Raw genomic sequence first — 72,089 nt, 5'->3', positions numbered from 1 at the left:
TGAACACAGTAGTGGTGGGGGCGGGGACACTTCAACTCATAATGAGGCAAGATAAGTAGTCTAGGAAATTGACCACCCCCTCCAGGGTACAACATGAAGTACCTCCTTGGTTACTCAGGTGACAAGTAACCATATTTGACACCTGCAACTGAAGAAAAACAAGGACCAGTTTCATCCAGAAAGGCCAATAATCCTGATAGGACTTGACCTTTAGCTAATTATAATGTCATTATAGTCCCACATTGCAGTTACTGTGACTCCCATCATTCACCTGACCCCTTGACTGTTCCAGAGGAACCAAATAAGGAAGAAAAAGCAGGAAATAACAAGTCTCACCCAAGAGGAGGAGACAGATGAGTCATGTCAATAGGCTGTCACTAATTCCCACCCCTAAGAAAGATAAACACCCTTAATCAGGACTTCCTTGGGGTGACTCAATCTCAGAGCTAGCCTGTATTTCCCTCTCAAGTGTGTACTTTCTTTTCAATAAACTCCCTGTGCTTTCCTGCATCTGTCTTGCCCTTGAATTCTTTCTTGAGCAAAGATAAGAACCTGCTCACCACTGCTGCTCTGAGTTGAGTCGTCTCTTGGACATCCCCATGAGCCTCTGGTGACAATAACAAATATTAATATTAACTACAAATACGCCTGTCAATTAAGTTCACAAACCTGCCACTGTGTGTTTACATTGGCAGCACTGTGCAAACAGCTCGGTAAGGTTTCATAACCTCGGTATATTAGTGTCTCACAGCTGTGTTTGTGCCAACTGTGGCAGTGTCTTGCTGAGTGGCATTCATTAATGTTGTGTGTTTTTGTGTGCCGTCATGAGAATGTTTGAGCTTGACGTAGAGCAATGAGCAAACATTAAATTTCTTGTTAAACTTGGCAAGAGTGGAAGTGAAATCAGGAACATGTTAGTCCAAGTTTATGGGGATAATGCCATAAAGAAAACGGCAGTGTACAAATGGACTAAACATTTTTCTGAGGGGAGAGTACGTGTCACTGATGAAGAGAGGTCAGGGCGGTCAGTAACGAGGAGAACTGATGAAAACATTGCAAAACTTTGTTGAACTGTGCATTAAAATCATCAGCTGACTGTGAGAAGCATAGCAGACCAAGTAAACATTGAAAGAGAAACAGTTAGGAAAATCTTAACTGAAAATCTTGGCATGATTTTCAGTGCCAAAATGGTCCTGAAGGAGCTCTTGCATCGGGACAATGCTCCAGGTCACATGCACTGTCTGTGAGGGAGTTTTTAGCTAATAAACAAATAACTGTATTGGAACACCATCCCTACTCATCTTATCTGGCTCCTGATGACTTCTTTCTTTACCTGAAGGAAGGAAGGCAATTTGGTGACACCAAGGGTAATATGATGACAGCTCTGATGGCCATTCCAGAAAAAGAGTTCCAAAATTGCTTTAAAGGGTGGACTAAGAGCTGGCATCGGTGCATAGCTTCCCAAGGGGAGTAGCTCGAAGGGGATATTCAGCAATGAGATATGTAGCACTTTTTCTAGAATGAGTTGGCGAGCTTAATTATCAGACCTCGTATTTTAATATTTTAAAGCTAATGAGGTGCTCTGAGGTGTTTTATTTTATTATATTGTTTTTAATTCTTTTCATAGGGCTAAGTTCATGGAGATTCAATGTCATACACTGTACCCCAAAGATAGGAAAGTGGTAGGGCAGGTGTTAAATTCTGACTTTTGGTGAGAGGCTAAGATCAAACATCTACATTGCCTCTCAAAAGCAAGAGAAGATTATATATTTTTAGTGAATCTAAGAATTTCTGTCCTGGAACAAACTATTCTACCCTCCATGGAAATCTTTGAGAAAGAAGATGGATATTTTTAGCTAGAAACATTTTATTAATATCTATAGCCGTGGCCAACTAGTGCTTTCTTGTTGCTTTCCCATGTTTATACTTAAAGATAATAGAAGAGACCCTCATCCCCATCCCACCTGTCCCACTACTTTCACTACCATTACATTTCATGTGTAATGAATCCATATTGAAAGCTCCGGACAATGAAAGACCAACATTTTATTACATGTATGAGAATGATTGGTTATCTATCACTGTTTCTAGAGCAGGTGTATGAGATATTGGAGATTGGACATCAACTTAAGCTAAGCCTACTCTGATATAAACACCCTTGATAAAATTATCTCAACATGTTTTATTGCTTAAATTTTGTTGTTGTTGTTGTTGTTAAAAATTAAGAAGCTTTAACTTTTGACACATGCACATATTTACTCTTATACATGGATTCCTTCTTGTGAAACTTCAGAACTAGAGGCTAAAATTCCCTGTCTGTGAGACTGTGACTCTCTTTCTACCTTTCTTTGTTCATCTATAAGTTGAGGGAAATATATTTGGTAATATTCCCCTTGCAGCATTCAAAACTCATCATTCTGTTCCCAAAGAAGTGTCAAGTACCCATATGCCTTCTGCAGTCAGGGGCATGAGGTGCCCACTTTGTTATTACAATGCCTGAAAAAGAAGAAATAAGTAACCTGGTCACCACTCTCATTTATACTTTTATAAGCTTGTTTCTGCTTTCTCTTCTGACTTCTGGCAAAAGGAAACCGGAGGTGACTAGCCAGGACACAGAGGCATTTTAAAATCAACTGTGAGTGAATGGTCATTTATTGGGATGGCTTATATGCAGTCATTCTAGAAAGAGGGGGAATCTACTAAATGACCTTTTGAGGATGATTTCATGTCTATGACTCAATAATAATACTTATCAACCTGTTCTAGTCATCAGGCACTAAAATGGGAGTGGAACGGGCAGTCTATTATTAGCCACAGGCTTCTGATTAATCTTTTAAGCTAAGGGAGCTTGTGTTTCCGCCAATATATGAAACTGTCTCCTGAGGTGAGGCCATTAACATGCCAGAAATGAGAGAAGGTTATCATTAAGGAAGCATTAGACCCTTATGACTGTAGTGAAGTCAAGAATGACTGGCTGTCTGACCAGGCAAAGCTGGTGAAGAGTTAAAGCAAGGTCACCGTAAGCAATGCCAAGCCATATGTTCCAGTTGAGGATAACTACACAGAAACTCTTTTGTCACCCTCTAGGGGATTCCAGTCAGCAAATGAATGAAAATGTAGTGCTATGAGAGTTATGGAACTATGGGCTCTACTGTGCATTCCAGTATTGTGTGGGTTTCTGTGTACACACATATATATAGTCATGAGCGTGTGTGTGTGTTTGTGTGTGTGTTTGTGTGTGTTTGTGTATTCTGGCCAATATCTGTAAAGCCAATATCTTGGCTTCTAAAAATACATTAGCAACGGAAATCACGCATTTGCTTACAAAAATTATGCCCTTTCTCCAATTATACTTTTTTTTATGCCAAAAGATCAGAGCTGAAATTTACAAATGTGTACATGGTTTGTGCATCTTAGATATACATCAAAGCTTTGTCCTCCATCAATATTATAGAATAATCCAATGCCAATTAATAATTCAAAGCAAAACTATAAAAAAGGAGTTTAGTGAATTAGTATAGAATGATCAATGAATCAGTTAAATGTGATTTACTTTTCCTCTCATGTTATTTCCTTTTGATCAACATAGAACACTGTAGCTATTGATACAGAAAGGATGAGTGGCCTGGTGGTAATGATCAAGATAAACATTTAAAAATATGGAGTATCAATGAGTCCTATGGCTTACTTACAAGTGGTTTTGGTCAAGAGTCTTAGTTTCCTTATATGTAAAGTGGGTATCATAATGACCTTCTATCTAGTTCCATGAAGATTGCAAGTCACAATGCATGTGACAGTGTTTTGGAATATACGATGGTATATGCATGTTGTTGTTATGTTGTCGTATTTGTTGTCATTATTATTGTTGATAATAGGAGGGGGAGGTGCTGTATGTGAATGTACGTTGTTCTGTGTCCTGTGCCTAGTAAATTGTTGGCACATAGTAAATATATAACAAATGCTGAGTTTTTAATAAGTTAGTGTATATTGATATAGTTATATATGATATTCTCATATATACCATGAAACTATAATAAATGTTATAAATGTAATATAGATGTGAATAAATGTTCCACACACGTGATTTTTCACTCTATGTGAACCTATATAGTTTAATCTTATTATTTCTCTTGTAACTATTATGTTTTTTTTCAAGCTCTGTCATCCATTCCTCCATCTATGCACTCACTTACAAACAAAAAGGCATATCTGGGAATTAATGTACCTGAGTTCATATCTCATTTAATCACTTACCCTCTCTAAACACCTATTTTCTCAGCTCTAACACAAATCGCAGAAAGCAGTAGTGATGTTAATTGCTAGGAGGATGAAATGACATTATGTTGTAAAAGGGCTTTGCAAAGAACCTGACTTATAATAGGCAATCAAAAAGTGATCTGTTACTAATCATTCAGCAAATTCTTTATTCAGAACCAATGTGTATTGGTTTCTCTGCCATTGACTAGAGATACAAAGGAGAACAAGACAGAGTCCCTGCCTTCCTGGAAGGTGTACCCCAGAGCCTCTGGTGAGATGCCCTGTAACAATAAGCAGCATTCAGCCTCCTGGATTTCACCCAAGGGACCCAATGTATCTAATTTCTGAGAGTGAGGTCTAAGCCTGCAGTTTTAAACAGTCTAGTTGTACTTATCATGCCCAATAAGTTTAGCTGTAGGATCAGCCTTTATCGAATCTGTTTATGATGTCAGAGCAGAGAATATCATTCATCTGTTACACACACTCAGTGCCTCAATATGGCATCTCTAATCCTGAGCCATTCGTTTAGTCTCCTACTTCAGAGGGACCTACTCCTCTAAATACATATTCACAACCTAGTTGGATTATGTTTATCCAGTGTCCTGTTATCTTTTTGTTCTGAGTAAAATGATGAGGTGTGAACAAACAATATGGTGACTGTTTAAATGAAAAAGAAATATTACTGTAAAAGACACATTGCCATTAATCCACTTCTAAACACTCCCCCTCACTTCAAATACACTTATCTCATCAATCTTGTGACTTTCTGAAGCAGTCTGGAAGTCCTCTTTCGTGAGTGTCTTTAGTTGTGCTGTCGTGGCTGCCTGAATGTCCTGAATCATTTTGACTTTGGGGAAGATCCAGAAGTCGCACAGTGTCAGATCCAGTGAATTAAGTGGATAAGGACACACCATAATGTTTTTATTTGACAGAAATTGCCATATACCAGAAGCGATGTGTAACACAGAGCATTGTCATGATGGAGGATGGTTTATGGCACACTTTAAAACACACCTTCTCTCAACTGTAGCTCACACCCAACTGACTGCACCGAACAAGTTGAAACTTGTCACACTGTTACTAAGGTTCAACGTGCCATTTCCCATATTGAAGATCCCTGCCTTTCTGTTGGATGGCACTTGGCATCAGCATTTACCATAATTGTTGATCACAATGGAAAGGCTGTGTGTCACACATTGCTTCTGGCATGGCAATTTCTGTCAAATAAGAATATTACAATGTGTCTTCATCCACCTTATTCACTGGATCTGGCACTGTGCAACTTCTGGCTCTTCCCCAAAGTCAAGCTGACCCTGAAAGGTAAAAGTTTTGAATCGATTCAGGATCTCAAGGCAGACTCAAGGCAGGATCTGTTTGTCAGCACAACTAAAGACACAAAAGAAGACTTCCAGAACTGCTTCAGAAAGTGGCAAGAATGATGGGATAAGTGTGTTTGAAGCAAAGGGGGGTATTTTGAGGGGGATTAATGGCAATATGTCTTTTACAGTAATTTTTTTATTATTATTATTATTTAAACATTCACAGTATTGTTTGATAAAACCTTGTAAATGCCCTTGTTCTTTCTCTCTTGGCAATGACTTCTTCAGACTCTTTGTAAGACTTATTTTCAGTTGGGATACCATTAGAAGGAGAATTAGGAGAAGGTAGAAAAGACATAACAATAGGGCACTGGTCCTATGACCACCTTCATGATTTGCCTTTTGTTCTGTTTTACTTGAACCAAAGCTGTAGAGAGATGTTCCAACAATTTCAATGTCTGGATTAACACAGTTCTTAGTCTTTACCCCTGTTGTGGAAAAATCACCATTTCTTCTATGACTTTAACCAAAAAACAGGAATAGAAAGACAAGAGTTTAGACACTACTTTGACATTGCAAAGTCGTGACATTCAGAAAACAAATTTTAGATAGTGTGTAAAAGGAGTTGCATTTATCATTTTGCTCTTTCTATTTCTAATATTTACTCACTTTATTCACCCTCAGCACAAACATACATTAAAAATTTACAAGTATATGCACTAAAATGTATTAGTACAATATGTTAATAAATATTAAGAATCAAGATAAATTACAAGCATTCTTATGCATTCTGAATCATGTACCTTAAATTTTAAACATATATATGTGTATATAAAAATGTCATAGCTTGCATGAATCAAAATGAGCCAATACTTGCCAATTTATCTTATTAATTAATATTCATTGACATCATTTCTATAAATGCTGGGAGCTAACTGACTGTTGTATCTTCAGGGGGCACTGGAGTCAGTTTCATAACCAGAAAGCGAAGACTGTGACATTTATTCATTGGACTCTGCAATGGATCTATAGCATTAGGGAATGAAATAAGGCCATGGTGCCTTAGGTATAAAAAACAAAAACTGAGTGTCAGACACAGTGGCTTAGGATGAAGGTGCCAACTTTGTTTTAATTACCTTTGTTCTGGCATCAAGCTTAAGTAAACTCCCCTTTTAAACTCTTGCTCCCAATTCAGGGTCTTCCTCCTATCTTAGGCATCAAGTACTCTCTCTTGCTTGTTTTCTCTTATAAAAGTAAAAATTGATCTGATAAATATAATCATTCTTATTTAATGTGATGTTTGTTTCAGTATAATTTGCATTCTAATGAAGGCAGTTGGGAGAGGGCAATACTTAATGCAGATAAATAGAACATTAATAGTGGGACTGCAGGCATAGAGTAGAGAAGGCTGGAAGGCCACCAGAGTGGTAGTCATCAGCTCACACTGAGTAGAAAGCATTCTGGTGCCTAGGCATGGGCCAGCCTGGAGGAGGGGCAATCTCATCTCCACGGTTCTGGTATGTATGTGGGTGTGAAGGAGATGCTGTAACAAGTATCTTCTGGAAAGTCCTCTGTCTCTAGTAGATGTAGAGATGAAGGTAGATGAAAATTGTTAAGATACCCCATCTGGGGAAGGCACAATCAGAATGCCTCATCCCTAAAACCATCCTTCCGCCTTTATGCTGGTAAATATAGTAACACTCACAGAGGGTATTTGCTAGTTTGGCAAGCTGGAGTGAACCCATAGATCAGATCAAGTTATATGCAGTGGACTTACTGCAGAGCCATGGTAGCTCACTCTTACTCTTTGTTTTTGTTCTCTCAGGCACTTTCTGCATTTCTGAGCTTACTCAATAATATGCCATCACTATTTCTCTTATCCCTAAATGCATACTTATGGTGCAGAATAAGCCTTTACAAATAACATCTGATGTCTAAATCTTACAGTTAAAAATTTGGAAATCCTCAAGTAAAACAATGATAATGCTGGTGATGTTGTTGCTGTTGATTGTGATGATGATGAAATATAATGTGTATTCAGAGTTTAAAATGAATCAGGGAGTATGATAAGCATTTGATGTGTATTACCTGTGCTAATCCTCATGGCACCTCTATAGAGTCAGTGGTATGGTTAGATCCATTTTATAACCTAGTTAATATCATAATTATGATAATGACCCCCATATTTTTATTTATAGGTGAATGCTTATGAACATGTTTCCATCGTCGTTCTCTTCAGAGCTTCACCACAAGTTTAGGTCTCTATAAAACTGATAATTTAAGGGGAGGAGACGGATTTGTTCTTGGCTCACTTAGATTCAGGATCAGTGACAATCACTACCTCCTTTACACAAGAAGAATTTGGAACCTTCAAAGACCCTGAGTGATTGTCCCTATTCACTGTCAGTTTCCACAGCAAATTCCGTTGCATTGTTAGCCCCACAATTGAGAAACAGCGTGAATAATGGCAAGATCATTTGCATCTGGACACAGGGTATAATTCACTCTGTATCTTATTAGTTATGTAGTTAACTCAGAACTTATCTGTAAACTAAGTCTTCTTTGTTTTTCCATATCTTGGAAGTATTTTATATATATATATATATATATATATATATATATATATATATACACACACACACACACACACACACACACACACGTATATGTATATATATGTATATATGTGTGTGTATATATATATACTATACACACACATATATATATACACATATATATATATATACATACACACAATATGTAAAAGCATTTTGTAACTCTAAAGTATTATGCACAATTTTGCTTATTATACAGTATATATGGCATGTTGCAAGGTAAACATATATCTAGGAACACATGCTCTGTATGATATGGCTATTTGTGTAAAGGTCAAAATAAAAAGAGAAGTAAATTACATACTTCAAATGACAGCTGCTTAGCAGTAGTGATCTTGTCACACAAGAATTCCATATATGCATGTCTCAGTAGACAACAACTCTTTTTTGCTTGATACACTGAGGATTGTATTAGTATGTAACTAATATATGTAAGCCTGAGGTTCTTCATTTTACTGTGAAAACAAATGATATACATGATCTGTATCATGTGGAGTGTGTTAGTATGCAAGGCCACCAAAGTTCAACAGGTAAATCAACGAGTCCGTCTTTTAAAATATGAATACAGGCACCTGCTATGAACTGTAAATCCCTGCTATACCTACTACCTACCTCTAGTTATAACCTTACATGTTTCTTACTTTTTTTTACCAAAATTTTTTAAAGCATCATCCATCAACATAGTACTTCGAATAAAGCTATTCTGTCTTGTCCGGTGTAACGTCTTTTTACCTTGTACATAATTAACGGAGGAAAAAAGGGTATTCTTATTATAGTAAAACAACAAAAATAAAGTGGCACACATTTGTGAGCATTAAGTACAAGACTTAACAACACTTGGGACTCAAAAGCCTAAGGAGCAAGAAACAGATAAAGTGTGCAATAATGAGAGTTGCAACATGCAAAAGGAAGCAGAAAAAGAGGACTTATCTACTGCCCCCAACCTAGTGTCCTCTTGACCTGGTGTTGGCATAATATAACCTAATTTAAAACCACATGTGTAAATGAATAGGTAAAACATGATTAAAAGTTAAAGTACAATGAGGTTGTTAGATAAGAGAGGAAAGCAATTACCTTTGCAATATTCACCAAGCCAAAGAAAGCACAGTACTCTCCTCTGTAGGATTGGTTGATGGGCTTTAAAAAAGCTTGTAAAGCTGAAGGGCAGGACTCACAATGTAATTTAAAGTCTTTGTGATTAACAATTTCTAACTTTATTGACCTTTGTAAGAATAATCATGGCTTTCTCTCCATGGGACATTCTTTCTATTTGTGTAATACTTCCCTCTCAATAGACGCGAGGCACTGAGCACCTATTATTGAATTCTATGTATAACTGAGGAATGCAGGGGAATGGGAGATTAAAGCAAGAGGCTTCTCTCTTAACCCATATTTTGGGCAGTGAAATCAGAACTATTATATTCACATCCCAAAGCACACAGGCATAAGGAGAAAAATGGGATTTAAAAAATCCTTGTTTTACTCACATTCGATGAATGTATGTTTCCAAGGCTTTTGCCTTTACTATCCTTCTAGTATGTCAAAAAACGCAAGCACTTCCGTTTCTACACTAGCTTAACCTCTGCTCAAACAGTAAACTAAACTCAGGAAACTGCCTTGGCACGTAGTGTTTTATTTGGTGTTCTTGAAGGTCGTGAGCATTCTGTGCTCTTCCTAACCGATTAGACAAATCATATGCACAATTAATCTCCCCTAATCCTTCCCCTCAGTTAGACCATAGGAGAAAACACACATCCCACAAGGATAATACTTTTGTACATCCAAGGCGTCTTTCATCTGAGGATCTCAAAGTCCTTGTTAAATATGTCAAAAGCTCCCTATCACTCTTTCAAAATGGGTATTACAAGATTAATTTGCAGAAGGGCAAAGACAGGCATAGAAATGTTAAGAGACTTTCCAAAGAGCATATACTAAGGAGGGACAGAAATAACACTCTCAAGTTTGGGGTTCCTATGCCCTGGGGGGATAGAGGAGATTTCAATATATAGAAGGCTTATCTTTTAGGAAATGAGGTCTCACCAAACAGAAAATGGATTTCTTTATGTTATCATGGGTCACGGGTTGAATAAAAGACCTCAGACTTGATGGCTTGCTTTCTATTTTCTTTTAGTCTCCTGGGTTTAGGAGTGAGAGGTGCAAGGCTTCGTTCATTCTCTAAGGTACGAGTACTGGTTGCAAGTGTCTGCCCTTGGACTTTCACTTTTATTCAAAATACTAAAAGATCTTGTAGAGATTCTTAGAAACAAACGACTGAAGCAGCAGAGGTGGTTTTTCCCCCCTTTGTTTTTGTTGTTTAATGAACTATCATGAGGACTACCATATTAAACCTAATAAAAGCCAGAAACTAACATCAGTAAATGTAACATTGACATAAACATAGATAACTCTGCAAGATCCTAACTGGAACTCGGAACACATGTTTCCATTGAAACAATGTTAAAAAGGAAGTTATATTCATAGACCTATCCCATGAACTTACTACGTTAATAATAAAATTGAACTACTGTCCTATTCATCACTGGCTAGCATTTATAAATTACTTTGGTGGTGGTAGTTTCATGGAAAAGAACATTTTGATCTCTAACTTTTCAAAATATTATCCTTTACCAAAGAGCCATGGTTCAGGGGACTCTTGTCAAAGAATGGTAATAAGTGCTTTCTCTTCTCCACATGCCAGAGACACTATTTGCAGGAGAAGGGAGATGCCTGCCCCCTGCTGAGGCAGAGGCGGCAGCATTGGTGGAGGAGAGTAGAGCTCTATGGAGCATTTTCTTGTGGGGCTCTAGTGATGCCAATGCTGGAAGGAAATGTTTTCTAGGTCTTGAAAAATCAGGGTGTGGGACGATTTCTCCCATGCTAGAGACAACCAACCCCACATAGACACAAGGCTTCATTGAGATAAAAAGGAAATCAATACTTATACTTCCTTTCTCTACCTGACCTTTACATTCTTAAATGGAAAGCATGGAGAAGAGTTTTTAATGAATATTAGCTTCTCTCGAACCCGTGTTTCATCTACCAAGCACTCCTGTTTTTACATCCTGCTAAACTGCTAGAACTGGAGCTTGGTCTACACATCCAGGTGAAATATGGGGCCAGAGGTACCAAGTAAAGCCTCTCAGGCCATTCTTTCTACCACTGACTTATCCATTTCAGCTCCCATGTGCTCTCCACCAGGCTGAATTTTCTGATAAAAGCATAACCCTGAAGCACACCTTAGCTAGGTTCACCTTTTGAACCTAGCTTGCCTTGTGCCCTAGGATACCTAATTGCTATCACCTTGTGCCCTGGAATACCTAATTGCTATCTAGAACAGCATCTAGATGGGCAGGTTTCCTCTCTCTTTGGCTTCATGCCAGAGAGTAGGACATCTAATGTGCTGACTTGATCCTTTCCCCTACCATACTCATGGAAACTCATTATGCCATGCCGTGAGCACACCAGGTGCTGTGCAGTACGTGTCTATGGTATTTTGCTGTCTTCAGGGACTTATAACTATTTTCTGGGGTTAGGTTATTATGTCCCTTGCCATTGTGGGAGGGATGGCATAGCAGCCACAAAACTTTTCCACAGAAGTGAAGGGGAAGCAGATAAATATGCATACACCACACACACACATATATATACACACACATATATGTATATATATGTGTGTGTATATATATGTGTATATAGATATACACATATATATACATACATATATATACATATACATATATATGTATATATTTATCTACAGAGGGTGTCAGAAAAATGTATACACATTTTAAGAAAGGGAAAAACTGTATTAAAATTGTAATACTCAATATATACCAATAACAAAAGATGAACACAAGTCACATTTGACTTCTGCAATTACAGGAGGTACTCAAAGTGGTTACTATCAGCATAATTTTAATACAGTTTTTTCCTTTCTTAAAATGTGTATACATTTTTTTGGCACTTTTTGTGTGTGTGCATATATACATACATACACACATAAACAATAAAAAAGCACATAAGTATGTAACGATTAATGATGATTATGATAAAAACCTGTGAAGAAATTTTAAGGATATTGCTAGAATATATCACTGAAGAGCTGAGCTGAAGTATCTTTCGAGTTGAAGGAATAATACCAGGGGTGCCAAAAAATGTACACACATGACTTGTATTTATTTTTTGTTATCGGTATATATTATTACAATTTTAGTACAGTTTTTTCCTTTCTTAAAATGTGTATACATTTTTTTGGCACCTTCTGTAGAAATGAGTCAGCAGGGAAATCAGGAGATAACTTCTCTACATGCTTCATGTTTTGTCTGTCATCATTGCTCTTCATAGAAATGATATATAGCTATTCAATGTCAAATCTTAAAATCTTGCTAGCATCACCCCTTCCCAACCCCACCGAAGATTTGACTGGTCGAGTTCTGTTTGACAGGGAACCTCCTAAACTAGAACTAAAGATATATAATACAAGAATCAGGGCACTATTATCACGGAGTTTAGTAATTCATTCTCCTTCATGACAGTTTTTTTTTAATATTCCTTAGATTGTTCTCAGATTATTATAACCTAATGCAAAACATGTCACAATTATTACCTGAGTTTCAACTATATGTATATCATCCATCAGCTCATCCATCCCCTGTCTCAAAGTCTTATCACCATAAATTACATTTGAAAACCTAAAGTAGATGTTATTCATCCCTATTATTATTGAACAACAGGGGATGCACATGGTATTTTTAAATCAAAATACTTGCTCTATATTCACTAATGCCTTTCAATATTTTATGGGATATTCAATTGGCAAATTAGTAATGAAGTTTTTCTAAGAGAAATGATGCCCTTAAAAATATAATTTCAACACAAACCATTTTGCAGAGGATACGCATCTTAATAATGGTCTGATGATGCCTGCACAGCTGGGGGAAAATCTCTGCCTTTCAATCTATTCATTTTGACTCCTATGTCTGTTTGGAAATATGGCATTATTATTCTACCCACTGAATTGATCAAAATGCAGCTTTCCTGATCTTTAAAGTTACTTGTCAGACTTCTCCAAGGTCGTTCCCCATCTCTTATCTCCCCATCATCTCTTTTTTTCCCCCACATCAAGGACCACGGTGCCACTAAGGCACAGTAGCATCATCTCTGTTGACATCACCACTGGCAGTGTCATCGTCATCAATACGAGCAACACCTTATCAAATGCTACTTCAGTATAGAACCAGGAAAGAAATGCCATAAGGGACTTTTGATATAGTAAGGAGGTTTATCATGAATGAATTACTTAGAATGAATGACTCAACTCCATGATGATAATAACGCTCAGGTCTGTTAGAGGCTTGGACTTCTACTAATACACTTGGAGGAATATTAATATGTGATCTTCTAATTTTGTTACCTCTATTAAACTTATGAGGCTTTTTCTTAAGACTGTCTGATTATTTCCCCTAACATTCAACCTGTTTATCACACCATTATTCATATGAACACTGAAGTATTTTAGCTAATTTTGGTATTTATTTAATGCATGTCCTCAAATGCCAAGTGTGCTTTCTGTTTAGAGTTTTCATGTGTCCTGGTCCATCGGTGACATTAATGCCTACCTGATGGAACAACCAAAAGGCAGCAGGACATGTGCTGTGTTCTGTGTTAAGTAGAGCGCCTGCCCTGTTGAGATATGCTGTTTCCATAGGCTTACCACATACGAAGTAAAACCATCTTACCACCATTAAGTTAAAATAAGAGTACCAGGCAAAAAAAGAGTGTATTAAGTCTATAAAATTTTAATCTATGGACTTTTAATAGTTTATGAATTATATTTTACTAGTTACTGTCATTTATTTTAATGACCATATAGTTAAATGTATTCAAGTAATACATAATCATTTCAGAAAGAAATGAAAGAAAAATATAGATGAGGAAAATATTTTAAATAGAAATTACACCAAATTGCACTGCCAAGCCAATATTTTTTGTTTTGATATTGGAGAATGTAGTAGCTTCTGTTATTGCTTAGTACATTCAGTGGTAATGATAATCACAGTGACCTTTTATTGATGGCTTACTGTAACCAAACCCTATTGTCTGTGTGCTTCATATGTGTGGGTTTGTCACATCTTCATGACAATCACGTAAGACAGATTCAGGAATCATCCAGTATTATAAATGAGGAAACCCATTCACCATGGTATTTATTTCAGGACATGTACATGGGTGTTACTCTTCCCAAGTTTTATATTAAGGAGGTCTTTGGTCTTCACATGTAGATCACATCTTGGCTACATACTGAATTTGAGAATCTCAACTTTCTTCCTTTAGGATATGGTTGCTTATGGTACAAAAGAAAACTCTGAACCCAGCCTCAGCACAGAGAGTTGATTTTTATCAGGTTTTTAGAGCATCTTTCTTATAAGGAATACAGAATCCTGTTGCACAGACACATTGTTTTGAAAACACTTCAATCAATGCTGGTTTTGGAGATTCATAAAATTCATCAACAAGGCAAAGGGTTTTACCTGAGATTTCTTCATTATTCCGGCAGGTGCTATCTCATGATGACAAGTGTTGGATTTCATTGTAAATAACCCATTTGAAAATTATTTTTTAAAGCATCAAGTCATGTAGTTACATTGTTAACACTACATATCTTTATGACTTTTAATTGCCCTAATATTATTAAAATGAAAACTTGTAGCTGCACACGCAGTTTCTATTGAATACATCTTAATACATATTCAAAAGAGCTGTAATTCACCAAACTTATATGGAAGATACTGGGCTTGGTAAGAATTTCAGATTGAACCATAGGCAATTGTTCTTTTGTGAGTGAAAAGCCGGTTGAAAGCTGGCAATTTCCTATAGTTTAAACTAATAGGTTAAGTGATCTAAAGCAGCTCTGGTGATAACGGTGAAGAGATTGACACTGAAGGTACATGTTAAGAGTTTGAACAAAATTGTTTCATGACCTTAACATGCAGGAAAAAATATAATTCTCAACTGCAAGTTTTATAATATGTGAATTTAAATATGCCTGGGCAAGGTAATTAGCAAATTAATTTTTATTATAAAAATTTGTACTGTGTTTTCAAGTTGGCCCCATTTTTGAAAAATTTTCTCATTGAGAAAATGCAGGACTGGTTTATATTCAGAGTCATCATGGATTTTCTTTTAATAGGGCATGTGTGATATTTTGTTCTGTGAAGATGCATGTAAAATTCTATCTTTATCTTTTAGATTCCACTAGATATTGTGACTTAGTTTTACTGGCATAGATTGAGTCCTTTCCATCTACAGGAGCAAGTCTTTTGTCAGTTAAATGTATTGGTTCTTCCCCCAATTTTTTTTTCTCATTTCTTTTGTCTTATTCTCTTCTTTAGGAATACTAGTTTTAATAAGGTGATCTCAAATTGTAGCCCTCATCTATATCATCATTCTTCCTTTATTCTTCCTTCCCTCCCCTCCTTCCCTCCCTCCTTCTTTCCCTCCTTCCCTCCCTCTTTTTCTTCCTTCCTTTCTTCCTTCCTTCTTTCCTTCCTTCCTTACTTTCTTTCATTCATCTTTCTGCTCTTTTCTTCTGTGATTTGATTATCCTATTGCCTGTGCTGCACATATTTTTTTTTTGTCATGTCAATTCTGATCTTGATTACTTACTGAGCCTTTTCAGAATGGGCACTGTAGCTATGTGTATGCATGAGTTCTTAAGTCAGCCACTGCCTTTGTCATGAGTCTTTCCTTTCACCATCCTATGTTTTAATCCATATATTTTTTTTAAGAAAAAAGCAGTTTCTATCTATAAATATCTCTTCTTTCCTAACATAATTGTTATTCCTAGACATGTAACTACTCCTCAATATGCTTGTTTTCTGATTTTATGTTAAAGAAAAAAAAAAAAAGAAAAAGTTTTGTTTGTTTTTGTTTGTTTGTTTGTTTTTTCTAATCTATGTGAGGCAAGTAAGTGCAGAGTTCTAGTCTGGTTCTGGAATGTGCTATGGTGAGTGGCCAAGTTTTAAAATATTTATATTACCTTTAAATCTCTGTGTGTGGAGGCTCATCTTTGCTGTGGTGACTCTGTTACTTTGAAATCCAGGGGTGAACATGCCTCTCTTAGTACAGTTTCAGGCCTTCATATAGCTGGCCTGTCACTAGGTTTCAGGTGCTCTTAATCAACATGAGCATGAAAAAGGTGGACGAGTATGTAGGAAGGGGACTTTTCCAATGGGCAGACTGGTGTCTCTCATTGCCCACCAAGACCATTCGCCCTTGCTCCCTAATTTTCAGTCCTAAGGCCTACTCACAACACTGGCTCTTGTGTCTGCCCCACCATTTTCTTTTAATTTGGTTCCATCACGTGACACATGTCAGGATTCAGATTCAGCATCGGTAAATATCTTTCCCCACGCTGTCTTCTCTTTGATGACTTGGGTAAGGTTCGGGGGAAGAGTTTGGAGGCTTCTTCTTAATCCTGCTTTCTCAGAACATTCATCTATTTTTAAGACTTAAGAAATACCGAACTAGATTTCTTGAGGGATTATAATCTCTCCCCTGCCAAAAAAAAAAAAAAAAAAAAAAAAAATTGGAGGCCGCTTACTATCTATAACTTCTCACACCAAGAAAGAGAAACTTTCTTAAATTTGGTTCATCTTATATATAAAAGCTATCACCTTATATTAAAAAGAAATCATTTCAGGGAGATTTTATACTTACCTACAATGATTGACTTTATTTGCATGCTGTCGAGAGGTATCAGGGTGGTAACTCAAACTGAGTCTTCCAGATCATAGCATATGCCGCTGGAGGGCTGGCAGGCTGGCTAAGGGAGATGTCTATCACGAAAGAAGCCCAAACACTCATTTGGGCTGAATTCTTTTCTCACTATCAACTGCTGTTCAATTGGAAGCCCTTTTCTCCTTGCCCTTTAGAAAATGACAGTGCATATTTTTCCTAGTTGAGAAACACCTATTAGATTATCTTGTTAATGCAATTCTCAATTTCATAATGTAATACAATAGGGCTAGTGAGATGTTGTTCATGTTTTGGCTCAACTTGAAACATTTAGCAGCTAAAAAACATAGAACTAAAAATTATGTGTCAAAATAGGCTTCCTCAGCCACCTTTAAATGTTGGCACAAATGAGATCTGCCAGAAGCCTGGGTGTCCGAAAGCTTTGGTATTTTCTAAGCATTTCAAAAGTAGAAACAACCTGAAAACAAACCATAAAAATAACAGAAGGCACTAATGGCTTGCATTTTACTTGTTATGAATCTTGTAGCTGGATTTAATAGCACACGTACTATGTGTCTAGGCTCTACAGGATAAGGATATGATAGACACTATGAGAACAAAGAAAAAATATAGAGGCTGTTTTCTGCCTTCAAAAGCTTGTGATTTTTTTTTCTTTTTTATCAGCATATATAACTATTATTATCATCATTGTTGTTATTATTATTATTACAAATTTCAAGGAAGAGAATTCTATAGGTTGATGTATTCAGAAAAAGATATCCTGGACGTGGGGGGGGGGGGAGATTTGAACTGGGAAACCAATGTGTTAGAACACATGGAATATGCTATCAAAAGACTGAATAGAAGGGGAGTAGTAGATTAGGGTAAAAGGGATCAAATATGTGGTGATGGAAGAAGAACTGACTCTGGGTGGTGAACAACAATGTGATACATAGATGATGTATTACAGAATAATATACCTAAAACCAATGTAACTTTACTAACAACTGTTAGTAAACTTTAATAAAAAGTTTAAAAAGAGACTGAATACAAGCTCTTTCACGTACTAGTTGGTGTGTTATTATTGGTTAACTTAGCTCTTTTTCATGATGCAGTTTCCTTATCTGTGAAACAGTGACAATAATAACAATACCCAAGTTGTTGGATTTTTGTGAGATTTTCATGAACGTGTTTCCATGAAAATGCTTAGAAGACACAAAAACAACCAATACATATTTCCTTAAACTATGTTCAATCTACAAGGCGTGTGTGTGTGTGTGTGTGTGTGTGTGTAAGCATTGGCACCAAGGAGCAAATAAATAGTCATGATAACATATAAAGTAGAGTTGGCATTCTGAATTCATAGCATCAGTATGTCTGAAGAAAGAATTTTAGTCATTGAAAACTGAGCAGACATGGGGACATTTTGGAGGAAAGGGTTTGGTGGGGGAAAGAAGGATTGACTTTGAGGGTACAAATAAGTTTGATGTCTACGGAGACTTTCTATCACATCTTGGTAGATCTTTCTCACCTTCCAAATTCCCCATTATAAATACTCTCACTTTCTTGATTCCTGTCTCTTCCCCTTGCCAATACCTGCTCTTAGCAAGTGTGCTGTCATGCATTTACCTTTCAAAGTGCTGTTAGGGTACTGTGCTCCTCTTCCCATGTTATATGAGTGGGATGCCTTTCTTGACCTTGAATGATAATCTGTAGTAACATAAGGTGAGGCAGTAGAGGTCAACTTGTGACAGGATAGGACACGGTGGTAGAATATGGAGAGTAAATGACTCATTCAATTTACATAAAAGACCCCCAGACCAAAAAAAAAAAAAAACAACCTCTGCTGCTTCTGCAGACCCTGAACACAAGAGGGAAAGTGATGGGAGAATCCTCAAAATCTTCTCCTTTCCTTCATGGGAGTTGGCCCAATCCATCTTTTCAATTCATTCCTTCCTTTTAAAAACATTATTTTCATTTCTTAACTGCATTTTTCTGTCTTTGTTCCAAGACTTTCAATCTTGAATCCATCTAAAATTTAAAAAAAAAAAAAAGTGAGCTCCTTGGGTTTTCCAGTATTTCTGGTATTTTTAATCTTTCTTCTAGCATTGCTTTTTCTTAGAAAAATCTACAAGATAGCCAGCATGTACATTTATTTGAACCTGACCTGTAATCTGAAATGTAAAATGTACCCCAGGATTAAAGTGGAATTACATATGGGAGGATCCAGTGGGAATAGACTGATAACATTAGTCTCATGTAATTGAAGAGTTCTCTAGGGCTTGGGATGTAGGGAGCTTCCTGTTCTCTAAGACCTGATTAAAGACCAGACACCAGGGATGGGAGCTGGCAAACACCAGGAACAGAGACCAGAGGTTGGCATAGAGCTTTTCCAAGTTACTCTTTCCTTTTCTCTGAATTTCCATAGTGTGCCTTCCTTACTTTTCTTCAACGAGTACTCTCTCGTTGAGACAATGTTCATTGGTTTCTATACTCCTCTGTCCCAGCCCACATCCCCAATCCAATCTGGATAGTATCTTTTTTGAATACAGATGATTTGACACCCAGATTTGTTATTTCAGTGCACTTAGCACATTGTCTATCACACGGTAGATTGAAACATTCTATTTTTTATTAAGATTTTTTATTAAAATATAGCTAACATACAATATTATATTAGTTTCAAGTGCACATCTTAGTTATTCAACAGTACCCACCTAGCTCTATACAGTGTTATTACCACATTATTGATTTTTATTCCTTATGCTAAAGAAGTGATCACCATGACAAGTTCAGCAACCATCTGACACTGTATGTACCATGCTATCACAATATTATTGATCTCCCCCCTTTTTTAAATTATCAATTAGAGTTGACATAAAATATTATTTTAAATTAGTTTCAGGTATACAGCCTAGTGGTTAGACATTTATATAATTTAGGAAGTGATCTCCCTGACTAGTACCACCTAGAACTATACATGGTTATTACCATATTATCAATTATATTCTCTATACTTTACATCCCCATGACTATTTTGTAACTACTAATTTGTACTTCTTAATACCTTCACCTTTTTCACCCTGACCCTAACCCCATTCCTATCTATCACCCTGATAGATCTAATACCATCTGGCACCATACTTAGTTATTACAATATCAATGACTATATTCCTTATGCTATATCCTGTGACTACTATGTAATAACCAATTTGTACTTCTTAATCCCAACCCCTTTTCACTCATCCTTCACCCCCCTCCCGTCTTAAGGAAGTCCCTCTAAGATTCCTTGTAATACTGGTTTGGTGGTGATAAACTCCTTTAGCTTTTTCTTGTCTGGGAAGATTTTATCTGTCCTTCAATTCTAAATGATAGGTTTGCTGGGTAGAGTAATCTTGTTTGTAGGTCCTTGCTTTTCATCACTTTGAATATTTCCTGTCAATCCCTTCTGGCCTGAAAGTTTCTGTTGCAAAACCAACGGACAGTCTTATGGGGGCTCCCTTGTAGGTAACTAACTACTTTTCTCTTGCTGCTTTTAAAATTCTCTCTTTGTTTTTAACCTTTGGCATTTTAATTATGATGTATCTTGGTGTTAGCCTCTTTGGGTTCATCTTTTTTGGGACTCTCTGTACTTTCTGGGCTTGTATGTCTATTTCCTGCACCAGATTAAATAAGTTTTCAGTCAATATTTCTTCAAATAGGTTTTCAGTTCCTTGATCTCTGTCTTCTCCTTCTGGTACCCCTATGATGTGAATGTTGGTATGTTTGATGTTGTCCCAGAAGAAGTCTCTTAAACTCTCAATTTTTTGGATTCTGTTTTTCTTTTTTTTTTTTTGCTTTTTGCTGTTCTGATGGGGTGTTTTCTGCTATCTTATCTTCTACAGCACTGGTTGGATCCTCTGCCTCATCTAATCTACTGTTGAGTCCTTGTAATATAGTCTTCATTTACATTATTGTATCCTTTATTTTTGACTGGTTCTTTTTCATGTTTTCTATCTCCATTTTTATGTTTCCTACCTCTTTGTTAAAGTTCTCCCTGAGATCACTGAGCATCCTTACAGCCAGTGCATTGAACTCTTCATCTGATAGATTGCTTATCTCCATTTTTTCACTCCTTTGTCTGAAGCTTTGTTCTGCTCTTTTATTTGAGACATGTTTCTTTGTCTCCCCATGTTGGCTGTCTCCCTGTGTTTGTTTCTCTGTATTAGGTAGGGATGCTATGTCTTCCAGTTTTAGTAGAGTAGCCTTATGTAGTAGGTGTGCTGTGGGGAATCAGTGGCACAGTTTTTCTGGTCGCCTGAGCCATGCACTACAGGTGTGTCCCTTTGTGGTTTGTGTGTGACCTCTTCTTGTAGTTGAGCCTTGGTTGATAATTGAACATCAGTAGGAGGGATTGACCCTCAGGCTCATGGGTTGTGAGGACTGTCCAGGCCTACACTGGAAGAGGTGTTGTGCAGGGGCCAATCCTACAGAGAGGATCTGCCTCAGAATCACTCTGGTGCCACACCCTTTGGGTGTGTTGTTCTTGGAGGTGGCTGGGTGATGCTCCAGCACATTTTGAAGCTGGTCTCTGGTGGCACCAGCCCAAGGACAACCTTGGAGGGGATCTGCTATAGGTCAAGTTTAGACACAACCCATACCCCACCGAGGGCCACTCGGCAGAAGCCACAAAGAAATCCGCTGATGGCTGTTGCCCGAACCATGCTTGGATGCACCTTGAGAGGCTAAGCCATGAGCCAAGCAAGGCTGGCTGCCACTAGTGCCATAGTCCCTGCTGCCTTTCCAGCTGTTTCCCAGTGGTGGAGCTCAGAGCAAGGGATTCCATTAGTGGGTAAGTCCACGTACTGTCACTTTAAGAGGAGCGTGTGGGAGTGCAGCCGCACTCAGACTCACTCAGTCACAATCTTCACTGGTTTTTACAACCAGAAATTATGGGTACTTCTCTCCTCAGCACTGGAACCTGGGCTGGGGTAGGGCTGGGACCTCTCACTCTTCTGGGGGATGGGAGGTACCTGCACAGCTGAAATATCCCTCTTGATCTTTAATGGTCACATGCAGGTATGGGACCAGCCTATTCTGCATCTCTGACCCTCCTACCCGTCTGGAGGTGGCTTCTTCTGCATGTCCTTAGTTGTAGGGCTTCGGTTCAGCAAGATTTTTAGGCGATTCTCAGTGATGGTTGTTTTGTAGTTTAGTTGTAGTTTTGATGTGATCATGAGAGAAGGTAAGCACAGTGTTTACTTACTGCACCATCTTGGTATTCCTCTGTGGTTGAAACATTCTTTAAGTGAATTAATGGATCATAGTAATTCTATACAAAGTTGAGAATCAATATAAGGTGAGGGGGAAATGCTGGATAGCAACGTAATATGTACGGACTCCTCCCTCAGGATACCTCCTTCTTAACTACTTGTAACTACAGCATCAGCAGTTTATTTCAGTTCAGAAAACACTTATTACAACGAGCTCTCTGGTAGGTTATGAGAAAACAAAAGAAAGCAAAATACATCTCTTTCCAAAAGGCGGTTATATTCTACGCAGTGCAAAAGAAAAGGAAATGCACAAAAATAGTGGAATATAAAACATGCACTAGAAGGGACTTATGAATCATCCTGGGTAAAACAGAAGGGGCACTGTTTATCACTGGGGGGTGGTCAGAGAAGAGGGGCCTCAGCATCAGATTTTTAAAGATACATATGAGCTCATATTTAGGTCTAAGAATGGAAAGATTTGTTCTAGGCAGACTGATAGCAACTCTGTATATGCCTATGTATGAGTGTGTATATGTCTGTATGTGAGTGTAGGTGCATGTGCATGGCTGGTGTGTACCTATGCAAGATGTGTGCGTTTATAAGTGCATGTGAGTATGTGTTAATGTATGTGTGCATGCATGTTTGTGTATATCATTGTGGGAGGAGATGTCTGTAGTGTCGTGTTAGGATGATTGCACTGGGGAGTCGGCATAGCAGGGTTAGTAAGTAGGTCTTTCATTAGCTCCCACTTGTAGAAATGATCTGCTGAGGCTCACAGCAGACGTGACACTGAACTGGAAGTCAGAAAGGCTGGCCGTTAATTCCAGTTCTCCTACATGAAATCAGTGATCTTGGAAAAGACCCTCAACCTCTCCAGGCCTTGTATTTCAATCTGCTCGATGAAAGTGTATGGCTAGACAATGGCAGACTGATAGCTGGAGCCCGGGACAAATATTGTGTTCCTCAGTGGTCAGAGTAATGATTTACATCCAGGAAGACCTAAGTGGCTTGACCCAGCAGGTGGTAGATGAGATCTGCCCTAGAGCCTTGGCCATGGTAAGGCTCATATTCTGTAGTTCTGTCTGTCATGCTAAATCCCACGTGGAGATGGCAAAGATAGTTTGACTAGAAAAGTGTCTGCAATTCCTATCCTTGCTGGAGGAATTTTAAAAAGAAAAATGAAAGAATAAAATAAACCTAAAACAGTTTTTATGAAAACAGAATTGATTAAAAATTCTCCCAAGAGACTAGATCATACTCTCTCTCTCTCTTATTAATAATATAAGTGTTATCTTTGATGTGGATAGAGGAAGAAAATAGTTAAAACAAAGAATTAAAATGCTCAAGGTTTTGAACGTTCTGGCAGCCAAATCCTCAGATAAATGCTTGAGGGAATTGTTGGTATTTCATTGGGAAAAGAGAAGTCTTGGGGGAACATGAGAGTCATCTTCAAATCTTTAATGGATTTCAAAACAAAGAAAGGAAGTCAGTGTTATTTCAAAATCCAGGACACAGAACCATGCAGGTACTTGTTTGAGCCTCTCCTGCCTGACTCCATCGGCCTCATTGTCCGCCATGACCCCAGAATTGTCATGTCACCCGTACGAAGTGGGTGTCACAGAAGATATACAGAGTCAGCAAAATACATGGTACAGAGAGACTGAGATTTGACTTAATATACAGGAGAACAAAGGCTTCAGAAGCAAAGAAACCTGAGTTTGAATGTAGTTTTCTCACTGATGGTTGTGGTCTTCAGAACATTACCTCTTTGAGGTTCCTTACCTCAAAATGGGAATAATACTTATTATTTAAGAATGGGAAGATTAAATACAATGATATGTAAGCTTTTTCTGAGTTTGACACAAATAGGTAGCCATGAAAGGGTAGCTGTTATAGTCATCCTATTATCTGAGCTTCCTCTAAATCTTTCCGTGTAAATATAATTGTGTCCCTTGTACTTATGAGAAAACTGAGTCTCCTAGAGACTAAATTGTCTAAAATTACACAAGTAGTAACTGATGGGTGGGGACACCAACCCTCACCTGTCTGATAAGAGAACCCTACCCTTTCCAGGACCCCATGTGAGGGAAACACTTTTATTAGCAAGTAAGTCAAATGGCCAGACAGGACACACATTGTCCTCTTCACTCTACACATTGTAATGGAAAGGGTACTTTAGGACGTATCTGACCTGGAATCAGCATCACATGCTATTGATGCAAGGTTAACTCTCAATTTGTGAAGCTGCAAAACTGGTACTTAGTAATCACTCCTTTGTCTCTTGCATGCAGTCAAATGCAAGGACAGAACTTCAAGGCTTAAGGGGCTTGATTCAAAGGGCATCTCAAAAGCCCTTAGCCATCGGGTTCAGAACCATCTGCCCATCCACTCCGTCCCTGCACACACACACACACACACACACTGTATCCTCCCGGCAGCATGGCAGCATTCCTTTAACAAGCAAATACCCTACAAAAGGAAAACTGTGTGTAAGTCACTAGCCTTGGGTGGTGCCAGATATCTTTCCCCCAAAACAGGATTTATGAAGCTATACAAGGAGAGAATTTTAAGGAGGAAAAAGAATAAAGGAAAACAATTTATATATAATACATTTTCTTTGCATTTTTATTTGCAAATTTCCAAATTTGACTGAGTAATTTTCAAGTTACTCAGTGTTTTGACTACTGCAAGCTCTGTCTTTTCTGTGTTTTCCTTCTCTGTTCTCTGTTCTCCCTCCTGCACCTTGTTCTCTCTCTCTCTCTCTCTCTCTCTCTCCCTCCCTCCCTCCCTCCCTCCCTCCCTCCCTCCCTCCCTCCCTCCCTCTCTCTCTCTCTCTCTCTCTCTCTTTCAGCCTGAAAATTCTGGTTAGCCTTGGTTTAGGGTACACGTCGTGGTTGATCACCGATAACCACACTCCTCGTTCCAAGGTGCTGGAACACTTCCTTAAAGCAGAGAGTGCACGGACTAACAATTATATTTCAAGCTGCATTTAATGTTGAAGTATGAGACAACAAATTGATCTTAGATTTCCTCAGTCAAGCGTGACCTCACCTCTGACTCTGGCAGAAGCTGCCGCAGTGCCAGAGCAGTCGTTGCGCAGTTGTAAAACAAATGAAAGGAAAAAACAATGCCTCGTCCTCCCTAAAACAAAGCAGAAGACAGAAACTACCAACATTTTTTTTCTGCATTAGCAATACCTGCTTCTGGGAAAGTGGATTGGAAAACAGTAATTGAAACATCCCTGCCAGCCTTCTATGTAAACCACCCATTCTAATGTATTTCTCCTCCTGGAAGAGATGGGAACTCATAGGCTTTTTAGCTTTATAATCTGGCTCTTTTCATTGTAGTGTAGAGAAGTCGGTATGTTTAAATATTGCCACAAATATATCTAGCAAGATGCCTATGCAATGTCTAAGAATTATCTCTTGTTTGCTATTTATTGAATTTTTATATAATAATAGTTCTTGAACAAAGGAGGAAATAGTACCTGGTTCTGAGAAGATCAAACATTTCACATTCTTTCATTAATTCTCAGATGGTGTCTCTGAGGTAAGGAAGTCGTATCCTTGCTTTATTAGAGAGAGGGAGAAATAGAAATCCGAAGAGAACCTCACAGGTCGTGGAGTTATGCAGTTTGTCATTTTTGGAATTGAGAATTAAATCCAATGGTAATAAAAGAGAGTATATTAAAAAAAAAGGAACAAGGAGAATTGAGAAGGAAGGAGGAAAAAAGAGAACAAACACAGCATTTTCTCCCAAGCTATCAATGAAACTTTAAACATAATTTCAGATATATGAAAATCAGGGAAACTACGTGGAAACAGATGAAAATGTTGACGTTATACTTCAAATACCTTTGTTGTAAAACGAACATGGCTCCGTTCGCAAAGTTTCTATTGTGAGATGTTTTTGAGCACTCAAATACTCTCAAATACAGAGTTAACAATGGAAATATCCATTTTTAATATTTTCATTTTTAATATTATAATAGCAAATTAAATTAGAAAGTGGACTAAATAAAAACCCTTTGTCTCTTCCCAAATGCCTATATTTATAATCCAATTTTATTTTCAGTCAGAGAAAGCAAAATTAGACCTTTCCCAAAAGTTTAAGAATTTCTGTGAAAATCTCATCTCTTGTAGCCTCAGTTCCCAAAACTGCCTGCTATTCCAGGATTAGCTGCTGTGTGGCGTTAGTCCCCTTCAAATGAACACTCTCACTGCCTCCAGCTCCTACTCTGCTGCCTTGTTGCTTGAAAATGGTTCTCTTTGCTGTCACTGTAACAAACGGTTCTAATTGCTGGGTTGACTGTTATGGTGGAAATTGCCGCCGTCCGCAGTTGAAGGCTTTCGCTCTGCTTTGGTAATGACACGGAGAGCCAAACTGCTCCTTTCCTGAAGGAATAAAGAAGATAATCTTGAAAAAAAATAGTAATAAATAATATATCATTTTAAAAGCAGCAGAAAACAAACACTTTCTGAATGGTTGTAGTCTAATATAATTGCAAGGCATTTTCCCTCTTAAAGGAATGAAAGTTCTTGGATACGTTTTCGTATATTCTTGGTGGTGATGATGGTGGTGGTGGTGTTTGTTTTTGTCTGTGAAGTAATACATGGTAGGCAATGATTTGGAATTGTAAACTTTCCAATTTATTTTCATGGCAATCTGTGAGATGTGTCCCTGGAGGTAGGCAAACAATTGCAGTTTTAGAACTGAATTAGTCTCTCTCTCTCTCTCTCTCTCTCTCTCTGTCTCTCTGTCTCTCCTTTCCTACATTATAAAGCATGCAATCTCATTTTGCATCTCTCTCTCTCTCTCTTTCTCTCTCTCTCTCTCTCTCTCTCTCTCTCTCTCTCTCTCTCTCTCTCTCTCTCTCTCTCTCTCTCTCTCTTTCTCCTCTCCTACATTAGAAAGCATGCAATCTCATTTTGCAAAGGATTACAAAATTGACAGTTTCTAATAAAGTGCCAGAGAAATATGCAATGGTCTGAGATGGACCGTGTGTTAATGAAGAAACACTCCACGATGGAAGAGGTACACATAAGAGCTGTTATTGTTGAATTTTACCAGGATGACAGAATTCAGGTTACAAAAGGCAATCCCTAATTTGGGAATTTAATCAGATAGCAAGCACCAAGGACAGCAGCTGCTGTTACATTAGCTTGGATAAAATTATAGGGCCTGTCAATTCTTATGCTTCAGGGCATAAGCTGATCACCAGCTGAGGTCAGGAGGAAATTTCCCCAATGGCAGACTTGCACAGTTATATCCATTATAAGAGATTTAACAACTATCCCTAAAACATCTGATGTGATTCATTACTAAACAAATCCAAACATATATAACATATTCATGTTGATACGCAGGCTTGTGTACACAAGGGACTGGATAGTCATGGAGGTATGTACGAGTCTGAATACCCAAGTCTTAGATGAGCTCATAATGGGCCAAAGGAAACCCACTTTAACGTAGTCTGCTTTGGCTATAGATTCCTTTAGTCTTAATTGTGTCACATCCATTGATACTTATTTTTTCAGTGTCTTCTCCTGTCACATGTTTGCATTTGCTTCTGTAAACTCAATCTTCAGAAACCAGTAACAGTAGTAGGGGCTGGTTGGTATTAGTTTTCCATTGCTATAGAGCAAATCACTACAATTTTAGCATCTTAAAATAACCCACAGGTATTATTTCACTGTTTCTGGGGGTCAAAGGTCTTGCTATGGGCTAGCTAGATCCTCTCTCTGCTCGTGGTCTCACCAGGCAGAAATCAAGGTGTCAGCTGGGGTTGTGGTTCTTACCTGAGGCCCTGGGTCCTCTTCCACTTTCACTGGTTATTGGAAAAAAAAAATGTTTCCTTGCAGTGGTATGACTGAGGTCTCTGTTTTCTTCTTAGCTGTCAGCTGGCTGGGGACCACACTGATATCCTAGAGATCACCCACAGGTCCTTGCTACCTGGCCTCCATAAGCAGTTCACAACATGGGTACTTACTTTCTCCCAGGCCAGTAAGACTGTATCTCTTTAACTTCTCCTCTCCGTAACCAGCCAGCACAGAGTCTTATAAAATAACCTATCCCTGAAGGGAATGGCTATTTAATCATATTCCCAGGTTTTTCCCTCCCTCCAGAGGAAGAAATTATATAAAGTGTGTACGGCAGAGTGGGAATGTGGAGACCATCTTAGATTTCTGCCCAAGACAGGGCTCTAGTGAAAATAGTAAAGATCAATATTAATAATGTAGGGCTACTTAATTTGGCTGACTCCATAAGGATTTTTTTTTTTTTTTTACAAAAGCTATTAGATGGGACTAATCATTAATGTATTCTGTTATAACTATTAGCAGTTGTTCACTAAAGAAGGACAGATCCTTGGCAAATTTGCAATTACAACTATGTAAATAAAATTTTAGAATAGAAATTAGAGGTCATCTTGTTTAGCCATTTTATGTGGCAGATGAAGAAACTGAGACTACACAAAATTAGGTAGGGTGACTGACTTGGCTGTCACTTAAGGCCAGGATGAGAATAGAGTTCTCCAGAAGGCTGAATAAATTGCTCACTCACCTTTAACTCACCACCAGGTTCATCGCCCATGTTAGAGTATGTTCTCTCATTCCTGTGTGTTCCCAAGTGCCTGGAGATCTTTGCCTATTTTGAAACAATCAAACTGCTTCTTCTGAATGAACTGACACACACTGAGGTGCCAGAGACTGGTTACGTTTTTCGTCATGACAACAGTAGTAGCGTTTCCACAGAAATCAGTACATTAAGCTAAAAAGAGAAAATGATACTCTTAAGGTAGACTTTTATGTTAGGGAGAACCAGAAGGATAAGCAGGGGGGGGCAAGAGGGGGAGGGAGGGGGCGAGAGAGGGAGAGAGAGAGATAGAAAAGTGAGAGAGAGAAAATATATATAATGATTTTTCCTGTTGTTTCTAACAGCAAAGCAGATGATTGATTGTCTGGGGTCCTTTATCTGATAAGAGTATGACTGAAAATGGAAAAGTAAAGAACTTTTCCTTGCTAATTTAATCATGCAGTGAGGTGTTCCATTTCCTAAAGCTCTCATAATGGGCTCTCCCTTAAACTAACTTCTCATTGTTTAATGTATTGCCACCAATTTGGGGGTGAGGGGTAGGGAATCATTAAAGCTCTATCTCTATTGCTGTGAACAACCGGCAAGGCAGAGACCCTCAAAGCAGGAAGTGCTCTGATCAGAGAATCTTTGAGTCTGCAAATAAAATGCTGAAATCTCTCCTACTTTTAATAGAGAATAGAATTCAGGGCAGCACTGCCAGTTTCAATATCAAGGCAGACTTTTACACAATGCTCTCTTTGGGTACCTGTAATGAATGAGTTTTGTTGTTGTTGTTTTGTTAAATAAGCATCTGCCATTGATTGAGAAGGGAAGTAGGCAATGTTAGAAGCTCTCTTTGTGAAAAGCAATACGGAGGATGGACCTTCTCAAAATGTATTTTTATTCAACAGGTGGATGTTGGGTGTTTGTGTCTGTTATTTCAATGAACACTACAGTTCACATTTTAATCTTTGTAGATGGATGATGGGGTGAGAAGGAGAAGAAAGACCATACCTAAAAATCCTTATTAAGAAGCATACTTCTCTTGCTTGGGCAGTACTGTTATGATACCTACAAATTCCATCAGGGTAGTTTCTTAAATGCATATTTTCCTCTGCTAAAATATATCATTGCCTTAAGATAAGAGTGCATCTAACTTTGTTATATGTTCAGCACGAATTCGTCATCTTTATATTAGACAGGGAAAGGCTGTCATTTTCATTTGAGCTATGAGGAAATATTCTCATATTTTCTAAAAAATGTCAATATTTCAAACAAAATGTTATCTTAACCTGAGGATGAACCATTTTCTCATCCAGTATTCACACAGTCCTACACTTTCGGGCAACCATCTTGATGGCAATATTATGAAAAATACTTCAGAAAAAACATACTTCTAGTCCGTTTGTCTGGTTAACTAAATCTCACCTGATCTGTCAATGTAGGGTTCAAATTTTTCCTTTTATATAAAAAAATTCTTGCCTGTCAAGCTCATGGTAATTCTTCCACTTTCTCACAGAACCTATTTCTTGGAGTATTTAACATGAAACTATGTTTTACCTTTGTTTCTTTTATGTAAGTCTTATTCCAAATAAATTGCCCAATTTACAGAAAATAGGAACTTTGCCTCACAAGTGTTTAGTGCCTCCTACAATGGTATAGTGCTGAAGAGAATATACAATTGTAGACTTAGAAAATAAAATCAAAATAGAAACAAATTCTATTAAGTGGCCAATGACCTTTTCATAATTGGGATAGTTTTTTGTTGTTGTTGTTTTGTTTTTTGTTCCTGTTTCTGTTGAACTTGTTAGCTTGTTTGGTGGGTTTTGTTTTGTTGCACACAGTGTCTGACTTTGTTTAGCACAGGAAACTTGAACAAAATTTGGTAATAATTGATTAATTGCCATAGCATTGTTGATAGAGCAGATCGTGCAATATTTAGAAACAAAACCAAAACCAAGGCATGTGGAGAGATCAAGTTTGAGTATACGTCAGCTTAGCTTGAGTCTGAAATTAAACCCCGACCCTTCTCTAAGACTTAACAATTCAAGGTTTGTGGATTTACTCCTAAGAGTTGCCTGTATATATTGGCACATGGTCAACATAATCAGATTTTAAAACCAACTAAGAAATTCACTGTATAAAGGGATTCTATTGTCAATATTCTCTCGGACTTTAAACATCATCTCTTAATATTTTGTAATGCTGATATTTGTTATTCTGTTAGAGAATTTCACATGCCAAGTTAATTAAGGCGAAGCACACCTATTAAAAAACAAAACAAAACAAAAAAACAGCCAACTAGATGTGATTTCATTTGCACTGCTTTCCAGCATGCCAGCAACCAATAGCTTGGCCAGATCTCTAGTCACATACACCTTAAGTTTTAATGGTTACCATGGCAATGAAAAAAGGCATTACAAAATGCACAAGCTGTTAACATGTTGCAGGAGCCAAACGAAAGAGCTAAGAATAAACTCCTGCAAATTCCTGATCGTGCCACATTTAAGGAAAACTGCTGTTAAAGCAACGTCATGTCCCAGTCAAACAGCTCATTAATCTGAAGCCGAGGCTGCATAGCCCTCCGTCGCAGTTCTCCATCAGCTGGGGCTGGGCCATCTCCCTGTGAGAACATACGTGAGTGTGTCAGAGTGAGCAAGGGTGTGTGGGGAGCTGGCAGGGACAGAGAGACAGAGAGTAAACAGGCTGCAAACTGAGCCTCAGCTCCTTCATCAACAAGAAAGAAAACCATGTTTTCTAACAGAGATGACAGACAAGAGAATTGAGATGAATCTAATTTAGATAAATCTAAATTTTATTGGGTGAGTAAATCATTATAACCAGAAACAGATAAGATGACTGTTCCATTTGCTTTGGGTTTTTCAGACAGAACCCAGCTATTTGGACTGCAAGGAAACAAAATATACGCACCCATATAATCTACCCTGCCAGGAAAGAAGTATTGCTTACTGAGTGGAGAGTGTCTCCTCGGTGATGTAGCTTCCAGAATAAAGAAAGAAGATAAATGGGGTCCTTGGTTTGGGAGTATGAAACCACCCATAAAGATAAGGGGTAAGGTGCCAGCCTTTATATTTAAAGAGGCATATGTTCTAGAATAAACAGACAACTGGACAGAGAGGTAGAACTCTTATTTATTGATTTATAGACATAGACCCAAGCAGACAGGAAGTGAGGGAGTTAATGAGAGAGACGAAGCCTCAGATATGATACGGAAATGAAAGGGTGACTCATGCTATTTAAATGCATGTTTTTTTCCAGATCTGTGGTTTCCAAGGAAGGACGTCATTCGGCGGAGGGGTCGGGGTGGGGGTAGGACTGACGTTCTAAATTAACTCACAGATTATCGTGGGTACCACCCTCTCTCATATCCATTTCTCTTATGAGAGGATTTTCCTTGTTTCCATGTGCTACTGCTCTCACTTTGGAGTGTCTCTGTGTTGTCTTGTTTGCTGTGTCTGTTTAATTCTCAACCACCTGCAAATCTAGGCCTTTTTCCATCCCCGTCTCCCTGAGAGGGGCAGTTCTCCCTCCAGTTAGGCCTGTCGACATCAACACTGCGATCCAAATACTATCTCCCCCTTGCCTCCCAATACCCAATACATACCCGGTAGTGTCCATTTTTGGTATGGTGCCTGATTACATACTATTTTTCCTTGTCACTACTCTTGGAAGACTTCAAAGGTCCATCCGCATTTATGATTTCACTACCAGGCCTTCCACAACAGCACTGACGTCTCATGTGCTTCAGACTATTACCACAGCCACTGAGCAAGGTCAGCATCCTAGGTGACCACCTCTCTTCTCTGTCCTATTTCTAATTTTACATCTGCAGTCTGATTTTAGAGTCATCTAGGACTGGGATTTCATCCTAATTTTTGCAGTATTCACTATACCTGAAACGCCATGGTGCTTCTACTAAATACCCAATGAATGCTCAGTGAATTGAGTTATATTTTAATCCCCAACAGAGTGTTCTCCAGCATCACAGCATGTTTAGAAATTGTATTTTAAGACATGTTATAAACTCTAAGACTTCAAGTCATAGAGACACAGTAAATCAAGATGAAACTCAAACCATGATAAGATTGTATAATGTTTGCCAATAATTTATAGAACTGTAGAGCTGGAAGGGATATGGCATGTGAACTACCCTAAATACAGCCCTCTTTTAAAGCAGAGGTCATAATGTACTGTGAGGTGCCCTACGGTCATATGGTGTTAAGGTGAGACTAGAAAATAGTCTCTTTGAGGATCCTTCATGTATCCTTCCCCAATGCCCTACTGTTTGCCTCCACTGTTATCTATGGGTTGTCCTATAATGCACTATTATAGTCAATATGTCCAGTACTGTCTATTTACTTCCCAGGACATTTCCTTACCTGTTTTAAAGTTTTCTGTTAAGGAAAAAGAGGATGCTTTTGCCTGAAGTATCTCCCCAGCTGATAATGTAGCCTAAAACAACTTATTCACATATGGTCCTCATTTCTTCATTAATCAAAATTTGTTTTACACCAGAGAGTGTGTTAGGTGTATGGGATACTAAGTGGAAGTCATATCCCATCTGTGCCCTCAAGAAGGTTTGTGGTACAGTAGGAGAGAGAGCCAAGGAGAAATGTGAACCGGGTGCCTAGACTTCTGCGAAGATCATTGAAAAGATATTTAAGTAGAAAAGCTATCTCCACTAAGTCCTAGAAGAGTATGGGCAGAGGCTGGAGATGAAGCATTCCTCAGAATAGACTCAGCGTGTGCAAAGGGTCAGAGGTTAGGAGGAGCAGTTTGAAAACTTAGAACTCAATTTAGTTTAGTTCATGTATTTGGCTGAGCAATAAGATGGAGTAGAGAGGCAAGGAACAGGCCTTGGGAACCTTTGTGGTCAATGTTATGGCATTTCAACATTCAAATTTGGAGTGCGTAAATACAGCAGTAGCATAATTATATTCATATTAAAAAAAGACTTTTGATGGCAATGCAAAAGAAAGTAGTGTCAAACGAAAATAACTGATGTGAACATTTTATTGAGAGAGATACAAACTGTTGGAAACAGGGACACTAAAAAAATGAAAGTAGTTAAAATCTGAGCTTTCAGCAGTTGCAGCTTAGTTTATAAAGCATGATGAGTGAGTATTATTTTAATTGCAATTGGTTACTAGAAACTTATATTCCTTTTTAGTGCATAAGCTGACATGTTTGTAGCTGACTGGCTAAGAAGGTATAAGGTCACACTGACATTAAGAAAGCTTAAGTTTTGTTTAAGATCAGTCAGCATTTTAGGGAAAATCAGGGCAGTTTTAAGCTTTGGTTCCATGACTATGATTGTTTGATCAAGGATATAGTCAAACCAAGCCCTCCATTTTGGTTGCTCTTTTAACACTAAATATCGGCTCAGTGAAGAAAAGGAGAAGAATTTGCAATCTATGACAGTAATCCAAATGAAATATTATGAATTTTTTAACAAATCTAGAAGTAATACAAATGGACACAGGCGGATAAAAAGCTAAATATTTACCAAAACAAAAATTTTATCATACAGAAATCTCTGAGGGAAAATTTCAAGTTGAAATTTTCTGGCTTGTGTTACAGTGAAAAATGGTGCCATTTCCTGGAAAAGGAACAAAAAAGAGGAATGAGTTTGATGATAGGTGTCACTAGTTCATTTTGTAATTGTGGGTTTGATGTGCCAGTGAGAAGCTTCCAGGAAGAGGTCAGACACCAGACCTTGGAACTCAAGGAAAAGGGCAAGGCTGGAAAGACAGACTTCTGTGCCTTCCCTACAGAGATAATGACGAACAGAATCATTGATGCTGGCTCTTCCCCTAGGACACGTCAGAGACAAATTCCTGGAGAAAGCAGGTGTGGTCCCAATACATCACAGTGTGTTTCATCACAGTGTGTTTCATTCACAGTGTGTCAAGTAAGACACCTGACCCTGGTGGCTTACTTACTCCCACTGTCTCCCTTCCACTTACTCTTTTCTATACACCTTTTTTCTGAACTAAGGTTATTAAAAACTTCATATATAATATAACCCAGCTCCCTACTTATCTATCCCTTGGGACTGTGGAAAATCGAAAAGTCTTCCAGGAAAAAAAAAAAAAAAGACAGAGATAATGATATCATTTCATGAAAGAAATTAGTCCCCTTGCAGGTTCATGTAGGCAATATTTATAGGAATCAGAGGATGAAATTTGGACAGGGGGATGTGCCCATGATAACTAAACTGCAAAGACAGATCTCAATCCACTGTTGCATAAGAGGAATAGCTGGTACTTCTATGGCACTTTCTATATATGTTAGAAACTGTTCTAAGAACTGTACATAGTCATTTAATCCTCACAATAACCGTTTGGTATTATACGTTTCCAATGTACAGATGACATACTGAGTTACGATACAGTTGAGTGACTTAGACAGAGTCTTCAAGTGGAGGAACTGTGACTCAATCCTAGAGAGTTTAACTCCAGATTCTGTGCTCTAATTGTTTCTAGAATAAATGAATTAATCCATGCGTAAATACTAAGTAGTGTTACATAGCAAAGACCAAATAGAGATGCTAACTCAATGTTTCTTGACTTGCAAGTCATTTAATGATTGTACTTTTTGTTCATGAATTCATCAAAGACATTCTGGCATTAATGGGGGCCAGTAGAAGGGATTTTGATATTCACTATATTCAGATAACTTGGAAGTATAATATGCTGAATAAAGTGAGAAAGTAAGGATCGAATAAAACATTACTCTGTTGTCAATGACATTTGACGACATATTATAGACAGGACATGACTTGGAACTCAACCGAGTTTGGTTTCTCTTCCTCCTCCTCTTCCTCCTTCTAACAACTATTAGTAGAATAACCTAGGTCGAATTATTTTAGGTCTCAGAGTCTAGATTTCATCTGTGAAACAGGAACACTACTCCAAGCTTACAGAGTGGTTGTTTCAAAATTATCTGACATGATTTATCTAAAAACTCTAGCTCATTGCTTAGGAAATAGTGAATCCTCTATAAATATCTGATGTTACTATTACTCACATTAATCCAATCAAATAACTAAGGGAGTCAAAATGTAACTTGTCAAATTATGATCACATATTCATACATAGTTTTGTGTGGTTTTTTTTGTATTATCAAAGCATCACTGGGCAAAACATAGGGTAGGCATATTACTTGACAAATGGGGCAACTGAGGTTCAAAGAAATTAATGTCTCAAAGTCCAAAAGCTAGTAGTTTGCAAAGAATTACTACCTTAGGTCCCTGTGCTATGAGTCAAAACAACTATTTCCCCTATCTTTTGTGAAGCTGCAATATTGCCCTTAAACTGAAGTCATTTGACCATCACCCTTAGGTTCTTGCCAAGTTAGGACAAACTATAACAGTCAAGTTTCTGGAACACCTATGCTAGGACCCACAACTCTTTGTCCTCCCACTTCCTATGCACCAGATTTACCAGTTTACTTCCATGCAATAGCATAATTTAGTTCTTAATTAGAGGGTAGACTGAAGGTCAGAATTATAGGTATACAGCAAAAAGCTGTCCACTGTCTTAACAGTTTGCTTACAGCAGATGGATTTCCCTTGGAGGAGCTGCTGTATCAAGTACTGACTCATCCCAACCCTGATTAGTTGTGAAGACTGATAAGATCAGAGCCCAAAGAGGTACTTCCAGTATCCAAGTCGGCAACTGGGCCTGATTCCTCTGTCCTGTAGGATCAACCACCTGGGGTGTCCTTGCAGCCTACCAATAGCCTGTCCCATGCCACACTTCCAGGGTCTAAACCTCAGCATCAGGGAGAAGATTCCAGTGAAAAGCCCAAACCACCCTGCTCCATTTCCTAAGGCAGAGGCAGTGAGCACTCTCAAGCTGCTTTCAGCCTCTCAAATAAGTGAAATGTTTGACACAAAAGCATATGTTTTTTGGCAACTTTGTTTAATCCACATTTTAAGGGAAAATTGAAACTCCACAAGGTGTGAAAAAGATTAGGGGAACATTTCAGTATCTGGTGGAAAGCAGACAGTGTTCCCTCCTCCTTCTGTTCTCTTTCCTTTCCTTCATGTGTAGATATTTGCTTTATAAAAGCTGCCATAGAAATGAATCTTTTAATTAAGAATCTAAGCCACCTAACTGCAGAACAGACAGAAATATCAAATGACACAGGATGCAGGAGCCATCTGTAAGACAGATACGGCACATGTCTCTTCTCAAGAAGGCTCACTACTCTCTGAAGTCATGTGCGAGTCGCAGAATTAAAGGTTTGGGGATTATAAATTAGATTTTTAAAGAAGTTAATTTTTTTTTTCCTACAAGATGAAGAAGTGACTCCACCAGGAAGAAATTTACTTTGCCAAGATTGGCTTATCATTTTAGAGAATGCAGAGTCATAGGCAATTACTTTCAGGAACTACTTTTCTAGAAGCTCTGACTGGACTAGTTTTAAAGACATAAATTTGGACTCCAACTTATCTGAAAAATACACACAGACATCCATTGTATAAAACAGGTTTGGAAGTGCCTAAGACTATATATGGGGGCACCAGTATTGGGAGGAGTAAAGGGGAAGTTGAATGAAGAGTCATCAGCTTCCTTAGCTTTCCCCAGTCATTGGTCCTACATGTATTTTTTTACTACCCCCCAACAAAGACCTTGCTTGACAGGAAGGGAGAGGTTAATGCTTGAGACCCACAGCTAATTTTTCTGGTGAGTTACTGAATTGAGACCCAAACCCTGCAATGAGTTTCCACGAAACATGAGGTCTGACAATTAAGTTCGGGAACTAGTTGCAATGATGTTGCTAAACTTTTTTGATATCAGAAGGATTATTCATTATGAATTTGTACCAACTGGACAAACAGTTAACCAAGTTTACTATTTGGAAGTACTGAAAAGGCTGCGTGAAAAAGTTAGATGAAAACAACCTGAGCTTTTCGCCAACAATTCATGGATGCATCACAACAATGTACCAGTTCACAGGGCACTGTCTGTGAGGGAGTTTTTAGCCAGTAAACAAATAACTGTATTGGAACACTCTCTCTACTCACCTGATCTGGCCCCCAATGACTTCTTTACCTGAAGATAAAGGAAATATTGAAAGGAAGACATTTGGATGACATTCAGGACATCAAGGGGAATACGACAACAGCTCTGATGTCCATTCCAGAAAGAGTTCCAAAATTGCTTTGAAGAGTTGACTAGGTGCTGGCGTCAATGCGTAGCTTCCCAAGGGGAGTAGTTCAAAGGTGACCATAGTGATGTTCAGCAATGAGGTATGTAGTGCTTTATCTAGGATGAGCTAACAAAGTTAATTGTCCGACCTCGTATAGCTAAAACCGTATTGGTTCTGAAAAATGTTGTGTTTAGAATAAATCATAAAGCTGTTATTACATTTGAAATACTTTTTGCAATCAGGCAGTAATTTGGGAAATATCACGATGGTTTGTTAAGCAACATAAGAACATGGATTTGGAACCAGATTTTGTGGATTCAAATCTGAGACTCTCCCTTCACACATACGCTTACTATGTGACTTTAGGCAAGTTAATTAACCTCTGTTTAAACATATTTAAAATGAGTACAATAATAATAAAATCTTCCACATACTGTTTTGTAAAGATTAAAAGAATTAATATAGGTAAATCAATCAGGATGTACATAGCATAAATGAAATGAAATTTGCTAATTCTGCTATAATTGTGATTTCTTAAAGGTTTCAAACTGTTTTTCTTCTTTGCATTTTTTATTGTAGTAGCACATACATAACAAAATTCACCATTTTAATCATTTTTAAGTGTACAATTAATTTACACTAAATACATTCACAGTATTGTGCAACCATCACCACTATACATTTTCAGAACTTTTTCATCATCCCAAACAGAAATGCTATATCCGTTCAAAAATAACTCCCAATTTTTCCTTCCCACTGAAAGCTGGTAACCTCTGTTTTGCTTTGTGTCTCTATACACCTGCCTGTTCTAGGTTATCTCATATAAGTGGAAAATATAGTATTTGTCCTTTCATGTCTAGCCTACTTTATTTTGCATGTTTTCAAGGTTCACTCTTATTGTAGAAATTAATTTCATTAATTTATATGGCTGAATAATATTTTGTTGTATGTACATGCCACATTTTGTTTACCCAAGTGGTATATACATATGTAGGTTGTTTCTACCTGTTGGCCCGTCTGCAAAATGCTTTGTGAAAAATTGGTGTACAAATATCAATCTACTCCCTCTTTCAAATCATTTGTGTATGTACTTAGGAGTGGAATTTCTGGATCACATGATAATTCTGTTTAACTTTTTGAGGAACCACCAAACTATTTCCCATAGCAACTACACCATTTCACGTTCCCACCAGCAATACAAGAGGAATCCAATTTCTCCATTTTTAATACTTGTTATTGTACATTTAAAAAAAATAATAGCCATCAAGATATGTGTAACGCAGTATCTAATTGTGGTTTTGATTTGCATTTCCCTAACGGCTGAGCATCTTTTCAGATGCTTACTGAACATGTGCGTATTTTCTTTTGGATAAATGTCTATTCAAGTCCTTTGCTTTTTTTTTTTTAATTAAAATGTATTGGGGTGGCAGTTGTTAGTAAAGTAACATAGATTTCAGATGTACAATTCTGTAATACATCATCTATATCTCACATTATGTTTTCACAACCTAGAGTCAGTTTTGCTTATTTTTTTAATTTGTTTGTTTGTTTTATTTTTGTTGAGTTGTAGAAATTCTTTAGATACTCTGATATTAATGCCTTTTCAGATATATGACTTCCAAATATTTTCTCTCATTTAGTGGGTTGTATTAATACTGTTTAGATAATGTCCTTTTGATGCACAGATTTTTTTTAATATTGTTGAAATCTAGTTATCTATTTTTTTCTTTTTTTGTCTCTGCCTTTCATACCCTATGCCAGAAATCATAGCCAAACCCAATATCATGAAATGTTTTCCTTATGTTTTCTTTTAAGCATCTTAGAGATTTAGGTTTTATACACGTACTTAGATCTTTGACGCATTTTGAATTAATTTTTCTATACAGTGTTAGGTAAGGCTCAAACTTCATTTTTTTGTGCTTATGGATAGTCAGTTGTCCAACACCATGAGTTAAAAGACTTTCATTTCCCCACTAAATGGTCTTTTGGCACCCTTGCCAAAAATCAGTTAATCATACATCCTAGAATTTATTTCTGTACCCTCTATTCTCTTCCACTGATCTATACGGCTGTATTCATGCCACTACCACACTTTTGATTCCTATAGCTTTGTAGTAAGTTTTGAATTCAGAAAGTGTTATATCTCTATTGTTTTTTTTTAAGATTGTTTGGCTATTTGGAGTCTCTTGAGAGTCCATATGAATTGTAGGAATTTTTTTTTCTTTATTTATGTCTTCTTAATTTCTTTCAGCAGTGATTTGTAATTTTCAGAATACACATTTTGCCTCTTTGGTTCATTTTTTTCCTAAGTAACTGATTCATGTTGATGCTATTATAAATTTTAAAACTAAAACTCCTTTTATGACTTATTTCAGTTTATATTGGCAACAAGAGTTCTGTGAGTGAGAGTTATTTTTATCCTCATGGTGAGAAAGATGAAAATGTACAAGTAAAATTTGAGGGCTAAATTGTAAGATTCTGGTTATTATTTCATACGCTGAGTCTTAGTTAGGTAACTGTGATCTTGTCTAAGTCCATACCCTTTCACCAGATCTACAATCAACATTAAATGGAGATAGGGATTCCTTCCTCCCAGCCCCAAATGTGGAGGTTCCTTGGGCAGCTCATTGGAGAGTCCCAAGGTTTCTGTCTCCACAAACTCAGTCTCCCTGGCATATATATATATATATATATATATATATATCTCAGGGTGCCAAATAATGTATACCAGTGGACACTTTGGTCAATGTTGCTCAAGCAGTAGTTTACTGTAATCAGAAGTGTCGGGATGCTGACGCTGATGGTAACCACTTTGAACACCTCTTGTAATTGCAGAAGTCAAACATGTTATATATATATATATATATACATATGTATATATATATATAATATTGACCTCAGTTGATGCTGTTAATGTTTATTTCAGCATTAGAATGAGAGTTAGGGCATGAGCACTGACTCTGTAAAGCCCTCTCAGAGAAGTGGGACTGGCTTGGTAAAGGAAACTGAATTCGTCCTCATTTATAGTAACTATGTCTCAAAGATGATCGTGATTATGGGAGGAAAAGATTGACTTACTTATTTAGTATGTTTTGAAAGTTTATTTGCACCGTTCTTTGGATGATGTGTTACTTGTACAAAGTTTGGAGGTTAACAATATATTTTTAAAAAGAAACTAAAACTAATTTACCTGCAAATGAATTAACTGTATCTTCTTTAGAAGTGGAACAACTGACTTTAGGGAGTGATTTTTGTGCCTATTTTTCCCCAGTATAGCAGTGATGACATTTTTAAGAATTGTTAATTTTGTATATTGATGAATGAATAGAAAATATCAGATCAAATGGTCTTTAGTTATATAAATGATTAATCATAGTTGTGATAAAACATATTTTTGTAAGGAAAATTGTTACTAACCATATCACGTTCCTTATTTAGTTTTTAAAATAACTTTCTTTAACATATTTGAAATAATTCATGCTTTAACATTATAATTAGTTTTCTGGTGATGTAACAGATTTTTACAAATTTAGTAGTTTAAAAACAACACAGTTTTATCATCTCACAGTTTTGGAGGTCAGAAGTCTGAAATGGTTCTCACTGGTCTGCTAAAATCAAGAGGAAGCAGGACTATGTTCCTTTCTGAAGACTCTAGGGAAAATCTGTTCCCTTTCCTTTTCCAGCTTCTAGAAGATGTTACAGTCCTTAGTTTGTGGCCCTTTCCTTCATCTCTAAAGCCAACAACAGCAATTCGGGTCCTTCTCAAGCGGCCATCTCTCTGGTTCTCTCTCCTGCCTCTGTCTTCCATTGACAGTGACCCTTGGGATTATATTGGGATTATCCTGCTCTGATAATCCAGGATAATCTCCCTATCTCAAGGTCACCTGTTTAGGAAATTTAAATCCCTCTGGAATTATAATCTCCCTTTGTCATGTAACCTAATATAATTTCAAATTCCTGGGATTAGGTTATGGATATCTTTGGGAACCATTTTTCTACCAACCGTATACAAAAATATGTATTTATAATTTTTATAAATATATAAAAATATATATTTATATTTTAAATCTAGAAAGAATTGCTCAAATTCCTTCATTTATGAGGAAATTAAGGCTGAGAGAATGAAAGTAAATTGCCGAAACCTGTCTTCCTCGATTTCTCAACCCTATTAAATATTGTTCCCAGGAACTACCAACAGGCAGGTCACCTCCTCTTTCCCAGTCTCTTTAACAACAGAATTTTATCTTTCACATACAAAGATCCAAATGTAGCAATTGTATTTCCAATTTCTATCATTGACATGCACGAAGCTATCATGTTGTCTAATGCCTGAAATTACCACTGATAAATTTTCAAATGTTGAGGAAGAAAACAGAAAACAAGTGAAAAGTAAGTCAAATTCTGGAGTATCTACTAGAAATAATCCTAGAGTATATGACTATCAGATGTGGATGTTATCAGTTCTCAGTAGAAATGAGTAATTTCCTGATAATGAGGACATCCCAGGTCTGCTGGTCTCCCATCTGAGCAGTTCTCACTCAGAAAAGCAAACATGCCACAGTAAAAGGGTATTTCCAGATTGATCTTTTACTTTTCTATGACTATATAATAAGAAGGAAGTATGAACAGCAGGAAATATCCAAAGCATTTTAATCTTGCTGTTTGCAGTAACAAGAAAATCTTCCTACTTTCCATCAGAAACCAAGTTTTATTTGCTTACTTTTGACTCTAGTATTCAGGAATAAGCATGTTGATTCTAACAAAGGACAGTAATTACAAAATCTATAAATCATGCATAGAAATAGACACTTTCTTGTAGCTTACTTTTCCCACATTGCAATAGTGTGAAATACTCAAATTTATTGAATGAAAGTTCAAGACTACAAAAATTAAATGATAATTATATTATTTTCTCCTCAAGGTATATGCAATTGAAGGGTGATTTTTCTTTATGTAGATACGTTATTTCAGAATATGAAGATGCCATTTAAGTCTCCCCAGTATAGCGGACAATCTGGAAAATATGAATCATTTTGAATCTCCTTTATCAGAATTGAAAAACTGGCAAGGGTGCAGAATCCATGGTTGATGGTATCACAACATTCAACTAATGTGACATGTTTGAACAGAAGTTTTGAGACAATAAATATAACTATTATGTTAGTGCAAAAGTAATTGCTGTTTAGAAGGTTAAAAATAATTTCAAAAACCACAATTACTTTTGCACCAACCTAATACTTGCTTGAGTTTGTGGAAATCAAAATGGCAGATCACTAAAGTTTGAAATGATTTTAGAGTATATCAAATACAATTCTAACATCTTATAATTGAAGAAATTAAAGTTCCCCAAATTTAAGTGACTTGCATAATATTTTAAGTACGTATAGAAGCATGGATGTGTGTTAAAATAACTTGTTCTTATATGACCTTCCCAGAGCTAGCATGTACTCACACATTTGGTTCAAAGGATATCCGATGATCTTCGCCTAGCTTCTATCCTATGCTAAGTCTGGACTAAAAGGAAGACCACTCTCTTGTCCTTAAGGAATTTAGAATCTAACTCAAGAAACAAAACAAAGGTAAAATATATGGCACATCATTGATAGTGAAAAGCATGCAGTAATTTCTTAGTTCAGAACTTATTATTTACCAAGAATATTGCATGGTCCTCATAACTAAACCATCAGATCCCATCTTTCCTGTTGTCTCCAGAATTACCTTTCTGATAATATCTTTGTGACCACATTTTATCCAGTTAGTAGTTTTGCATTCTTTCCACCATGTATTAGGTCCAGTTCTTCAGTATGCTATGCCCATGCTTTCTTACTCTATTCACTGCTGCCCATGTCCTACCACTCTCCCCAGCCCTGCCTAGCCATCTCACACCACTCATTGTTCCCTGCCCAGGTCACACCATTTCATTCTCATGATTTGTTCATGTTAGTTCCATAGCTGGATCTTCAGACTAACAGATTATTTGATTTAGAGACCTTTCTTTCAAGTGTCTTGTTTCTGGCTTTAGAATCTGGGACATGGTGTTTAATTATATGTTCTCTAAGAGTCCTTCACACACAAACATTCCAGGCCCCTGTGATGAAGACAGTGGCTATTACAAGGATTCAGTAGAGAGGACAATTTTCAATTGGCATAGTTGAAGAAGACTTCATATAAAGATAAACATAGAGAATGAAAGAACAAATTAGGCGTTATGTCATATAATCACTTCTTTTTAAAAAGAGGTTTTAATGTGGTCTAGAAATAGCCTTCACACTTTAGTTCCAGAAGACTGAAATGCAGCAATGACATACTTTACTCTTCCCCTAAACTGTCAGGGCCTGCCAGTGCTTATCCTATATAATATCTCCACAATAACATGTGCCAACATGCCAATAAGGACCCAGTATTTTATACATGGTAGAACAGAGGCCACCAGGTAGATAAAGTACCAGGAAGTGTGATCAGAAAGTCCCCCACTGGGCTCATGATTCCCAGTCTGCTTTATTTCAGGATTTCCAAACTCACAGTCCTTGCTCCTGGTCAACCTGCTTCTTTAGACCAGTCTTCTAAGTGTTTTTCTTTCTTGTTTTTCTTGCCAGAAAATATAGCAGTATTCTCCAAAGACCAGAAGTCCTTCAACTTTGAAAAATTGCTTGATTCTAGGGACACTGAGGAAAATTCCTCAGCCTAAACATACTTTTACTTGTGCTGCAGCCTTAGCATCTTTCCGATTTTCATCTGTGGTATGTAGCTCACAGCTTGTAAAACATTGAGCTACCTGTACTGCAGCATTTTATAAAACAATGTCCAACTCCAACTCTTTTTTTTATGAATAGAACCTTGCCCATAATTCCACTGGGTCCTGCCGTATACTATAATCAGTTGATTCAACCTACCATACAGAAATCTACTTGGTTATACATGAGTACATTTTATCAGGTCTTGATTTATGAATGATGAAGTTATGTTCCAGTCACCATTTATGCACTAAGGTTTTATCATCTCTATTGGAGTAACAATCTACTCTAGTGACACAGTCTCCACTATTTAAAATTCCATACTTTCCATCTTATTACCCCATTAACCATTATGTCCCCCATGTTGTAGAAATTTTAATGTAATTAAATATTCCGCAACAGCTCTAGGCCTTTGACCATGGAGTCTTACTCTCATTTGTAGTGGTAAACTCGGTGAAAAGAAATTGTCAAAACTCTAGATGGCAAAGAAAGCCGATGGCAACCAACTTACCCAGTACAACCTATGGAGAAGGGAGTTAAATTCACAATTAGAGGGGATGTCCAAATTTTTGACTCCACACATTCCCCACTGACCTAAAATTACTTATGTAATTAATATCTTTACTCCTTTTGTGATACATTCTCTTTCTTGACAAGTTCATGAATTTCTGTGGTTTCAACTTCCATTGGTAGTTAATGACTCTTAAATATCTATACATGTCCTAAAGAGGTCCAAAACGCAACCAGTTAAAGCCATACACTTTATCTTCCCTTCTGCTCCTACCCCATAAGCCACATTATTTACCAGACCTCAAAAAACAAAGGGTCATATTTCTAAAATTTCTCTCAGTCAAGCACAGATCTCCCCATTCTCTATTTTTTGTTGACTTCTTTACTTTGGACCCTGGTCAATTTGTGGTGATTAAAAAACATGAATCTAGAGCCAAATGGGCTGGTACCACTTAGATCAATTTAAGTCTGTGGGCTCCCAGTTCCTTGTGTATAAAACAGAGGTAACAAGAGTTTTGACCTTATAAAGTTGTTTCAGGAACTTAAGGTACTAACATTTAAGGGCTTTGAATATAGTGTGGCACATAGTAAGCACGGAACAAAAATCATCTGTTAGAGTCACTCTCTGAAATGTTTCCTTAATTTCAGTTTCTCCTGTGTCACAAATCAAATCTTCTCAACAAAGGAAAGGTGGTATTTCTAAAACAAAGATGTGATCAGCAACTCCCTTGCCCCACACACACTTGCTGTACCTGTCTCAACTATGGGGGATCTTCTCAATGTTTTATCCAAGGCTTTCACATCTTGGCTTTGACACTTCACCCACTATTCCCCGACAGGCCCTGCTCTTCCACCCCTGACACTTTGCTCATGCTAGAGCTTATGTTTGAAATACATACACAGCCCCCTCTTTGCCTCTCAAAACCCAACTTTTCTTTCAAGACCAAGCACAAACATCATTTTTCTGAATCGTGCCCTGACCTTTCCCTCAGTCAGAATTAATTTTTCTCATATTTAAACTTACACAGCTCTTTTAGCAGACATTATTGTAAAACTTACTACAGTAGGAAATTCACTGCGGTTATTTATTTACACTTCTGCTCCACTCTCTGTCAAGACTTCCATGATCAGAATGCTATAGATGCCATCTTTTCCATATGGGGTCATTCCCTCACTCACTATGTCTGGAAGAAGATGTTATATTACAAATACGTATATATTAGTTTTCGCTTTCGTTTGTTATGCAAGAAACTGCAAAATGTATCACAATATATATATTTTTAGAAATTCCTAACAATAACTTGAGACAATAGAATTGCTCCTCCTGGAGGAGGAGGAATGTTTGCTGAAAGGCAAGAGAGTTGGCAGAAATGAGCAGCGATACTACTAAAGACGAAGTGCCTGTTTTCAACTTTTTTGAATCTCTACCTTTGAACTTAATTCTAAAACAAGATAATCTGATGAATTTATAAAGTATGTTTTCTATCTTAAATAAACTTGAAGTAGACATGGAAGATACTATTCTTATTTAACAGGTACAGAAACTAGGTTTCTGAGAGGTTGGGTATCTGGCATCAATTGACCAAATTAGATATTGCAAGAGAGAAGAATAGAACCAGGTTTCCCCACATCTGGGTACCACAGAGGGTGGTGCCCTGTTGGCCCAAATATACACAGAGGGAGGAAATGGAAATTCAGTATAGAAGTTGTTCCTCCTCTACTTCCCTTATAAGTTGATTTTCATGGGCATTTGAAGGAAAATGCTTAGGTTCTTTGGAGCTGTGTTTCACAAAGCATTAAAACAATATATCAAAAGGTGAAAAGATCAGTCAGCAAGTCTACGCTATTCTTTGTTAAATTATTTTGACTGCATCAATGGCACATGTGGAATATAAGAGATCTTTTCTTTCTAACAAACTATACTTATCCTTCAAGATCCAACTTCAGTTCTATTTCAGCTATGAAAATTCTTCTGACTGCTGGAGCCAGCATTGACATTTCTCTCCTGAAATTGAGTGATATATCAGCACAGTGAAAAAAATAGAATTTGCATTGTTCTCTTCTTTTCTAATAAATCATGATGTCACTTTTGCTTAATAATTTAAAGTAACAAAATACCATTACATACATTATCTTGTTTACTTAACACAATGATCATAGGTATTTATAATGATTTATTTTTTTAAATTACTAGTCATTTTCCTAGGTCCCTGGGTAGAAACTTGGAATTTTGTGTGTTGTAGGGGTGTCTCTGTTATTCATGGTGTGACCCTAGGGCCACACCTGAGTTTAGGCTAACAAGATAACTCATGATGGACCTTAACATAGTTTCAGGATGGGGGCTTGGCCATGCTGGAAAAACCAACAGTGTTATTAGAGGACTGGGCTTTAAGCCGTGAAATATTAACCCAATTGCTTAACCTATAGGGGAGTAAAGATGGTTAAAACTTGAGTTCAATCACATGGCCAATTATTAAGTCAATCATGCTTCTGTAAGGAAACACAAATAAAACCTCTGGACACTAAGGTTCAGGTGAGCTTCCTGGTTTGTTAATCATTGACATGCTGGGAGTGTGATGTTGCCTAATGCCATGGGGAGAGGGTATGGGGGCTTCATATTCAGGACCATCCTAAACCTCACCTTATAGGTTTCTTCTTTTGGCTAGTCCTAATTTTCATCCTTAACAATAAAAGTGTTTTTGTAAGTATAGAATTTTGCTGAGTTCTGTGAGCTGTCCTAGTTAATTATCAATCCTGAGGCGGTAGTGGGAACTGCCAAATTTGTTGCCAGTTGGTCGGAAGTGTGAGTGCCTGAGAACCCCAGAATTTGTGATTAGTGTCTGAAATGAGGGCAGACTTATTAGAGGCCTTTAACTTGTGAGGTCTTGCACTAACTCCAGATAGTGTCAGAATTGCATTACAGCATTGTAATGGGGTAATGAACTATGAAAGAAAAAAGAATCAGAAAAAGCTTTTTTGTTGTTTGTTTTGAATCGATGTAGTAACTGATGGTAAGAGAGTTTAGATAATTTAACCAAAACTAAACAGCAAATATGAGTGAATTAGTGCTAGGCTTTCATTCCTTTGTTGTTATCACTACATCAGGCTCTCAGTCAATAATGTGTGCTAGCTCTCCAGAAGTTTACGACAGTCTTTCCCTTGTATCTACCATAGTGAGCAGTATATGTTCAGACAAATACAGTAGATAATCAGTATGTGCATTCTTATTAAGGTCATGAATTTCTTAGTTAAATGTTTTTGCATACAGAAGCCTTGCCATGACTGGCATTGTATTTAGGTCGAGAAGGCACATGTAAGTTGGAGGGGGAAGAAGGGGGCATGGGTGTAAGTCCCTGGCAAATGTGGGAGCAGTCAATTTCCCATTTGTAGCCAAAATAGCTTTTGACTTTTGAAAATACTTTGTGATGTTGTCTTCCTTTACTAACCTTGTTTGCATTCAGAGACGCTGGGGCTCTATTTGGCCTGTTTCCTGGGAATGGTGTGTAGGATCAATAATGTGGTGCTGTCTACTCAGAAAAACAACCACTTCCCCCACCCTCTGGGCTGTGTGTTGTGGGATTCATACTCATCAGTTAGATGACCCTGAAATGAGATCACCTACCTGTTTTCCAAAGAGAATTGAACCATCTTCAAGTAGAATTGATATTGGTCCCAGTAGCCACTTGGATTTGATTAGCACAGATCAGGCAGAAGTGAGAGGGGTCATCATACACAGAGACTGTCTCCTTGAGATGTCTGATCCTCTACCAAATCTATTCCTATGATGCTCTGATAAGAATATCATTTGAATTCACGCAACCATTTTGCCCTTGGAGATGGAAAGAGCACCCTTGAGAAATTAGCTTCCAAAGAAAACTGTCTCAAGCAATTTCTTCCCCCCCCCTTTTTTCTAGACTTCCTCAGATGCATATTTTTCTCTATTAATCTCAAACTTGTACAAATTAGCAGTATAATGATGTACAAGTTGAAAAATAGAATAATTTCTTTTACTTCAATCATGTGTTTTCCCTTTCATGGCCTAGTTGCCAAGGACCTATCATCTACAATCCTGGCATTTCTTTTTAATTTTTTGAGCCAAAATCCATCATTTCTGAATATTTTCAAGACAGGGAATCGGAAAGCTTTATTCTGATCATTAATCAGCCCCCTCCAATTAAGCTCAATTATACCATATAATCATTGCTATAATTATTGATTGATTAATCTTTCAACTATTAATTAAAAGTCTTAATTAAACTTTTTTTCTGATGTTATTTAAGCTAAAATATAATTATTATATAATTTCCCTGGTATATGCAACATGTCCTACCAGCCTGATGGTATGGTCATAGTCCACTAATTATGAATCACTGAATAGCAGAATCAGCAAATGAGTAAAGTAATCTCCTTTATACCCACTTCCTACACACGTGCATGTGTGTGGACACAGCCAAGCTCATGGGCAAAAAATTGAGAAGAGCAGGCAACACAAAATAATTGAATATATAATAAGAATCCTAGAACCATAGATGGCGGTAGATTTTTCACACACTTAATAGGCTGGAATCAGGCCAGAGACAGCACGAGAAAGCATAAATAGATAGTCATGTTTCCCATGTACCATCCACCCTCCCAGCCTTACCCAGGTGTGTTTGCATGATAGAGGCAGATTTCAGCTGTATGAAGGTGCAAGTGTAGCCTTTGGATGAAGCTGGGGTTACTAGTTTCTTGGCAAAAAAATGACAGGAAGTCAGATAGAAGAGTAACTCAGCAGAGATCATAGTCCAAAGACTTTAATTCTTCATCGCTTTTTAATCCTCTGGTTCTGTTATTGACTACTGTCGAACGCTAAGGAAGTTATCCCACACCCACATACTCCACCCTCTAGTTCTGTCTTTTGGGACTCAGAGAGTGTTAATAGTTACAACAGTCTTAGAAATCCCATGGCCCAGCCCCCAATGCCGTGATGAGGAGACTGAGACCCGGAGAGGGTTAAGACCTTACCTGTGGTTTACTGCTAATTACTGACAGAATCAGGCCTCTAGACTCCCAGTTCAGAGAGCTCTTTCCACCACCCCACATTGTCCCTCAAGCTAACATCCGCCCTACATTTTTTACAGGGTTGTCATGAGGATCAGATATGATTAAATATGGGAAAGTGCTTTAAAAAGTGCAAAATTATGCACAAGAGCAAAGCTTACTATTAATGGGTGTAGTACTTGGATTCTTTGGGTTGGAATAGAATGTTATTGAAAGTGGCTTTAAAGGCTTTTTTAACTATGAAATGCTATAAAGTAGTGTTATTATATTTCACAATGAGTGTGCCAGGCCTTGAAAAGGAACCAGTAGTGCACATTTCACCTTTATTATATGAAATTCTATCATGAGTAGGATGCTTTCTTGACATGATGATTCCAGTGCAAATAGCTTCTTGGGGAAGTGATCTCAGGAAACTCTGCTAAGGCAATGAAGAAGTATGGCAGGAAAGGGGAAGAAACCAATAATTGGTGCATTATTAAGCATGTATGTTGCTTACTACTTTCGGCAGCTGGAGCTTCATCCCACTGGAAAACACTGGGAGTCAGTTGAAGAGTTTGTATCAGAGGTATCCCCGGCCAAGGTGGTAACCAGGCTATTTATCCACAGATTCACATCAGCCCTTGCTTAAGTACATTTCATAGGAGATATTAACTCTACTGCACCTTGCTCATAGGACTGAGTGGGCTCCTGTGGGCAAAGAAAACCCTGAGGCAAATAATTGCCTGTGTTTCTAGTTCAAATCTTGTTTGGAAAAAGTAAGTTGTGCGGTACTATGAGCTTTCAGTACAACAACCTCTGTTCTGTGATCCCTTAGGAAAAAGCGAGGTCTCTGCTTTCGAGGCATTTTAAATAGTTTAGAGGACTAGGCTAAGAAACCAACTCATAGATCTTGAAAGCCCACTATTTTTTAATTACATGAATTTTATCTCTATAATAGTAGCATATATTTGTTTGGGAATGTATAATAATAATAATGACAACAACAATAGCACAATAACAAAAGAGTTAACACTTATCAATGTTTAACGTGTCATAGGCCCTTTTAAAAGTAAAAGATGAAATCATGTGCACCTTACAGGGTTTCTGCGAAGGTTAAATGAGATAATGTACATTAGCACACAGGGACATATCTGGTAATGTACTGACATTCAAAAATTAGATCGTCTCTCCTTCCCATACTTTAGATATAGAAATTAATTTTAAATGCCTTGAAGATGTTAGGGTATCATTACTGACATTTCTCCATGAAGTTTTACAATTTTTTTCAGTGTGTTTCCTGAAGCAGATAAATATGTATAACCTAACATATCAGAAATCACAAAACAAACCTATTTGTTAGATACATAAGTAATTTTTAAAATTACCCTGGGAAGTATGTCTCGTTTTTTTTTTTTCAAAACTAGGGGGAGGAGGTAACTTTCTGAGTGTGAGAGGTGGGATATCATCAGCAATTTCTCTTACGGCAGAGGTACTTGATGCACCTACTATGTGATCCATTACTGGGCAGGTAACATGCTGTGGAAATGCTGCAAAGCTCAGGCCAGATTTGGGACAATACATGGAATACCAGTTAGTGGATAAAAAATATGGTCTACTTTATAAACTGACTAGTATCAGACATGTTGTTCATAAGAGTGGCAGGGATCGATAGTGGGCACAGAATTCCAATCTTCAAATAAACAGATTAAAACTCCAATATCCAAGACTTAAGTGAATCTCTAGAGGTTGTGCAGCAACGTCTACAAAAGGGACTTCTAGGCTTTACAGCCATTTGGCTGGAAACTGAAGAAAGATGACAGGATCAGAAATTGTTAGATCCCCTTTTACTATTCATTTCTTTGTTCAGAGAGGCCATTTTGAGGACTAGTGCTAGGGAGGTCCCTTCTTCATTTTCACAGCAATGCTAAGACTTGATTCTCATTCATTGTGCTGTTCATTCCTAGAGCTCTATCTTCCCTCTCATGGCTCCAGACATCCTGGAAATGAAGTGTTGCACGCAAGAGGTTTTGTCAGCTAATTGAAGCTTGCAGATGGCCTCTCCCACCCCATCTCCCAACATGTAACCATGTTGTCTAGGAAACTTTCTAAATAGTTTTATTAGCTTCTCTGCCTTTTAAAGCAAAGAAAACAGAACAAAATCAGCACTGTTCTTTACTGTCCTATACAACGGTACAGTCTCCTGTCAAGTGCTTGTGATAGCTGTCAGTTGCCACGTTTGGAATCACATTCTTTAATAACATCCCTTTCACTTCTGTCCATCCACTCCTCTCACAGATGCACACACTCTGTTTTATGAGCCTTTCCTTAAGTCGAGTGGGAACATTGAATATAGAGATAGAGATAGAGATAGATACATAGAGATAGATTGAGATATAAAGTGATGGCTTTCATGTGTGAATGTCTTAACAATTCCTTTATGAATTTAGAGCCTGTTTGATAGAGCTATTCCCTAGAAGGTGGTGTTTGTGAGATGACTCTCTTTGGCATAAGTGCTTTGCTTTGTTGAGTCACATGGATCTTTAACCAAGACCTCAAAGCTGCATCTGCAGACTGAATCCACTACAGGCAGTGGCATTTCTTGGTCCACAGGAAAATGACATAAAATAATGGTGGATACAACCATACAACTGGGAGGCTCATTATTAAATCAGTGTGAGGTTAATTTTTCTGTACCCATTTATACCCATTTATCATTTGATTTCTTATCTAATTCCTCCTAACAATTCCTATTGGTGTTCAATTTTAATAACTCAGTCAGTGTTTTCTTTAGTGCTCACTTACAGTTTAAACCACACTTTGAACCCCATCTTCAGCGCCATCAGTACTTTCCTGAAAGTGAGTGCATGGCTGGGTTCTAGAATCATTTTTTTCCACTAGTGGAACTCTCTCTTCCCAACTATATGTCTCTTTCAATATCTACTTACTACTACTCACCAAATTTTCCAAGTTACTTTTCCATCTAGATTCTGAAATATTCGACCATTGGATGTGTTATATATCTTTGATGTTGACACCTAAATACTTGAGTTTCCTTTTATTGGCTCTTCCTGACACCTTTCTTATTTTCTGATCTTCTCTCTTGGTAGATGTTTCTACTCGTTTTCTGGCCCAAGTTTTAACCAACTAATCTCTAGAACTGCTGATTCCTTCCTTCTGTACTTGCTTTCATCAATTCAGTAATAACTCCTTAATAGGTAGAATATTAATATATCAATTTTTTCCTAATTTTATTCAATTTCAATGGTAAATTTCTGGTAAGTGAACCCTAAAACATGAGAAATTATAGTGGTTTAAATTCTTAGAGTTTCTCATTGTGTTCTTCTACCTTGTCTCAACCTATCTTTCTCCATAGTTAGAAACAAAGACACTTCACCTCACTACCCAGCCTACCCTCAGCCATGAGTAGTGAAACATACATTTGTAATCCAAGCTTTCAATAATTCAAAAGGTGGCTTTCCTTATAAAGAGTTGGTAGAACATTCACAATGTAGAAGATACTATGTAAATACCACACAGTAGCCTCAAAGGGAAATACATATATTTTTTAATTTATTAGGGTGACGATTGTCAGTGAAATTACATAGATTTCAGGTGTACAATTCTGCATTACATCATCTATAAATCCCATCGTGTGTTCACCACCCAGAGTCAGTTCTCCTTCCATTACCATATATTTGATCCCCCTTACCCTCATCTCCAACCCCCCACCCCCCTTACCCTCTGGTAACCACTAAACTATTGTCTGTCTATGAGTTTTTGTTTGTCTTGTTCTTTTGTTGTTTTTGGTTTATATACCACATATCAGTGAAATCATATGGTTCTCTGCTTTTTCTGACTTATTTCGCTTAGCATTATACTCTCAAGATCCATCCATGTTGTCACAAATGTTCCTATATCATCTTTTCTTATCGCCGTATATTATTCCATTGTGTATATATACCACAACTTCTTTATTCATTCATCTATCGAAGGACATTTTGGTTGTTTCCATTTCTTGGCCACCGTAAACAAAGCTGCAATGAATATTGGAGCACACGTGTCTTTATGGATAAATGTTTTCAGACTTTTTGGGTAGATACCCAGGAGAGGGATTGCTGGGTCATATGGTAATTCTATTCGTAATTTTTTGAGGAACCTCCACAGTGCCTTCCATAATGGCTGCACCAGTCTGCATTCCCACCAACAGTGTATGAGGGTTCCTTTTCCTCCACAGCCTCTCCAACACTTATTACTATTTGTCTTGATGATAGCCATTCTGACTGGGGTGAGGTGATATCTCATTGTGGTTTTTATTTGCATTTCTCTGATGATTAGTGATGTTGAGCATTTTTTCATATGTCTATTTTCCATTTGTATGTCCCCTTTGGAGAAATGTCTCTTCAGGTCCTCTGCCCATTTTTCAATTGGGTTGTTTGTTTTTTTGTTGTTGAGTTTCATGAGTTCCTTGTATACTTTGGATATTAGCCCCTTATCGGAGTCACTGTTTGCAAAAATCTTCTCCCATTCAGTTGGTTGCCTCTTTATTTTATTGATGGTTTCTTTTGCTGTGCAGAAGCTTTTAAGTTTCATATAGTCCCATTCATTTATTTTAGATTTTACATCCATTGCCTTTGGAGTCAAATTCATAAAATGCTCTTTGAACCCAAGGTCCATAAGTTTAGTACCTATGTTTTCTTCTATGTAGTTTATTGTGTCAGATCTTATGCTTAAGTCTTTGATCCATTTTGAATTAATTTTGGTACATGGTGACAGATAGCAGTCCAGTTTCATTCTTTTGCATGTGGCTATCCAATTCTCCCAGCACCATTTATTGAAGAGTCTGTCTTTCCTCCATTGTATGTTTTTAGCTTCTTTGTCAAAAATTATCTGTCCATATTAATGTGGTTTTATTTCTGGGTTCTCAATTCTATTCCATTGGTCTATGTGTCTGTTTTTCTGCCAATACCATGCTTTTTTGATTATTGTACCCCTGTACTACAAGCTAAAGTCAGGGAGTGTGGTACCTCTAGTATTGTTCTTTTTTCTTAAGGTTGCTTTGTCTATTCGGGATCTTTGCTGGTTCCAAACAAATCTGATGATTTTTTGTTCTATTTCTTTAAAAAATGCTATTGGAATTTTGATGGGGATTGCATTAAATCTTTATATTGCTTTGGGTAATATGGCCATTTTAACTATGTTGATTCTTCCAATCCATGAGCACGGAATGTCTTTCCATTTCTTTGTGTCTTCTTCAATTTCTTTCAAAAATGTCTTATAGTTTTCAGCATATAGGTCCTTCACATCCTTGGTTAAGTTTACTCCTAGGTGTTTTATTATTTTTGCTGCAATTGCAAAAGGAATTGTTTTTTGTATTTCTTTTTCTGAGATTTCATTGTTAGTATATAGGAATGCAATGGACTTTTGTACATTGATTTTGTAGCCAGCAACTTTACTGTATTCGTTGATTGTTTCTAATAGCTTTTTGGTGGAGTCTCTAGGGTTTTCTATATATAGCATCATGTCATCTGCAAAGAGTGATAATTTAACTTCTTCATTCCCAATTTGGATGCCTTTTATTTCTTTCTCTTGCCTGATTGCTCTGGCAAGGACTTCCAACACTATATTGAAAAGCAGAGGTGATAGGTGACAGCCCTGTCATGTTCCTGAACATAGAGCAAAGCGCTTCAGTTTTTCACCATTAATTATAAGATTAGCTGAGGGCTTGTCATATATGGCCTTTATTATGTTAAGGTATTTTGCTTCTATACCTGTTTTATTAAGCGTTTTAATCATAAATGGATGTTATATCTTGCCAAATGCTTTTTCTGCATCAATTGATATAATCATATGATTTTTGTCCTTTATTTTTTTTTATGTGATATATCACATTGATGGATTTGCGGATGTTGAACCATCCTTGTGCCCCGTGGATGAACCCCACTTGGTCGTGATGAATAATCTTTTTAATGCATTGTTGTATTCAATTTGCTAGAATTTTGTTTAGGATTTTTGCATCTGTATTCATCAGAGATATTGGTCTGTAGTTTTCCTTTTTTGTGTTGTCTTTACCAGGTTTTGGTATCAGGGTAATGTTGGCCTCATAAAATGAGTTAGGGAGTACTGTCTCTTCTTCAATTTTTTGGAAGAGTTTGAGCAGGAATGGTATTAGATCCTCTTTGAAGGTTTGGTAGAATTCACTAGTGAAACCATCGGATCTAGGACTTTTGCTTTTGGGAAGGTTTTGGATGACTGATTCAATTTCGTTACTGGTGTTCGGTCTGTTTAGATTTTCTAGTTCTTCATGGTTCAGCCTAGGAAGGCCATCTGTTTCTAAGAACTTGTCCATTTCTTCTAGGTTATTGAATTTGGTGGCATATAGTCCTTCGTAGTTTTCTTGGATGATCCTTTGTATTTCTGTGGTGTCCGTGATAACTTCCCCTTTTTCATTTCTGATTTTGTTAATTAGTGTCTTCTCTCTTTTTATCTTAGTGAAGTCTCACCAAGGGTTTGTCAATTTTGTTAATCTTTTCAAAGAACCAGCTCTTTGTCACATTAATTTTTTCTATTGTCTTTTTGTTCTCTATTTCATTTAGTTCTGCTCTGATTTTTGTTATTTCCTTTCTTCTGCTGACCTTGGGTTTCACTTGTTCTACTTTTTCTAGTTCTTTAAGGTGTAACATGAGGTTATTTATTTGGGATTTTCCTTGTTTCTTGAGATAGGCCTGTAATGATATAAATTTCCCTCTTAAAACTGCTTTCGCTGCATCCCCAAAATTTTGGTAGGATGTATTTTCATTGTCATTTGTTTCTATGTATCTTTTGATCTCTCCTCTAATTTCTTCTTTGACCCAGTCGTTCTTTAAAAGTATGTTGTTTGATCTCCATGTATTTGTGTTTTTTCCTGCTTTCTTTTTGCAGTTGATATCCAATTTCAAAGCCCTGTTATGAGAGAATATGCTTGGTATGATTTCAATATTCTTAAATTTGCTGAGGCTGATTTTATGTCCCAATATAAGGTCTATCCTTGAGAATGTTCCATGTACACTAGAAAAGAATGTATAGTCTGATGTTTTAGGATGATGTGCTCTATATATGTCAATTATGTCCATTTCATCTAATGTGTCATTTAGGGCTGTTATTTTGTTATTTATTTTCTGTTTGGATAATCTATCCATAGCTGTCAATGATGTGTTTAAGTCCTCTAGTATAATTGTGTTTTGGTCAATTTCTCCCTTTAGTTCTGTAAGTAGTTGCTTGGTATATTTTGGTACTCCCTGATTGAGGACATAAATATTGATGACTGTTATGTCTTCTTGTTGTATAGTCCCCTTTACCATTATGAAATGTCCATCTTTGTCTCTTGTTATCTGTTTAACCCTGAAGTCTGTTTCATCTGATATCACTATGGCTACACCTGATTTTCACTGGGTACCATTTGCTTGGAGTATCAGTTTCCACCCTTTCACTTTGAGTCAAGTCTATGTTTGTCCTTGTAACTGAGATGTGTCTCTTGGAGACAGCACATGGTTGGGTTTAGTTTTTTGATCCAATCTGCTACTCTGCCTTTTTATTGGTGAGTTCAGTTCATTTACATTTAGGGTGATTATTGATAGGTGAGGATTTCCTGTCAGTCTATTTTTAGTTTTCTGGTAAGGCTGTGTCTCCATTGTTTCTTTGCCTTTTTGTTGTCTATTATTTCTGTGTGGTGATATTCTATGATGTTCCCCTCTGTTTCTTCTTTTATTACATTCTGGATTTCAGTTCTGGATTATTTTTGAGTGGTTACCCTTAAGTTTTAGTGAAAGAAAGTTTGATATTTAGAGTATTCCATTTTCTTCAGCACGCTTACTTTCTCCATTCCCATATTCCGGTTCAGGCCTTTACTCTCCCCTTCTTTATGTTTTGGTTGCCACAAATTGTCCCCGTTGATGGTGGTCGAATAGCCTCCTTTAGTATTTCTTGGAGTGCAGGTCGTGTATTAGAAAATTCCCTCAGCTTCTGTATGTCTGTAAAGGTCTTTATTCCTCCTTCGTATCTAAAGGATATCTTTGCTGGATATGTAATTCTTAGCTCATAATTTCTCTCTTTCAATAGTTTGAACATTTGGTTCCACTCCCTCCTGGCTTGTAGAGTTTCTGCTAAAAAATCTGATGATAATCTAATGGGCTTTCCTTTGTAGGTTACTGTCTTCTTTTCCCTGGCTGCCTTGAGGATTCTTTCTTTGACGTTGATTTTAGACAGCTTCAGAACAATGTGCCTTGGAGAAGGCCTGTTGGGATTGATGTATTTAGGTGTTCTATTTGCTTCTTGGATTTGAGGATCCAGTTCTGTCCACAAGTTTGGGAAGTTCTCATCAACAATTTGTTTGAATATATTCTCTGTTCCCTTCTCTCTTTCTTCTCCTACTGGTATGCCCATTGTTCTTATATTGCTCTTTCTGATGGAGTCAGAAAGTTCTTGTAGAGTTCTTTCATTTCTTTTAAGTCTCATGTCTCTTTTTTCTTCCATCTGTGTAATTTCCAGGTTTCTATCTTCGATGTCACTGATTCTTTCATCCATCTGGTCAACTCTACTGCCTAAACTGGTTATTTCATTCTTAATTTCTTCTATTGAGTTCTTAATCTCCAGAAATTCTATTTGGTTCTTTTTTAAAATTTCAATCTCTTTTGTAAAATGCTCATGTTGTTCTTTGATTGTGTTTCTGAGTTCATTAAACTGCCTTTCTGTGCTTTCTTGCATCTCATTGAGTTTTTTCAGAACTGCAATCTTGAATTCTCTGTCATTTAAGTCACATATTTCCATATCTTTAAGTTCCTTTTCTGGAGACTTTTCACTTTCTTTCTGAGCTGTCTTGTTGCCTTGGTTATTCATGGCAATTACTGATTTATTATTTCTCTTCCTAGACATCTACAGGAGTGGCTTCTGCAATAGGTTGATACGAAGAGGTCTTTCTTTTGTTTCCCAGTACTTTTTGGTAGAATGTTTTATTTTCTGTCTGACTGCAGCCTTTTTTTTCTCTCTCACATAGTAGTGCTATGTTTTCTCTGCACTATTCCAGCTTCTCACACAATGGGGGATTCCCTGGGAGACAGGCTTCTCCTCTGTTAATAGTTCGCCCGGGTCACAGGGCACAGTGTCCGTGTGGGTATGCGGAGAGCTTTTGAAGTTCCAAAGCTCTTCCTGCACCAGATTCAGAGCCTGTACGTTTCAGCAGTTCTGTTTACTCCTGCAGGGATCCACCCAGATAGGTGGGGCCAGGGGCGGGGTGAGTTGTGAGAGGTGGCCCAGAACAATGGCGGCGACCACCACCACAGCCAGTCATGATTCCACAGCTCCCTCCCCTTTGTCAGAACTAGTTGGGCTGTGAATCTGTCTCTGCAGTCCACAGTTTTCAGAACAGCAAATATTCTGTTCTTTTGATCTGACACTGCTACTGTTCTGCTTCTAGCACCGGGCAGGTGGGGGCGGGGCGAGCTCTGGGAGGGTAGGGAGGGGGCGGCCAGTCTCAGTGCCTAAGGCTTCCGTCCTCTGCTCAGCAGTGAGGACTTAAACCACTGTTTTCAGCTTTCTTCCCTCAGTCTTTTCTCCGAGGTCTCTGCCATGAGCGTTGGGTTCAGCCGTGTTATATGCTGCCCCCTCAGCCTTGTGGGCCATAAGCGGAGCCCTAGCAGTCCAAGTTCTTCCCTCTCCCGCAGCTGCGGTGGTTCTGGGATGCAGCGAGCTCGGAGCACTGAGCCAGGTCTGCGTCCTGCGCCTACCTGTGGGGCTCCGTCTCCGCACTTCTCCCTTCCCTCCTCCCCGCTCGCGCGATTCGCCCACCTTTAGGTGAATTCAGTAGTGGGCCTCTTCGTCTTGCCTGTCTGCTGTGCAGGGAGTCCTTTGTGGAGTTATTGTTGTTCGATTAGTTGTAAATTCCAGAGGAGCTTTACAGAGGCCTCACCTCATGCCGCCATTTTGATGACATAATCCGGGAAATATGTTTTATTACAGTCTTCTCACAAATTTTTTTTTCACTGAGAAATAAGTACCAAGGCTGCACTAATTTCTTTTTATTTTTCTTCAGAAGTGTTGAGATAAAATTTCAAGATCGGATATTCTCTGCAGCTCTCAGTTTTATCTTCAGATAATGTTTATACTTAGCTAATAACTTACCTCCATTGATTTCTTATTTGTCTGTTTTCCACCGTAGAGGAAATGAGCATTTGAAGCCCTGTTGGCAGTATCTGCAAGGCACGATGATACCTTTAGTGGAAAAGAACCTCTGTGGCCCAGGAGAGAAATTCTTCCCCTATCTCCAAGATAAATAAAGTCAAGGTGCTGTTTTGTAGGTGGTGACAGACCTTAGTGACAATCTGGTCAAACGGCTGTTTTGATGTTATAATACTAGGAAGAGGTCTAAGACAGAAAAAGTAATGTAGGAAAAGTCGTGTTCAACCTTTCTCACTTCACTTGAATTCTGACCCCATTAACAATTCAGTGGTCCTTTCCTTACCCACCAATCAAGCACCACTAACACAAACCTAAAACTTAACTAACATACTTTGAAAGAACAGGCATTCTTATCCATGCATGGATTTATTCATTGATCCCCTTAAATAAATATTAAATGCCAACTGCATATTCTTATGTGTACTGTGGATACAAATATGAATAAGATAGTTTCTGTACCTGAGGGATTCAATGAGTGACTTTTTAATTGAGATGATTATTTTGATAAACTAAGTTATACAGGAAGTTAAGAAACTAATAAGCTGTCCATCTCAGTGATAACTACATTTAAAATGTAAATTGTAATGGATGAAAATGTGTATCTTGACATGTTACACAAATATCAGATTTCTAGGAAACAAGTGTAGAGCAATGCAAGCAGAGCCCTGTACATCTTCATGCATCTTGGATAGCATCGTGTTGACAACCACTTGTAGAGCCAGCTTTATATATTTTGTAAGTGGTTAGGTAGTTTTTTTCTTTAACAATGCATTTTAAAAAACTTTACTGTATTTTGCCTTGTATATTGCACTCCCATGTATAATGCACACCCAAGTTTCTGGCCCAAACTTTCAGGGAGAAAAGTCTTTCATTTTAACTTTTTAATTCAAATGTGTATTGTTTACATTTAGGTACTTGTTTTTCTTTTTTGTTTTTTATTAATTATAAATGAATTTTAGCATTTATTTTTTAACATATTCTGGTACAATAAATTTTATGTAACAAATAATTACAAAACATCAGAACAGATTCAAGGTACAAGAAATTTTATGTACCGGTAACAAATTTACGATATTTACACATCATAGAAGGCCAAGAACTCTTTGTTGTTGCAAGTTCATCGTAAGTTCAACAAATCCGATTATCATATTCCTGGGTATTATTTTCCATACAGATATCATTATTGATTTCTAGAGTTACACTTTTAACTCATAAGCATAAACAAAAGAATTAAAACCATTTATATAGACACAGAATAAGTACTACCCCTGTATAATGCACATCCTTATTTTTCTTTCACAAATGTGGGCCAAAAAGTGTGCATGATACACGGCAAAATACAGCAGTCACAGGTACAAGAAAATTAATCAATTCACGTGCATTAGGAGTCAACCGCACTGTGGGTATTGCACAAAGCCTTCCAGTGGACTGAGCGGAGGAGGATCCATAGTGTTTTACATCAGCAATAACACTATTGAACAATTTTGTGCCATGAATTGTGCTAAGTTCTTTATGCCTGTTACTGTACTTGGTTTATAAAATGAAGCAACCTATTTCTCTCCCTCATTTTACAATTGAGAAAAGTGAAGAATGGAGATATTAGGAACAGAGCAATGGAGGTATTGCCACAGCTGTTAAATGGAAAATGTAGGATTTGGACCCATTTGTACTTAACTCTGCAGATTGTTAACTGCCATTCCATATTTACCTCAACATATGAAAAGTTGGTGCGAGACAGGTCATATACAAAGGGGAAAAGCAGCCAAGAATAACAAAACAGACTATGATAAACGTACCATGATTGCTTTGGAAAGATAATTACATGGTGTGAGCTTCATTGGTCATGATTAATTTTTTTTGTTCACTCTTGTTGTATTCCCACAACATTTCCTGTAACATAATAGACTCCTAATGAGTATTTGTTGACTCACTCAGTTCATTATTTAATATTGTATATTGTGTATAAAATATAGGGAGAGAACTTTCTTTTTCTTAGTGAATGTGAGGTCTGGTAGGAGATGAGTTGGGGTATCCATGATTCTTGGTTAGAAGTAGACAGATACTTTCCACCATCTTACAGTGTTCTGGAAAGACAAAAAAAAAAAAAAAAAAAAAAGGCTTCCATTTGTCGGAAAAGCAGTATCATCCCATTCAACAGGTATAATTCCAATTTTTGACTCTTCTCAAGTATCAAAGTTACTTTCATAAAGGAAACATGTTACAACTTTGAATGTACCCTTTTATGGGTAGCAGCATCAAGCCCTAGGTGATATTTTTGTTTATATGTATTTCACTGAAGTTTTGAAGAGAAGAATCAAAGGTCTAATTACTTTCAGACTCATGGTAATGATTTCTGGGGCTACTACTTAAAGTACAGTCATAAAGTGACATGATAGCTCAATTTTAAGATGTACAATAATGAATGCAACAGCTTTTAATTAGAATCCTCTCTAATTCCAAAGTCATTTCTTCCACTTTTTGTCTTATTTTAAAGACACCAACTAGACTCAAGATTTCCAGATCTAAGCTTTCTCTGAATTTAGCAGTCAATTGTGTAAAATCGACCAAGTTCATGTTTTTAAAACAAAATGGACTGTTTCCAAAAATATTGTTATTCAAAATAACTTGTTGAAACTGTTGCAAAAGATAATGTAGTTTCTCATCCCTGGCTTATACTATTGAATGATTGTTTAAAATCTGTGAGGTCATAGTAGAACTACAAGAGACAATAGGGATTTATTCTTTCCAACCTGTAAAGACCAGACAAATTAGTCGTGAATGCTGCACATTTGAGTCATTGTGATGGGTAAGTAGGATTTTACAGAAGGGGTTTGTCCCACTACCCTTCATATCAAACACATCCGTAGCTTCTTTCTCTTCCCATGTATGAAACAGATCCTGTCTTTTCATGATTTAAAACAAAACAAAACCAAACAAAACAAACATACTTTGCTTTCCCATCTCCTGCACATCAGCACACACAGGAGGCTACATTTCCCCAAAGTTCAGAGAGGGTCGCCCCCACCCACCCCTGTCCCCCTTGCATCTCTACCTGCCACATAGGCCTCTCACAGCTCGGGGAGAGACACAGCCTGAAATGCACTGCCGGGCTTTGAACGTTCTCTGAATAGCTCTTGTCAGTCAGGAGCCTGCATTTCATGTTTCAGATTTTCCCCAGGGGGCTTTGATGTTAATCCATTTCACACTTCTAACACATCTGTTCTTCTTCATGCTTTCTTATCTTTTCTGAGCATTCAAATATATATGTGGGAGAAAAAAAAAAACTTTTAGCTGTCATTGTGCAGTTTCTGAAACGAAACTTTAATGATAAAGCACATTTCACCTCACCTCATTCATACTCAGTTCTAACCACACAAGATGCTGTATGTGAGTTGCAATTTTTCTAACACTTAATGTCTCCCCACCCCCATTAAGGTCAGATGGTCCGGAAGCTGGAAAAAATTAAAGAACCCTCTAAGTATCTGATAAAACTGTGCAAATATACGTTGTGTTTTTGGCATGTGCCTAACCCAGTGCAAGGTACTGAGGAAACGCAAGGGCCTGTGAGAGCAGTCCTACAATTGGGAGCATAAAATTCCACTGGTCAATAAAGACAAACAAGTAAAACATTAAATAATCATATAGAACATACAAAAATAGTTCAGTGTGACGATGTGATTACTGCACAATGCAACATGTAACTAATTGGTAACAACGGCCAGTCCATTGATTATCAAAAAACAAAACATAAAAAAATAAAATAAAATGACTTCGAGTTATACAAGCTGAGAAAGCTTTGGTGGGAAGGAGGTGTGTCCAGAAGGTAGAGTAGGAATTGCATTTAAGCTGGGTATTAAGGATTCTATGGAAGAAAAGTTTATTAATCAATAACTAATTTTATCTAGCATTGATGGAATGTATCTTTTTTGTTGGCAGACATATTGTAGTTGCTAAGGTAAGTAATTATGCCTGGTTTTAGCCCTCGGCAGGCTTGCAATTTTTAAGAGCAATAAAGGAAAAAGAAAACTAAGAAAACTATATATTACTAGGGTGAAGTATTATAAAAATTAATACCAAGGTACTTGTTCTTTTTTATTACATTCTTTCAATCCTATTCTTTTGTTAAAAAGTAACTACTGCTATCCTGATAAAATAAAAAGAACAGCTCTGCAAAATGCTACAAAGTGCCATATTAGATCTATTACATGAATTTAAATGGAGGCTATTGTCAATGTTATCTGTCTCTCTTCTCCTTTCACTGAATGAAACATGGAAAAATTTAATCTATATACTACTTTCTACATTCTGCAGTTGCTACAGAATTTCATCATTAAGCATACATGCTACAATTAGCAATGTGCCTTATAAAATCTCCTATCTGGGATTAAAAGCAACTTAAAAAAAAGAGAAATATTGAGTGTTTAATCTTCATAGGCATTTGGAATCAGAAGTTGCACAGCATTTTTTTTTTTCATGTTGGCATAAAAGGCTAGACCGTGACCAATGGGGAGAGATTGTAAAGAGGTATATTTTGATATAACTTGATAAAATTCTAGCTGCAGCTCTCCAACAGTGGAAATCCATTACAGAAGAGAATGACCATCCATCCAGCACACTGTAGTAAGAATTTCTACATGTTTGAAACTTGTTTTGGAAAGTTCTTAGGACTTCATCCAATGCTATAAATTAAAAAGTCTATCATAGAGCCATATTGTTGTATGCAAATGAAAGGATGTGAAAATAAATATCTGCCATGAAATGGAGTGACAATTGAGTGTCATATAACCACTGGCTATATAGGGCATGTTGTGGGTTATCTTGCATAATCTTTCATGTATCATGTTTGGATAGATAGGCAGACAGGTAGGTAGGTAGGTAGGTAGAGAGATAGATATAAATGACATGCATAATAAATATACATCTATTGCCCTTCTTCTAAGTATACACTAACTTAATAATGTCCCCATTGAAGCAATAAGGAAAATATTGCATGCAGATAGTCTGTTGTCCAAGTCAGCAAATGAGAAGTGGTAGAAATTCAGAGATATGATCCCACATATTGATTAATCACTTTTTCCCTCATTAACCGTAGCCAGCCTAATGACAATTAAAACTGTCATTATTTTCTTCATAATAAAGGTCTGAAAACAAACAAAATGTGGATAACAACCAAAAAAAATTTTTGATAGCATTACAAAATCTGACAATTAAGTTTGTGAACTTGTTGCAACGATGTTGCTAACCTTTTTTGATTTCGGAGGAATTATTATTCATCATGAATTTGAACCAACTGGACAAACAGTTAACTAAGTTTGCTGTTTGGAAGTACTGAAAAGGCTGTGTGAAAAAGTTAGACGACCTGAACTTTTCTCCAACAATTCATGGCTCTTGTATCACAGCAATGCACCAGCTCACACGGTACTGTCTGTTAGGGAGTTTTTAGCCAGTAAATAAATAACTGTATTGGAACACCAGCTCTATTCACCTGATCTGGCCCCCAGTGACTTTTTTCTTTACCTGAAGATAAAAGAATTATTGAAAGGAAGACATTTTGATGACATTCAGGACATCAAGAGTAATACGATGGCAGCTCTGATGGCCATTCCAGAAAAAAAGTTCCAAAATTGTTCTGAAGGGTGGACTAGGTGCAGGCATCAGTGCATAGCTTCCCCAGGGGAGTACTTCGAAGGTGACTATAGTGATATTCAGCAATGAGGTATGTAGCACTTTTTCTAGGATGAGATCACGAACTTAATTGTCAGACCTCATATGTCAAACATAGATATAATGAAAAAACAAACCAAAAAGAAAAAAAGTGCTTCTAACATAAGATGCTGGTTTACAAAATGCCAAATCTCCATTAGGCCTAATGATATATGTCACAAACATAGGACTTGAGTTAAGCAGTCCTCATTTGCTCTTTTTTTGTGATATTGAAACATTTCAGTATTCTTTTTTGTGATATTACTTTACATGGAGTTTAAGAATTCAACCCTTAGAGTATATGCTGTAATTTATGGTAGTAACCTGTGATCTCTGAGCCAGTGAGGCTGCCATGTAAGTCAGCTAATTCCAGCCAACCCTCTGGCAGCTAATTGGTAAACAAAACAATGAGAAGTTTTAAAATATTAAATTAGATCTTGAATTACCGTCAACCCCATTAGCACATTGTATTGTTGAGCAGTGATTTCAGTAAATGAGAATTCTAAGTTGAATGAAACACAAAAGACCAAAATAAAAAAATACTAATCATACAGATTATCCAACACAGGCACTTAAATTACCACTCCTGTTTTATAGTTATTATCATACCTCTATAATCCATGTCCCTTTACAAGGCTATTCAAGCTATAACACATGACAGGCAGTGCATTGCTCTGCTATTTATAAGGTGCCTTGGGTCATGTTATATGGCACAAGACTAAAGTCAGAATCACTTAAACCACCCAAGAAGTGCAATAATCCCTAACAAATGCACAGCCTGGAGTGTCTTATTGCTGTTATGAAATGAAATTCATACATTAAACTAAAAAAAATTGTCAGACCCGGAACATTTATTGGGAATAATAAACATGTCTGTCTATCCATTGATGCATTATTTTCAGCCTATAGGAATCAGAAGTGATTGTTCCAGCCCCATAGATTATCTATTGTGTCTGAAATGCAAACTCCATCGATCTTGGTGGTTTCAGACTTCCCAAACATTGCAAATAAGACCCATTATACCAACACTTTTTAAGCCAATAGGTTTCTTTCCCTGACATTCTCCTGGTTTCCACTGGGTTTGATTTTAGTAATGATTCATGTGGGCTGGAGGGAAAAAACAAACAAACAAACAAACAAACAAAACACTCAAAAAACACAGCAAACAAACAAAAACACATCAGGTTTAACATGTAATGAAAATACACTTGCAGAATATAGTATACATAAACTTGAAAAAGAACGTAGTTACATTGCCTGCTTGGATCATAGTATAGTGAGGGTAATGATGAATGATAATATGTTCAAGTTGAGAGAGTCATTGTGTGGGGGAGAGTATCAGCAGTTAGAAGAGCGGGCTTTATTTAACACCTTCATTAATGACCTGAAGGAGGGAGGAACCACACCCTAATTAAAACCGGAAGCAACACTAAATTGGAAGGTGTTGCAAATACTAGTGAGGACAGAAAAAATAATACACATCCAATTAAAAAGATTAGACATGTCAGCAAAAAAAAAAAAAGAAGAAATAACCAACTTAAATTTAGCTTGGTAACATATAGACACAGTCATCAGAGGAAAATAACAACAGATCCATATCTTTGCTAAAGCTGTGAGAAAAGTATCCAAATTCAGATGATCCCCACATTGGATTTCATAATTGGCACCAAACACCTACTTGCACTGACTGTCCTGTTTCCTTTTGGGCATCTTACTGTTATAACCCAAGAGACTACAATTCCACTTCTGGTAATCGGTGATTTATTTGGTGCTTTTACAACAGTAGTTTCTTTTGCCCAGTACCTTCAGTGACAACTTTTATTCTGATGGTTAAGTCTCAATGTCAAGACTGTATAAATATCACTTAGAAAAAGAAGCCTTTATTTCTGGACAATAATACATATATAAAAGAAACAGAGTGAAAGAATCACAGAGACTATGCAGACAGCCTCAGAAAACCCAAAATTAAAGTACATATGTACAAACTGAATACATTAATTTACATGCATTCACATCACAAACCAAAGATTTTTATTTTATTTTTCTTGTTTGTGTGTGTGTGTGTGTGTGTGTGTGTACGTGTTACGGGATAAGTACACAAAGGAATTCAATTCAACAGTCATTTAAAAAGCAAGTTCCCCCAAGGTCTGTTTAATATTGTATGTGATACCCTTCCACAAACCCACACAAAAATACATACCATTTCAAAAAAAAAAAAAAAGAGAAAAATTTCTGGTTCTATTGAGAACCAGTATTTTGTTTGCAGGGAGAAGCATTCTTCCTCCTTATTGTAGAACAAAGCTGTTTTTATTTCAGATGGACAAGAGTATGGATGCTCATACGTAGAAATGTGTCTATTTTACAATCACCAAAGGCTAAAGGACTCCATTCTGAAACATTCTTTTAAGGGTCAAGAGAGGTTTATGATGCCACTGGCTAAGAACACAACCTGGAATAATTGATGGAGAGAAGCATAATATTTTGGTTGGCTTGTCCTGAAAGCCATTCATACAAACCTCCTTCATATCTGAGGAGAAGCAGGACCTAAATGGATAGGGCTGTGGCTGGACCTCTGGAAAGCCTGGCTTTCTGCCTAACTCTGTTTATAAGTGTCGGATTTGCACCCCTTCAATTAGTGAGGCACAATCCTCATCCCTATCAGTCCTAGGGACACTGCAACTAATCTTAGTTGGACACCAAAGGCAGGAGCCAGGCTACAATTTGATGACCTCAAAATTGTCTCCTAATTGGACTGACTGCCTGATTTTAGAACTGTGTCACTCGATTACTGACCTTAGTTTCTCAGCCCTTTGAAATGTTTTCCAGATCATGCCAGCTGGAAACTTGAAGAGAGTCAGTGTCACATAGACCATAAACTTGGTGGCCAGATGTCTGGGTTTGGATCCTGGCTCCGCCCTTGTGTGACCAAAGGCAAGCTACTTAAACTCAATGCCTTTGTGTCCTTATCTGTAAAAATTCTGATGGTTAATTATCTATCTTACAGAGTTGTTGGGGCTCATAAGTTTATAGAGTATTCAGCTCCACATGGCCTGTGGACAACCAAAATCTGCCCTAAAATTTTAGTGTATTTCATGGAGTTTATTTTTTCAAAACCACTATAACCCTCAGAAACTGCTTCTATCTTAGCTGTTCTCATTCTACAAAATATTAGCCTCATTACTGCACTAAGATTTGACAGCATGATAGTGTTTGTTGGAATATGTGTTTTGGGGGAGAGTGAAGTGGGGAGAGAGTGTGTATCTCAGCGATGCAAACCCCTCCAAATTAAATCATATACATCTTTAGGTATTAAAAGTTATTTGTCTACCCCGTCGTCAGGAACTTCCTCTCCTGTCTATATTATCCTTCTCAGCCTCCGATTTCCCCCTTTCTCCAATATCCAAGAGGCAAAATCATTGATTGAATGATTGAATCATTATGCAGCATAACTGTAATGGCTTAGGATTCCAGAGACATACGTGTCCTCATTCATGTCTTTCTCTGGACCGAAGATCTCATTGAAACATTTTCTTTAAAAAAAAAAAAATAGCTTCTTTCCTAAAAATCACCTGGTGATTGATACCCGGTGTAAACTAAAATGTTTCTTCTCTGTTCCATATGTGTGATTACAAACATTTCCAGGCAAAGCTCCGGTCATTATTTCATCTTTATTTCCCAGTGATGCAAGTATGAAGGACATGATATACATAAGGACATAGAGACTGAAAAAGTCAGGTGACTTTCCCAGGGTCATACACTACGTTTTTGACAAGATTCAAATTAAGCATGCAGCGTATTTCTCTTATTCAAAGCAGTTGGACTGATATATTTGGTCTTTGAAAAGGAGATGCCTTCTACGCTCACAACTGTTCTACCCATTTAAATCAAATCAGCTAGACGTTCTGCTAATCAGTTGTCTTCAGTAAAGTAAACAAACAAGCCAAATTAGTATCCAAAAATATTAATTAACTGAATTTGCCAATTCACTAAACAGATTTGGCAATTTCATCTAAAGGGTCAGATGAGCCGAGTATGCGTTAATGGTTATTTACTGAAGCACACTTTTATTCACCACTGCATAGAATTATATATTTTTAAAATCTGCTTCAGTCTCAAAAACAAATTGTTGGGTGCTTGCAGAAATGTTGTTGCAAAATGAACGGATTTGTCACCAAACAAGAAACACATAATCAGAGTGGCTGACTGCGCTCTTATTAGGTCTCAGCCTTGGGTTGACACTGACACATGTATTGAGCCAAGACTTTTCCGGGAGCTGAAGTCTCATTATATGGGTGGTCGGGACTATTGCTATTCTGCTATTATAATTTTACCGCATTTTTGAAGTGTACTTCATGTTTCTTTTCTTTAAATTCAGCCTGAGTAAATGAGATAGAAAGATTTAACATTCACAATTTTGAAATGCATTGCAGTGATGCAGCACGGTTACAATGTTTGAAAAACAACCACCTAAGCCAACTAAATAACAACAAGAATAAGATTGGAATGCTAAAATTAAAACAAAAGGCTCACATTAAATTGCCTCATTTGGTGTCTGGCTAAGCAGTTGCTCTTTTTCATTATTTTAAAACTCCAGCTACTTAAAGAAAATTCTCACTGTTGTCTTAGGTGTCATGAAGTTCACTGGAGTCTCCAGAGATAAAGAAGGCTCAGTGAGTTCCAGGAGAATACATTATCTCAAGTCTCCATATAAAGGTAGGACAAACGTAAGTACTCTTAGGACAAGAGTATTTCAAAACCAAGGGGCGCTTGGAAATCCAGCAGGATTAGGAGGTCTAGAAACTACATATAATGACGTGAGGTGGAAGGTGACGGTGTGAGCACTGCAGAAAATGGGAGACCAACAGGCATAGGAAAGAAAGGAAGGAACAACTGAGCATTAAAGCATCCTGCCCTGAACTAGTGTACCTTGGAAAATAAGCTTGTGTTGAACCCTGATTGCCTGAGGGTGCTCACATCTATGGAAACTGGAACCCAGGGATAAATACCTTGGACTCACAAGCTGGGCAGGATAGATGGTTTGTTAGGTAGCTTTAATCCCCCCTCACCTTTGTTTCCAACAAAGGAGGATTTAATCCCAGCAGAGTCTCAGATTTACCTATATCACTCTAAAATTTCAGTTAGCCCATTGCTGTTATTCCATATCAGCCATAAAAAATATGATTACTAGATGAAATTTGCCTTGTAAGTAAACTCAAAGTTTCAGTTCTTTGCTAATGTAAAGACTGAATGGTGATTGGTGCACATACTCAAAGGTACAAATTATGTGTGTTTTCATAGTCTTTCAATGAAATTGAGTCTTTCAATGAATAGAGATTCGTGAGGCGTGTGTTTATATTGAGGAAAATTTAAAGGTCACAGAAGACCTACATCAACACCAGGGAAAACAATAGACAAGGAAATGTTAGAGAAAAAGTATTATTTAAAATTATTTAAAAGATTTATATTGTATTTGAAAGCAAAATTTCATTCCGCATTAGAACAATCAATATTGTGGATTACGTATACTACTATTGAACTCTATGGATATGGATCATCTTTCAAAAGATACACAATTGTCCTCCAGTTATACTGTCTCACAAATATTATGTTGACTTTTTCCCTTCGCAAGTCAGAAAAAGGGAAGTGATAGGCTATAAAATAGATAGTAAAATCCAGATTATGGCTTGCAGTGTGGAATCCTGAGTCACCTTCAAAATAGAATGTCATGAGCTCTACATCCACCGGAGAAATGGCTTTGTGATAATAATTAAGAGATTCCTAAATGTTATATATTAATGACTAGTTCACAGAGGGAGAAAATCAGCAGCTCTCGGGGATCCACAATGCAAGCCTTTTAAACTCACCAGGCTTACAGGTTGCAAGGAGGTATCTAAATAAGGCAAAACTACCTTTTAAATATAAAGTGGCACTTTGTTAAATGAATAAATGAGCAAAGGAAAAATTATAGTCTTATTCTATGTG

This window comes from Rhinolophus ferrumequinum, chromosome 19 (assembly GCF_004115265.2).
Source record: "Rhinolophus ferrumequinum isolate MPI-CBG mRhiFer1 chromosome 19, mRhiFer1_v1.p, whole genome shotgun sequence".
Lineage (NCBI taxonomy): Eukaryota > Metazoa > Chordata > Mammalia > Chiroptera > Rhinolophidae > Rhinolophus > Rhinolophus ferrumequinum.
The sequence above is the reverse complement of the archived record's forward strand: the minus strand, read 5'-3'. Positions refer to the sequence as shown.